The 72,089-nt window shown below is 40.7% G+C and overlaps 1 protein-coding gene and 2 long non-coding RNA genes across 8 annotated transcripts in view; 1 reads left to right on the top strand and 2 right to left on the bottom strand.

Annotated features, from left to right (window-relative positions):
* Positions 1 to 1,696: 1,696 nt before the first annotated feature.
* Positions 1,697 to 48,688, bottom strand: LOC121856102 (sphingomyelin phosphodiesterase-like). 5 transcript variants are annotated; one of them, XM_042351420.1, is made up of 15 exons: positions 48,431 to 48,688; positions 33,929 to 34,066; positions 24,158 to 24,253; positions 23,713 to 23,896; positions 17,743 to 17,939; positions 17,269 to 17,402; positions 16,776 to 16,940; positions 16,090 to 16,317; positions 15,119 to 15,291; positions 14,664 to 14,855; positions 13,235 to 13,405; positions 11,958 to 12,150; positions 11,016 to 11,200; positions 10,498 to 10,683; positions 1,697 to 2,024 (listed from the first exon to the last, which is right to left on the bottom strand). In XM_042351420.1, the coding sequence occupies exons 2-15, from the start codon at positions 33,978 to 33,980 to the stop codon at positions 1,955 to 1,957; spliced, it is 2,226 nt and encodes a 741-aa protein (XP_042207354.1). In that variant the 5' UTR covers positions 33,981 to 34,066; positions 48,431 to 48,688; the 3' UTR covers positions 1,697 to 1,954. The 5 variants fall into 5 exon arrangements, with proteins under 5 accessions (XP_042207354.1, XP_042207357.1, XP_042207356.1 ...); XM_042351423.1 differs by having other exon boundaries at positions 24,158 to 24,257; positions 48,431 to 48,687; XM_042351421.1 differs by lacking the exon at positions 1,697 to 2,024 and adding an exon at positions 3,956 to 4,204 and having other exon boundaries at positions 48,431 to 48,687.
* Positions 48,689 to 55,723: 7,035 nt separating this feature from the next.
* On the top strand, positions 55,724 to 61,700 carry LOC121856098. Its single transcript, XR_006086891.1, has 4 exons — positions 55,724 to 55,835; positions 57,021 to 57,182; positions 59,805 to 59,944; positions 61,215 to 61,700. It is a non-coding gene; the product is annotated as an uncharacterized LOC121856098 (long non-coding RNA).
* An 8,193-nt stretch (positions 61,701 to 69,893) lies between these two features.
* Positions 69,894 to 72,089, bottom strand: part of LOC121856086 — a 4,997-nt gene continuing 2,801 nt past the window's right edge. Inside the window, exons 4-5 of one of the 2 annotated variants that reach the window (XR_006086888.1) lie at positions 70,905 to 71,058; positions 69,894 to 70,012 (exon numbers count right to left, since the gene is read on the bottom strand). This is a non-coding gene — a long non-coding RNA (uncharacterized LOC121856086). Of the gene's footprint in view, positions 70,013 to 70,904; positions 71,062 to 72,089 lie in introns of both variants that reach the window. The other variant, XR_006086887.1, reaches the window with a different exon arrangement.

The following is a 72,089-nucleotide window of genomic DNA, read 5'->3' on the forward strand; positions in this document are numbered from 1 at the left end:
TTGGGTGATGCTGGGGTTTTAGCCCCTTATTCCCGATGCCTCATGGCTGTCACGGTTGGGGAGGGGGGGTTGGGTGCAGACTGTACGAATCTTCTCAGCCTTAAGCCCAGTTTACAATGTGATATAATTCTAATAGTCGGCTTAATAATAATACAAGTAATAATATTAATCTTTATTATTACTGTGATAATGGTTTTGACCAAAAATAATGTTCCAAGGAAAGAAACAGGCATCATTGATGCTTCGTTCCAATGTGTAAGATTATGGACAGAACCACAACAGGAAAAATATTCGTCACAGTGCCAAGTGAAACGAAGATAGGAGAACTGGTAGGCACTGGTAGCTTTGTTGCTGCTGCTGCTGTGTTTCCCATGTCGGAGCACATCTTCTACTGTTGTGAAGATCATTTTAATGTGAGCGTCAAATTAATAGGCTATATACTGTCATGTCTTTAATGTAGGTATAAATAGGTAGTTGGTAGACCCTGCTGCCATATGACACCACAAAAATTGTGACCAAGTTCCAGGTTGTTGATCTGACTTTCTGCCTCATTTACACACAATTGCAGGATCAATTATTGTTTCTCTTACTTTGACAACACAACATACATAATGTATATCGTTTCTCACTCTTTATTTATTTTTTCGTTTTTATATTTATTTATGGTTATTATTATTTTGTATTAATTATAATTATAATAATAATAATAATAATAATAATAATAATAATAATAATAATAATAATAATAATAATAATAATAATTATTATTATTATTATTTATTTATTTATTTATTTATTGTCCCACACAGGGGCTAGTTTATTGGGCACCCCCTTACATCCTATGCAAGGTGAAGCGCAAAAGTGTTTACAGCGCTCATCTGGGAAGCATGCATAGTTCATGCTTGCCTTTATATATTTTCGCTCCCCAGGCCCTGATGTGGGTCAAAGACCTGTGCCGGGTGGGCTAATCCCCGTAAAAAAAATAATAAATAAATTAATAAAATAAATAAATAAATAAATATACTATATATATATATATATATATATATATATATATATATATATATATATATATATATATATATATATATATATATATATATATATATATATATATATATATATATATATATATATATATATATAAATATATATATATATATACTGTACGGTATATATATATATTTATATACAGTACCTCATTCTATGACAAAATTGCAGTCGTGAAAACCATATCACTATAAAGTGACACATTTCAACACATTCTTAATATTTGCATGCATGAAATTGAAAATGCAGCAATTTAATGGTAAACTAAATTAACATTTTTTCAATAATTGCCACAGTCAACTGAGATAGTCGTAAAACTTTACCGACAACAATTGTCTTTTCATCAGCAGCTGGGTGTGTCATAGGCCATTGCACCATTACTGTATATATCGACCTAATATTTAACAGGTATTTCCATTACAGTATCTAGTACATAATGGTTCCAAGGTTGCCAGATAAGAGAGGGTGAATCTGTGGTATAAAAGTCAGCCCCTACAGTTTCACTATTCCACCTCAATCAAAAATTCCTGTGATAAATACTGTATGACGATTTCTGCTTCCTTCCAAATTACTAAGAATCTTCCAGTAATTTTAAACATCAACTCAGAAATTTTAAGGAATATTTTATGAAGTTAAGTTCAGTCTGTTATTCTTTTCAGTAAGTTTTATTATAATACATAAATAACAAATCCATTTACATGTAGTAACAAAAGTAATCACACAAATAAATACACATACACCATTCACACAAAAGTTGGTGTTGTAGTCTTGTCCAAATCATCTTCTGTTTAGTCAGTCAACTGTCCGTAAACATATTTTCAGTTCCGTCAGTAAATCTTCTTGTGAAATCAGTCAAAGTCACTTAGTCCAGGTCATACCAGTTAAAGTCAGCTTGGTGTTGATGTCAGAGGAAGAAAAAGAATATGAGCTTTGGTATGGCGATGGCAGCTACGGGCACAGCTACAGCCAGGGACCTGTAATACAACAGTTCTTACTAATTTGCTAAAAGTTTTCTGCATCATCAATTTTGTTTTGGAATATATAAATATATAGAACTTGATAAAAGCTCACAGGAAATGGGAAACACTCGAGTACCTTAGCTTTCATTTTTATTCAAGACATCTTCAGAAGCAACTGAAGATGTCTTGACTAAAAATGAAAGCTAAGGTGCTCCAGTATTTCCCTTTTCCTGTGAATTTTTATCAAGATTTATCTTCTCTACATTAACATTGTGGATCTACAGGAAATATATAGAAGTAACTGATACAGTACAGTAGTCCCAAGAGATGAATTATCAATTCATTTGTAGTAATACAAAACTTTCTGTAATGTATTTTCATTGGAAGGTTTATGTGTTAGTAGTCCAAGATATGAAGGAAACTAAAAAAACAAAAAAAAAAAAACAAGATGAAAACATGAGTCCAAACACCAAGCAAAGTTATTCAAGATTGGAGTTTCCATTAACTGCGCCTAATACTGTATTCCCTGTCAGAGCTTCAACCCAGGACTGCTAGCTCTTAATCCAAGGTGATACACATATGGCTACCAGCTAGAGTCCAAGAGGATATTATCAAGGACTCACATGGTGCAGCCCTGGGTTCAAGCTTCAAGCCCTTTAATGGTTATATTGATACTCCTAGACATTAAGTATCTATTTGTTTTATTTGTTGAGACAGTATGTTATTAGATTGTTTGTAACTCCGCTTTGTACATATTTTTCCAACACACATTGTATCTTGCATCAAAACTTCTTTCATGATTCCTTCATTCATTCTTTCATCCGACATTAATATGAGACATGCCACATTTCACATCTAGCAAACTGTGCCTGGTGTGTCAAACAGATATGCTATGACTCCTACAGGAAGCAATGAACAAAACACATTTAACATCTGGTACTGTATATGGCAGTGTCATCTCATAGAATTCATTATGTTAACAATCTGTGATTGTCGGAGAACTGATGGGACTCTTTCCGTGATTATACAGTACAGTACTGTACTGTACATATCTTTTAGTACTGTACTGTAATACCATGACAGTACTGTATCTGTGTTTAATCTACAAGTAGATGTATGGAGTGCTTTTATATACATTAATCATAACTAATACAGAATTCATGATATTCACAAATCCATTCAACACCTGAATGTACAGTAATTACCAGATCTGTTTTGTACTACAGTATGGTACTGTAGAGGTTTGCCACATGTTACATGTTAATACCAGACACCAGCAAGATGTGAGGTGTGAGACTGGTGTGCATCAGGCCATAATTTGAGATCTGTCATGGAAAGACAATAAGCGTTCAGGTTCTAATGTTTACTAGTTTAATTAATTTACTGGTTTGTGAAAGCTACCTTGATCTGCTTATTTACATAGTAAGGTTGCTTGTACATACTGTATTATCTAAAGTCTTAACAGCATTCACTCCTTTACATATAGACCACACATTCTGTTTTATTCACCTTCAATTTCACTATAAAACCACTCAAGTCCCATGTCATAGACAGACATGTCCTACCTACCTACCTTATAAAGTAAAGATGCCTATGTAAGATCGCTTCTCATTCATCTTAGCAAACACAATAACATTCTAGCTTCCTTCACATCATCATCAATGTTTCACGACCATTTTCCACACTTGCATGGGTTTGCTGTGATTACCTGATGGCAGCTGAATGATATAAGCTTTGGCATGGTGATGTCCATTATACTGTATACAGTATAGGGCTGAATAAATATATTGGGGATAACTGGAATATTACCAGTAATATGTACAGTATATATGTGTGTACGGTATGTACAAATATTTATGTTGTCAACAAGCAAACATACTGTCTATACAGTACTGTAGTAGGAATTAAAATGCACATTTTATCTGGAATGCTACAAGCAAAATGCATTTGTAAATTTTCAGTTTATTAAAAAATATTATATCACCAAATTTACATTTGGCTGTGAAAAATACAGTACAATAATTGTAATCTATTGAAAGTTCAATGATACAATTATAATTAAGGAATATATTTCTTGTCTTCCATGAAATGTGTATTGCATTGTCAAGAGCACTGCTATGGACACACAACAAGTGAATTATCTGTCCACTCCTGACATGACAGATCAGCCCCAGAACCACCAGGTTGCCAGTGACCTGAGATATTATACACAAGAATAAACAACTGAGAAATATTGCAGAGAAGATATTACAAAAGCATAAATAATATTAGCATGAAAACAGCTAAATTATTGCCACATTTAAATTTCTGCTGACCATCAACTATTATAATCTATATCCTCTAATATTTTAATTTACTTTTTTATAATCGTATGTATTATCAATTTTTACTGTACAATACAGTAATGTACATGTATTTAAGATTCTACAAGGAAATACTGTATATTGCAAAATGTACAATTCAACTGCCTGATTCAAGGCATAAAACCCTAAATCAATCAATTTACTGAACTCTACCACTAATGCTGTTCACATCCCTAAACAAACAATTTCTATGGTTTTAATTCATAATCTTCACCACTGACTGACCTGTTAGCCACTTGGGCCGCTTCTGAAAGAGTTCACCACAGGAGTCATTAATCCCTTGTGTACGTGATCGTCTCTGAACTGAATACAGTCTCTCCTCGACTTACGACATATTCGACTTACGACAACCCGGACATACGACGGCCATGGTCATATAAAGTATTTTTCACATTACATATTTTCGAGCCTCGATGTTAGTGATCGTGCCGTGTACTGACAAAATTTTCGTTTGTAATTCCCTTTAAAATGGATGGCAAGCATAAAAGTGAGAGTTCTTGTGGTGCTGAGAAGATTAAAAAGAGACACCCATTTTAGATTTTCTATGTATTATTTTCGCCATTTCGATTTGCTGTATGATCAATTTGACTTACGACCTGATCGTTGGGATGGAACCCCGTCGTAAGTCGAGGAGAGATTGTACTGTAACATCATCAATCATCTTTTATTACCCAAATAAAATATTAATGACATTTTCCCAATGCTAATTAGTTGTTAATTATGGTTTTCTGAGGTGTGATTTTGGTGTTTTTGTGTTATTCTGGAAGTACTTAATTAATTAAACCCCTTAAATTTAAATTCCGAGAGAAATTGGACTTTCTTGTAAATCATAGTACTACAACTATAGGTACTCTTGAGCATGCCGATTCCGAATCTGTGGTCCCCGATTTGACTGCGGGGCAATTAGTGGTCGTAATGATGCTTGAAGATTTTAAAAGTGGTGTCCTCGTAGTGAAGAGGTTTAATGATAGCACAACGAGCTTAGTTCCCTACAACAACATGGGATCCTCGTGTAATCTGTGTTTGATGCCCAGAGTCTGCCTAAGTGTAGAAAATGGGAGCAACAAGAGTTAAAAGGAGTTTGTACAGTATTGGGATATGAACAGAAGAGTGGTACTGTACTGTACTGTACTTTATTATGATTTTAAGTTTCCATTCAACAAAATTCAATTCCTCAGAGATCAAGAGCTGTTATATGTCTGAGGTCAGCAAGAATTTAAGCCATTTTATAACTGTTTCATGTAGTCCAGTAGACCATCAACTGTGGAACTTAATTTATGGTCGTATATTTCTTACTGTCTTAAGGAATTTTATAAAGTTGCTGTTTCTATAATTATTCCTCTGACTCTTACATGAAAATGCATAACATAAGATAATTCTCTGTTAATAACTAATTATAACTGAAAAAAATGCTTTATCATAAACCATAGATAATGTTTCTGATATAGAAATAATTTTTTTTATTTTTTATAGAAAATACATTTTCCACTATCATAGCAGGATGGCAGATGTAAAGCCATTTTGAGAGCAGAAGAGCTGCAACTTGATCTATCAGAGGACATGAGTGCAGGACTTTAGCTGTTGAACAAGTCATCAAGTCACAGTGGCTTTACTTCAAGTAGAGTTGTGGATAAAAAGAATTTGGCAGGCAAGAAGGTTGGGAAGGAGGGGTTGGTGGAAATTTGGCACCATTACATTGAGGTGGTGATCAAGATTCTGTGAATTTTATTCCACACCGCAAATTGAATTTTTTTGGTTTAATTATGAGGCCAATGCAGCTTACACCCCTGCTGAGTTCTTTTTGTCCACAACTGAACCAGATGTATGATCACTGACCTAATCAGATTTCACATGACCCATCCGTTTCCCCACGACCTGACCTATCCCTGTTTCCCCCACAACCTGGCCGAAGAAAAGTGACTCTATTTATCCCCTGGTCACAATTCATGGTCCCAACTTCATGAGACATCAGTTGCTACTCTTGCTCTCCCTTGATGACACCTGACCTAAGAAAAATTATTTGTGACCATTATAAAGGCCCAGATGACTCCCATAACCACATTGGCTATAACGACCCTTTATGATGTATGACTTGTGACCTCGGGTGTGAGAGCCGCTGTGCTACTGTATATAAACAATCCATTGTATATCATAAAAAATTTGATGAGTTGCCCTCTTAAGATTCTGTTACTAAATATGTATTGTGAGGAATCCTGTATTGTATTAATATTACCGGGTACTGCAGACGTCCTAACCATTCATCTAGTTTATACACACTTGAGGCAGATACAGTACTTCAGGAATATAATCACTAAAGGTGTAGCACTGTGTTATAATTATCTGAAAATCCGAAAGATGGCCGAAGGTATAGCAATGTACCGTCAACTACCGTCCATTCGCCTCTCCTCCTGAACCATGGACCCCAAGATTCAGACTCATGAACCTGAAGCATTTATGGACTGAATAATGTATCAGTATACGGACTCACGAGTCTGAATCTTGGCGTTCATGGTTCAGTGAGAGAGGCAAACGAACTTTAGTAGTTGACTGTATAGCATAGAAAGGTAAAGTGACTTAGAATCAGGACATTTTACACATACCATCCTGCTCTCTTGTTAACTATAAGTTACACCAGACAAAGACTTTAGATAAATAACAGAAGAGGAAGTTTTATTATTTAACAGAAAATTGAGACTTGAACTTAAAATTCATATTGTATGGACATATTACAATAGAACTCAAACTTTGAATTAAAAAGCAAAGGCAGATCCAGGGGGGTGGGGGGGCGGGGGGAGGTTCCTGGAGGTCTGGACCCCCTTTTCATCAGAAAATTCCAATACCTTTTCTTTAGTGTAGTATTTTACTCAGTTATTTTTATAGAGTAAAACATAATTACTATTGATCTCAGAATATCTCCATATCAAGTGCACATGGCTTCAAAATGGCCTCAAAATGTCCATGATATTGGTCAGATTTAAAAAAAAAATTTGGGGGGGAGGGGGAGCTGAGGGCAACCCTCCAAAAACACCCAGCTGGGTGGGCTCGCTTTGCTCACCATGTTCCCCCACCCAAAACTTCTTGGACCCTCCCCCCCCCTTTTGATATTCCTGGATCCACCCCTGAAAACACATGGAAAATATGTATTGTAGATACTGTACAGTTTTTACATAATTTTGTAAAAGTATCTCGAGCATCTTTATCAACAACTTATCAGTGAGAGTCAAGCAACACAATCAAAGATTATTATAATTCTGTACCAACACCAATAAGCTCTACCATCACCATTAGCCACTATAACCATTAAGTACCATTACCAACATTAACCAAAACTACTAAGCACTATCACCACCATGAACCACAGTCACCATGAAGCACCATTGCCACCATTAACCACCACCACAACAAGAATAAACCATAAACACTTTTGTTACACCACAATAGTACCGTCCATCGCTCCACCTCATAACCTATCACAGTTTACACAGTACAGTACAGAACCATTATAGTACTTTTTACATTTATAGTTCTGATCATTAATAAAAAAAACAATACAGTCAAACCTCCACATAAGAGGCTTCTCTCTCCATATAATCCGTTAGATGAGTGTGTCACATCTGACAGTCACTTTAGATGTAAAACTTGGATCTAACGGATTATATAGAGAGCGAAGCCCCTTATGTGGAGGTTTGACTGTATTGTACTATGGTATGTATAGTTTATGAGTCTTTGTTACACTCTTATAGTTGCAGAAACAAATTTACCTTCTAACATTAACTTTTGGTAACACTGTAACTTGTACAGTACTGTATAATCTCTCACTAGAAATACATCTTTGTTAAAAAGTAAAATCTATTATGGAATATTTTCTTTTCATTTCAACAAAATAATATGGCAAATTATGTGCAAGTACTGTATTTGATATACAGTGGGGTATGCTATTATGAACGGATCCTACTACGAATATTCCTATAACGAACGGTTTTACCTATAAAATTGAGAATGCTATAACGAACGAAACTCCTACAACGAACATTATTTAAATTTTTTTTTTTTTTACTAATTTATTGTTCTTTTTATTACAAGTATTAATGATATTCTTTATTTCAGGGGTTTAAATGCATATTTATGCACTTTTTTACAATTTTTACAATTTTATATTATATTTTTCAGTGTTAAGTGGTTGTATTTGGGGGCCTGGAACGGATTAATCCTATAACGAATGAATGCTATAACGAACAAGGTTCTAGAACCAATTAGATTCGTTATAGCATACCCCACTGTACGTGCTGTATACTGTACTACAGTATTTATTATGTTAAACACTTTTCTTATGTATACAGTATTCAGAATTTCTACTAATTTTACACATTAAGTGAAACAACATGATGACAAGCACACAGTATTTAATAATGATTGTTTATGGATAAATATTCTTCACAGCTTAATGTTGGTTCTTGTATTACAAAATATGTAAGTGCCAGAACATACAGTACATGTACTGTACCAGGCCACAAGTAAACATTCTAAATCAGTGTTCAGTAATTACTAAAGCAATTTACATGTGCAATAAAAGTGTTATTTAATAAAACTCTTGAGCATCATAACAGGTATCACAGAGGTGAAAAACATAAGTGTGATAAAACATTACAACATTTCTTTATTTACAGTGCTACTTCAGAAACTAAAATTAGGAACTATAGTAAAATTGATGACAAAATTAATGCTTACCCTTATCCTTTAGCAAACAGTACAGTACTAGTGAAAATGTTAAATACAGGACTGTACATATCTAATCTACTTGTTTATACTACAGTAGTGTATAAGAGTTATATAATTGTAACTACTGCAGTAAATTCATATAAAAATAAAATATTATATTTTTATACGTCCTAACATTTGAAGTTCGCAGAGAAACGCCACAAGAGAACTGATCTTGGAGTTTCCATTAAATAACAAAGCCCACAGCCAGATGGCTCATGCAATGCGCACAACATGCTTTCAGGCTGTACCCACCACACCCTTGACACAGGTTAATGGGATCTATTAGTGTAAGATTAGTTCTTCCTTCCCAATTACAGCCATTACACTAAAAATAACAGAAATTAGAAGCAAATGTTGCTACTGAAATCATCTGTGGTCACATCACTTTAAGCCATTTACAGACTGATGCCCTGTGATGGTCTAGTGACAGCATGCCTGCCTCTGGGTTCAATCCCCAGGTTGGATCTGAGAAGGGTGTTATCCTGTGTGATCTCACCAAACATGGCAGGTTTTCTCCATGTACTGTACTCCATCTTCCTTATGCACAAACATTGGACCATGGTGGAAAATTGAGGAGGAACATTGGGAGGATTAAATAAGACACTGGCTTCCTTCCCTGTCAAAGAGATGAAAAAAAAATTATGCTGCCAGCCAAGTAAGGGATGGAGATGGTACTGACAGACTGCCCCATCAGCTGATGTGACATTCACTACCACTGGGTTAAGTCTTCATTGAGACACCTGCCAATAATTGTCTTGGTACATGTTGTTAATGGATAGATGACAGGGCCAACCCAATGAAGAAGCTTTGCCCCTGGGGTCATAGATACCAGCTATGCACTCTGCTGTATACAGTATGCCTGATCATTTAATCATGGAAACTATGTATTATCTGGTGCTGTAGCTCCAAAAGCTGGGAGGCTGCAAATGATGGATGGCTGGGTACTGAAACTGAGAGACTGCACTTGCTTCCAGGACAGGAAAACCCAAACAATTGTCAGACATGGTGCTTACTGTACACAGCTTGTTTGACCACATGATCGATCAATAGACAGTCTGTTTTCAGTGATAAATTTTGCTTCTAATGTCATTTTTTAAAATCAATGATTATGAGAGAAGGTTGAAGTAATTACAGTACAGTATATGAGAATTGTGAACCACTAACATCAAAGTTCATCTGTGTATGACCAGACAGCATGGTGTTCCCTTCACATGAGCCATCTGGAAGCAACAGGCTATATGCAGCTTTTAATAATTTAATAATATTTTACTGTTACAGTACATGCAAAGTTACCCTTTCCTTGTTATGCAGAAGGAGGCATGCAGACCTAATACTGTTAAAAGAAACTGAGAAACCAGACATACGTAATAGTCAGGCCAGAGAAGATCCAATTTCTCCAATCATTTCTCTCCCGGAGCTCCATCTGTTCATTGATCTTGGCACACGTGTGCTTGCGGTCATTAGATCGGCCTGATTTTAAGTCGCACAACATGCGCTTTTTGCACTCAGCATCACACTCCTCCCGTGCCACAGAGTTTTTCCAGTAAAATCTGTAAAGTATAAATAGCGCTAATTATTATGAACAAGTCAGGTGGTTATGTTATCGTGGCAATAAGATTAGAGTTTGGGGTTTGGTTGTTGGCAGACCTGGCCACAGAAAGCACTTACAGGGTGACATGACAGAATTTATAATTCTATTAGTTGTACAATTTGAAGCAAAGTTTATTTTAAGTATCTGAATTTTGCTTCAGTTTGCACAATTTTAGCACTTCACTTGACTAATGTACCATAACTTTATATGTGATTTAGTTCTATATACATAGATATGTTTTAGATATGTTTACTTACAAATAAATTACCTAAATGAAAAATGTTCAGTTACCTGAGATATTTTTCAAAAAGTTCATCTTCTAATGCCATCTTATAAACTAAACTGTTCCATTCCTGAGGAAGCAAGTTCCTCATGTTATATGCTCTCTGAGCTGAGTATAACTGGTACCATCTTGGGACTCCATCTCTGTTGGCTTCATCTAAGTTCATGACCCACGTCTCATGATCCATCACAAGCTGTTGACAAAAGTAAAGCAAATTGCCGGCTTCTGCCATCATGTCTAATCCGAAGCTGTTACATAATCCCTTTATGTCCACTGTCAGTTAATGATGACCTGACCTAATGGGAAGTAGACAAAATAGGAGTAGATGGACTGGGATATTACCAAATTACCTTCATCATCAATTCTAAGTCTCTGATCTTGAACCTAACCAAATAAAACCATTGTATTCAACACTTAAAGTGACCATCATCAGTGGAATTTAGTTGTAAAGACAGAGGGCATCATCAGTGGATATTTCATGTTCCTTACTTTCCATTTTTGCACATATGGGGCAGAGTAGGGAATTCTTAGCCACCACTTAGGGTTACCGTAAAGTACTCTAATGACTGAAAATAAATACATACAAACACCTTTGATACTGTCTTCTCCCTCTTAAAATCTGTACAGTCATGTTATTACAGATAAACACCTTGAAGAACAGCAACTCCTCTTTCACATCCAAAATGGCTCCTGGTCATTTCTCTGAAACCTTTAGCAAATCTTGTTGCTCTAGATATTATTAGTTATTCTAACATGGTCTGACACAGTGGCATACCCAGAAATATACTGGGGGGGGAGGCAAACTTTGTACAAAACTTACCGGGGTATTGTTGAAATATGATATAATTAATATCTTTCTGTATGTTCATGATGAGCTAACCATTCAATTAGTGATATTATTTTTATTTCGTTATCGTTATTGCTTTTTCTTATCTTATTACTGTACCAACCTTTCGTGATCCTGTGTAGTCTCCCTCAATGGTGTATATTCTGTAGCCAGGATTAAGCTTGTAATATGATGTGACAGACGGTCCGATGTAAGCAATATTTGTCACACGATGGCGATTATATTCATCGTAGAAAAGTTCAAATTCATCATAATGGGTATGTCCAAAAAACTGGGCAGTAATTGTAGATTCAAACCTGAAAATTTGGGATATTATTATATACATTTATGAGGTATGCGATCTATTTAACTCGCCTCCAACCACAGCTAATCCTTTATGAAGTCTTTCACTACACTTTAGGATGACAGCCACTGGGTGAAAAGTGGTTGGGTTTAGCCTTGTAATGAAGTTCGTAAAAAAGGAGAGACCAACTGCCTGAATGACTAGTAAGTCGAGAAGTGGTAAAAATGATAAATTAAAGGGCAAGACTTGCAGAAATAACAATAAGTGATAAAAGTTCTGCATTGTAAGCAGATAAAAAATCTAATCTGGTAGCACAGTACAGACATATTGAGAAAAGGAATACTGATATGGATGGTAAGAGACTCGAATACCAAGAAGAATAAGATGGAATGATGGGGTGAAGGGTGTTACTATACCAGTGAGGGTAATTTATATTCAGAAAACAGCTGTGTGCTTGTCTGAGTGGAGAGCAAGACATTAAATTGTTTTTTAGGGAAGGATGTCCAGCTGATGGATGCTGCTGGCTTGCATAAAGTAACAAGGATAAACTAAATCTGCGGTCTTGTTGATGAAGTACAGTACTGTAATAACGCATCTTTTATTACAGTAAGAATGAATAATAATGATGAAAGGGAAAACGTGTGTGCATTATGTGTTCTTGTGTTCATTAACATAAATTAAACAAGAAAAAATAAATATCTTATTATGTGTTCTTGTGTTCATTAACATAAATTAAACAAGAAAAAATAAATATCTTTTCTTACTGTATCAATTAACATTGCATACTGACGTTAAAACAAAATTTTCATCAGCAACTATACTGATGCAAGTCTAACCAATGCCTGTATACTGTACTGTGGGTTGCATTATACCTTGTTAACAGGGTCCTTTGACTTTGTAAATGGGAGGCAGTCCATAATTGTTTTTTCGTTGCAAACTTCATAAATTACACAAATATCTTAATTAAAGCTTTATGTCATCATCACCCTCATCATTATCATCATCCTACCAATAATAACACAAAAATGTACAGAACTGATATAAATGTTTTACTAATAGTACATCTAAAATACTGACAGAATAATGTCTGTCTATACCTGTTAATAATAGTGTAGTAGTTATGGCTCCAGACTTTGAGACAGTCATGGTGGCCAGGGGGGATGTGACCTAATATGTGGACCTTCTCTCCTCTGTCTTCTGCCCCTTGTAGTTCATAGATGAACCACTGGAGCTCCTGTGCCGGGTCAGTTGAGTTTAGAAGAAGCCACCTGGGAACATGATTAACATAGAACATCTTTATTTATGATTGATTCTGAAACATGAACTAAAATGTTGCTTGAGATTAGAACAGGTTAAAGTAAATATACTCCCAATACAAACTACATAATTATGATAGCACAGGCAGGGTAAGGTGTTTATAATATACTAATGGTAGCCCCTCATGTAATGAGGATGGCCAGCCCAAGGGCCAACTAGGCCTAAATTTATTTAAGGTGTAGAAGCTGTCACCAACACAACAACCACACCCTAAGTTAACGAGTTGTATGACCCAGTGTCAAGGAATAGTCTGAGAAGACTGGACAACTCACCAACTGCACTGCTAACCATTACCTTGGAACACGATCCACAAATCGATTAACATCCAGGTCCCCAATTACTGTTGGGTAGACAGAGGCAAATGGCATAAAGAAATTTGTCCATAGTTTTCCCCTGCCTGGGGATCAAACACGGGTCTGCTCGCTTGCGAGGCGAGCCTGTTGACCATTACATTATAGGTCGCCATAAGATGTTTATATACCCACTGTGATATCCCCAGTCAAGATGTGGCAGCAGCATCACAGTAGTAGAGGTGAGTGGGGATTCGACTAATGTCTCATGGATTGCGCTGCCAGTCATCCCTTGCAGTCGTCTATGGTTATGGATTCATGCATGATACGTATCTTGACTGGGGATATCACAGGGGTACAGAAACACCATATCCTGACTGTACCATGGTAAATGTTAATTCCACGACTGTATTTTACAGTAATTTTGGTGGATCTCCGTTGCTGTGTTTGTTTTGATTTCAAATGTAGAATATAAACCGAGTTTGAGAGTAAGGTAAAAAAAAAAAGTTTGGAACCCACTTATCAAGCAGACTTAATAAAGATAAGCCTCCAAAATCTAACCTAACCTGATCCAAATTATCCTTGAATCATTAGCTTATGGGCTAGTGAAGGGTTGGTTGGTTCTTATGGTCAGCTTCATAAATAATTTTCACACTTGTTCCTTGTCTCCCTCCCCCATCAGATCTGTTTTCTATCCAAGCTGTGTATCAGTAAGGTTCCCATCAGAGAGTATCAAGGACTAAAGAGGTAAAGATAATTGGATATTTATCAGCACCACTACAGTGAAATATCTATTTAATGGACTATGTGGAGAGGAAAGTACTTCATATCGAGGGTCCACTAGATGTGAAACTTCCATCTAACGGATTATATGGACAGAGAAGATCGTTATATGGAGGTTTCACTGTACCATACTTACCAGTTTTTATTATTGCAGTAATTCATGTTGAGTGAAATTATCCTGAAGCCTGGTCTGACAAGGACAGAATAGAAGGCTCCTTTTCTCACTGTTGGGGAGGTACTCTGTGGTAGCCATCGTTGCCACTGGTGATCCAATTCATCATACAGCCAGCTAACACCATAGTCTCCCATGATGAAAGGTGGAGGAAAACTGAGGGTATGGCAGAAAGTTCTCTTATAAATTGATGTAAACTTTTCAAAAGGTTTAAATTTTTATCACCTAAGTCCTGTACAATAAACAGTATATACTTCAGAGAAAATATATATTAATGAGTGACTAACAGCAAGTTTTTTTTTTGTATCTGTTGTAAAAAAGACAAAACAAGAAAAAATATTAACTTCACAAAGGTACTATTTTCAGATTTTACTTCCATTTACAATTTTCTAATAAAAGTCAACCTTCCTTTTTCTCACCTGTTTACTGGAGCTGCTTCATGGTTGCCAAGAGCTGGGAAGATTGGTGTATAAGGAAAATAATCCACCAGTTGTTGAACAGTTGCTCTCACTACATTCAGATTACTCTCTCTGGTCTGATTCCAAATGTCATGAGGGGGTAAATCGCCCGTCCAGATGATATAGTCAATGTCCTGGTAGTGAGCACATAAATATTAATTCTCATTCATATTTTCAAATTTTATTAGGATATACTGTACAGTCAACTACTAAAATCCATTCGCCTTTCCCCCTGAACCACAAACCTCGAGATTCAGACTCGTGAACCCAAAGTAGTAGACTGATACATTATTCTGTCCATAAATGCTTAGGATTCACGGCGTCTAGATCTTCAGGCTCATGGTTCAGGAGGAGAGATGAACGGATATTAGTAGTTACGGGTAACTGTACAAGCAACAATTACACCTTTAAGTATTAACCCCTTGTGTATGAGGGTCCCCTTGTACTGAATAAAATATTAACAATGGTGTCCCTGTAGTGAGGGGTTTAAGTCCAAGAACTGTAGAGTAAACTATGCAACTTCATTATTACTGTAATGTATTGCCCAAAGTCACTTCACACAACCCAGCATCTCACATCAACAATAGTGTACAGGAAGTTCCTAAGTTACGACCGTCCCACTTACGATTAATTATCTGAAATTAAAATCCCATTTTTTAACATTATTATCATTAATCTGTTTTGTTTAACATCACTTTATTTTCATTATTTGTTATGTATAGGATATTATTTTTCTTTGGTATGGGCAAGGTTGTGCTTTAACCTAAACTATGGAATTAACTCTGTTCTGACTTACCAACAAGTCAACTTACAATATAGGGTCCAGGAACTTATTCTTGTCGTAAGTCAGGGACTGCCTGTACTTTCAACCTTAAAACAATTTGACACTAAGCGCTGCATCTATTTATCTGGCGGTATTTACTAATACTTACAGGATGTAAATAGGCAATATTGTCTAGCATGCTTTCTATGGTTCTCAGAGGTGTGTCACACTTTCTGAAGTCTCCCCACAACCCAGCCCTCTTATCTGGAGACTTGACGGGACCAGAATTAGCCCGGCAACATAATGGTTCACCACAGTCAGCGTTAGATCCTTCTCTGTACTCAGGGTCAAAATGTGTATCAGAGAGGTGAAGAACCTTGAGGGTCGGCATCCCTTCCTGATGAATAAATAGGGAACATGTACTTTTGTGACACACAAAAGGCTAAATTTGTTTTAAAAATATAGAGCAAAATATTTAAGGCAATAATGAACAAAGAGCAAATATTGGTGTAAGAAATTTCATCTTTGCTTGACACCAATGATGTCTTTTGCTGCAATTCTAATGTGATAATAGTTATGCTGTGAAAGACTGATATTTACTATAATCTTGCTGCCTACAAAAGTTTGTTTTTAATTTTTTCCAACTATGATCATTAAAGTACAGTTGATCAATAAACTGCCCTTACAAAATTGTGTTAGACAAAATGACACAATGGACAAAGGATTTTGGAAACCTTACCAAGACAACAGGAGTTTCAGTGTTCAAGTAAAGAAAAAATTATGAAATTCATTGTCCCCCCATGTACAGATAGATTTTTGTTGTGCTGTATATGAATCATGTTCCATGTGACTTACTGGAGGTGGCTCAGGTCGGGGTACTGGAGGCTTGGGTATAGGTGGCAAGGCTACATGCCAGTCATGGTAAGGGTTATAAGGGGTGCCGCAAATATCACCGATGACAAATCCACATATTTCGTCTGGACTCATGACTAACTTTTCTATCACATAAACAACTTCATCCTGAAAAATATCTTATTTGTTTTAGTTCCTAGAGAGCGAGGACATGGAATCGACGACAAATTACTAATTAAAGAAAATACAACAAAACAGCGTAATGTATTAGGTCAGAGAATGATGTGTTAAGTTCAGGAAGACATCAACGAATAATTTGATAGTTTTTATAACTGCAGTTTTGTTTTGTTTTTCATGTACAGCTTCATGCAATATTCTCTAACAGTACAGTACAGGCAGTACCAATTTACTATGATATAAGTACAGGTATGTGAAATACTGTATACCATCATACAATGTCTAGTTACATGTTGTCAGGCAATCCACTGAGACTTACTGCCATTAAGTAGATGATACCCATACACACACGAGGGGTCTCAATCTTGAAAGACATGCACAGCTTAGAGGCGGCCTTGATGATGTCTTCTCTCGTTTTACCGTTCTGAACGTAGTGTTGCAGGAGACCCACACCTTAACAGAAAGCAATGTATCAATTGTTGTGACAGAAACAAATTAACCAGAAACTTCAAAGTAAATTATTACCGTCAGACCTCCAAATAATGGACTTCTCTCTCCGTATAATTCGTGAGATGGGGGGTTTCACATCTAATGGACCCTCGATTTAACAGACTTTCATCTCTATAAAGTTCGTTAGATGGAGGTTTCACATCTAACAGACCTTCACTATAACAGACTTTCCTCTCCGTGTTGTGATAAATGAGTCTCACTAAGTAAGTTGCTTTTCAGTCTCCTTCACAGTTACCCAAGTTTTTATTTTATTTTGTGTGTGTGTGTGTTTTTATACTCTTACCGGCTTTACAAGCATTACAGGACATGCTCGACATAATAGAAGTCTCAATCTCCTTAACCACTTGCTCAAAGTCGAGGAATCTTCCCAAGTTGGACAGAAACTTGGGTAAGCGACTTTCTCCCAATAAGCGACCCTCACGTTTGCTGATGCGTTCTAGCTCATTGTCTATCTCCAAGCGTAATGCAGTGTAGTTCAGCCTGAAAATGAGTCATTATTTATATAAATCAAGGTTATAATCATATGGTAAGGGATCATATAGAACAAAGGTCAGACAATGGCTTAATGAGACACTGAGGTCTTGATAGACTCTGTAATATAAGAGACCACATGCCTAGGGGAGCTAACTGTTGAGGCAAAAATATCCCACATTAAAACTCAGAATATCAGGAATTTAAACATGCAGCCTTTTTGTATGATGCAGAACACAAACTGCATTTTATATACAATCAACCCTCACTTTACGCGGTCCCACATTCCGCATTTCCACGTTTACGCGGTACCCTGACGGAACCCAGGATGCTCACATTCCGCGGTGCGTGTACCCCTTTACGCGGAGAGTGTCCGGCTCGACGCTATTTTTAGATTCGCCCCACCCGCCTGCTCCCGCCTCCTCCCTCCTCCGCCTCCGCCTGGGCAAGCCGCGCGGTAAGGTTGCGCAGTGCATGTCTCTGTTGCGTTATCAGTGACGTCATATGATGTATCGGACTGTGATTGGCCATGCATCCCTACCTCCCTCCGCTGCTAGCTGTAATTGGTTTAAAGTAATATGACGTGTCCACCCGGGGGAGGGAGGGAGGGAGGAAAGATGACGCTTGACCTAGCCACTGCAGTTTCATCCCTCCAGGCCACACCGTGTAATCGTGCATCCATTGTTCTGTAAAATGGCTTCCGCCGGACCACCGCCCCCAGAGAGAAACCTTTCCTTGCCTGGACCCAGCCGCCCTAAGCCCAAGAAGACACGACGTTCCTTAAGCTACGAGGTGAAGTACAAGATCATCCAAGAGTTAGAGAAAGGAACAAGACAAGTTGATTTGGCGCGCCAGCATGGTGTGAACGAATCTACGATCCGGACGATAAAGAAGGATGCAGCCAAAATAAAGGAGCACATGAAGATCACAAAGTCTACAGGTGCTTCTATGATCAAGTATTTCCACAACCAGGTGCTTCTCAAGACGGAAAAATTACTTGTGAGCTACTTGGTGCGTCAGGCGCGACGGAACATGGCGGTCGACACGTGCTCTGTTAAGGAGTACGCACGTGAACTGTATGCTGCAGTGTCACGAAAGATGGGAATTACAGAGCCCAAACCCTTTAATGCTTCCTCTGGGTGGTTACAGAGGTTTAAGATGCGGAACAAGATCACCAATATAAACATTGGTGGTGAAGAAGCTAGTGCTGACCGTGCTGCGGCTAGGGAATTTCCTCCGTTTTTACGTGAGATTATGGAGGAAGGACAGTACACCGACGACCAGGTGTTTAACATGGACGAATCTGGTCTTTTTTGGAAAAAGCTACCTTCCAAGACCTTCGTTGTGAAGAATGCCAGCAAGATTCGGGGCCGGAAGATGCAGAAGGAGCGCATCACCGTCCTGTTTACCACCAATGCCTCCGGTACCTGTAAGCTCAAGTTATCGGTGATCCACACAGCCCGCAAGCCGCACGCCTACAAGAGCATGGACATGACCAAGCTAAATGTCCACTGGCTGACCGCACGTAAGGCGTGGATGTTCTCTACACTGTCCCTCTCCTGGTTTGATGATTGTTTCGTTCCCGATGTAAAGAAATTCTGTGAGCAATAGAATGTGCCATTCAAGATTTTGTTGCTGCTGGACAATGCGCCAGGACACCCGCCCCTACTGTTAGATCGTCACCCCAACGTAAAAGTGGTCTTCCTTCCTCCCAACACTACGTCTATATTACAGCCCATGGACCAAGAGTTAATCTGTAATGTAAAAGCTGCATTCTCAACAAAAAAATTCAAGCTCCTGAACGACTACATCAACACCAGGGAAGAGTTGCGTAACCTGAGTGACACCACCACCGATAGCAAGAGCGAAGACGACGAGGATCAACAGTTGGCAGAGCAAAAAATACTTTTCAAACAATTCTGGAGAATATTCAACATCAAGAAAGCTGTGGACTTCTTGGTGGAGGCATGGGATCAGCTGTCTGTAGCAACTGTTCGTCACGCATGGAGACATGTGTTGCAAGGCATTCCGGGCGTAAGGCAGAGTCAATCTGTGACTGGTGAGGTTCAGGCTGTTGCAGTAGCAGTGGACCTTGCCAGAGAAGCTGCGCAGAGTGTTACAGCTGCAGGCTTCTCCGAGACCACCAACGACAACATCCTGGAGGTGATAAGGGATCCTGATGTGACTACCGACGAGATGGTAGATGATGATGACGTCAGTGAAGAGGCAGGTGGTGCGTCATCCCAAGAAGAACACTGCTTATCTCATAGTAATGTTAGGGGGTGCCATCGAGTGTGTTGAGAAAATCAAGCTCCTCCTTTCCGACGACCCTGACACAAACAGGTATGAAATCTTCACTACCCAGCTGTTGCAGACTATGGAGCCCTACTTCAAGGTTTATCACGACAACATAAACACCAGCCGTCAGCAAAGCGTAACAGAGTTCTTTGCCCGCAACCCACCACAGCCAGCCCAAGCCAGTGATAGTGACAGAGGTAGAGACAGTGAAGATGACTTTGAGGGATTTGTCAGGAAGGCCCTGACAAGTGTGGATGACAGTGATGGTGACTCACCTGAGGGCCAGTAGCCTGCCCTCTGCCTCGGAACCAGCCTCCATCCCCGTATGCCGACCCATCTCTTCTACTAATGTAAGTGTTCAACCTAACTTTTAGTTTTCCTAACCTAACCTTTATTTTTCCTAACTTAACCTTTATTTTTCCTAACCTAACCTCTTCTATATTTATTGTTTGTGCATACCATCATAAAGTTAAGATAAAATTTTTACTACAACATAGTTGTGTGTCGTCAAAAAGTGGAATTTGGGGGTCGGCCCGGTCTCTATTTCAATTAATCCCATATGTTATGTTGTTCACTTTATGCGTTTCTCACTTTCTGCAGTACCCTGTGGGTTATAGTAACCACGTAAAGTGAGGGTTGACTACTGTATATTATATCAATTGGCCATCTACCTAAGGACATGTTTTAAGATTTTTAAATGAAGATTTTCTAATTCCTTATATATTAAATAATATAAACACGCCAGTTTGACCACTCTTTCACACTGATAATGGGGAGTTATGTTTCTTTTTTCTTTTTTACGGGGATTACCCGGTAGCCCACCCGGGCACAGGTCACTGACCCACACCGGGGTTCTGGGAGGGCGAAAATGTAATAATAATAATAACAATAATAATAATAATTGGTTCATAGTAAATAAAATTTACAATAAAAAATACAAAATTAATGCTCTTAAGTTCCTTTGATTTAGTGGGCCACAGTTTGGGGATCTCTAGATACACCCGGCAATAAGTAAGTCCCCTCCCTTTAATTTAATTTTACACCACTTGGACTCTCCAAAAGCATCCTCTCCCTGAACCCTCGCCTGGCTGGCTCTAAGGTCTTGCCTAGCATAGATAACCACATTCCTCTTGCAAGTTTCTTGAGAAAGGTTCGTAAATGAGTCATATCCAGCAATACTGAACTCATATTCCTCTGGGTCGGTTCTCCTGTTCTTGTACAACAGTTCTACAATTCCCACAATATCTGGTTGGTGTACCTTCAGTAGTGTTTCAAATTCCTCTCTTTTATCAAGGAACATGTCAGTATTAGTGTACAGTATAGTTTGCATTTACGCGGTCAATTGAACCCGTGGAGGCCCGTGTAAAACGAGAAACGCGTAAATGAAATAACAGAACATATGTGATTAATTGAAATACAGACTGGGCCGACCCCCAAACTCCACTTTTTCCGACACAATACGTAGGTTGTAGTAAAAATAACATCTTAATTTTATGATGGTATGCACACACAATGAATAATTAAGAGAAATATCAATAATATTAGGTTTTTTAAACTTACGTTAGTAGAAAAGCTGGGTCAGCACATGTGGATGGCGGCTGGTTCTGAGGCAGAGGGCAGATTAGTTTCCCTCCGGTGAATCACTCTCACTTTCACTACTCACAGAGGTTTGCAGGGCCTCCCAGACAAACCCCTCAAAGTCCATGTCCTCACTGTCAATATCACTATCACTGACTTGGGCTAGCTGTGGTTGTGGTGGGTTGCGGGCGAGGAAGTCCTCAATACTACGTTGACGACTAGCATTGATGTTGTCGAGATAGATCTGGATATACAGCTCCATAACTTTCGTCAGATGGTTATTAGACGCTTCATACCGATGTTTGTCTGGGTCGTTGTCAAGGATGAACTTAATTTTCTCCCCCAACTCGATGATTTCCTTCACATTATCATGGCTTGGTGCAGGTAATTCAATGTTTTTCTCTGGTGGGGGGGGGGGGGTCCCACAGAAGCCATTGTGAGTTGTGAGGGGAATAGCGGGCACAAGAGAGAACTGTATACACGGACTGAGAACAATGAGACAGGCCCTGCTAGGTCAGCGACTTCTACCCTCTGGTGGCAGGGCACGTCATGTTACATTAGACCAATCACAGCTAGCGGCGGAGGGAGATAAGAATGCGTGGCCCAATCACAGTCCGATACGTCATATGACGTCAGCGATAACGTAAGAGCGGCCTAATGCGCACCACTCATCGCGCCGCTTCCCGCGTATGGTCAAGAATGGACCGCGTGGGTAAAAAATGGGGCGGCGGTCTGGACCTCTCCAGCCTCTCGCCTCGTAAATGACCAAATTTACAGCGTAATTAAAGCATTTTCATTCTGGCAAGGCACCACATAAATGACCAAACGCGTAAACAAAAGCCGCGTAAATGCAGACTATACTGTAAATGACATTCAAGCCAGAATTTGTTCTCGGTAACGTCTCTGTTCTTAGTAGTATCGCCCCCCCTCATTCTCAGAAGCTGCAACACTTGCTAAGTACACTGTATTTTGCAAGGTGTGGTTAGAAATGTTATTGTTTGCACGGCGCTCGCCTCCTCCCGGCTGGTAGGTGGAGCTCGTGCAATATTAGCGTTTAATATATTATCCACACTCACATCTTTAACATGTCCAACCTGGACCCATCTACATAATCTCCTTCCTCAGCCAGCTCTTTGAAATAAACTAAGAATTCGTTTATCATTATCAGTTCACTAGTCTCTATTTGCTGCTGTTTTTTGTGGATGTATACAAGTATCAATATACAGCTAGACCCCGACTTACGACGGGGTTAGGGACCGAAATCCAGGTCGTAAGTCCGAATGGTCGTAAGTCCGACATAGATATAAATTTTTTTTTTTTCTTTTTTTAATAAAAAATCCACAATGAAATACAGTACAGTAAAAGTAATAAATAATGAGGAATGGATACAGTACAGTGAAAGTAATAAATAATGAGGAATGGATACAGTGTGACTGAGCACTTACCTTGAATGTAGTCAGCTGAATGCACATGGGGCCCCCATAATTTTCTAATTATACATGGAGACTACATTAACTGGAAACGTTTCGGTATAGAAAATGCGTGTGTCATTTGGAGAGAGAGAGAGGAAAAAAAAAAAAAAAAATTGAAAAAAAAAAATGGTCACAACTGCGGCGGTCGTAAGTCCCGGCGGTCGTAAGTTGAAGCAGTCGTAAGTCGGGGTCTAGCTGTATTTATTCATAAGTGAGTATTACTATGAGTCTATCTCACCCTGTATGCCTTTTTAAGGTCCTCATGTTTCTTAATAAAATTGCCTGACTGTCCGCCAGGAATATAGGACGTTTGGGCCATAGACGTTTGGTTTGGGACAGCGTTGTTAGGACCTAATCCAACCTAACCTACCCTAACCTAACCTAGTCCACCAGTTAGTGTTAGGTTACAGGTAATAAGATTGGGTTACACGGACCTGGAGGGATCAAACTTCTCAACTCTCTCCTTTTCCTGTTGTGTGGTGGGGATTGGGAGTACCTCCTGTGAAGTGCCATCTTCTTTCTGGATTTTGTGGGGTCCTTCTGCCACTGAATAGACACGTAGTGGGTCCAAGGGGTCGCCATCAGCACCATGGGTCAAAGTAGGATGCAAAGGGCTACCTACAGTAAATACAAAGCAAAGAGAGATAAAAGTTGGAAGAGACGATATGTAGCTTAGGATAAGTTTGGTAAACTGTACTAGGTGTTATAGGCATTATGGTATATAAATCAGTTGAATATATACAGTACAGTAAGTCAAAACTTCTGTACTTGGGCAAACACGCACACACACACATGCCTGATCTGTCTCATTAACTTACACCTGGCCTGAGATTGATTTACACTTACCTATGGTGAGGAAGTAAATCAGCATAGACATACCTGAGGCTAATGGGGCCAAGAGGAGGACGAGGAGGAGACCAAAACGTGGTGAGGTGGAGACCATAGTAGTAGTAGTAGTGCCGCTCCGGTGCCCCGCTACCTGCCGGAGACCACACACTACAGTACACTATCTGGCCACACACCCCTACACTTATACCTGCCAGAGATCACACACACTATCTGGCCACACACCCCTACACATACCTGCCGGAGATCACACACACTATCTGGCCACACACCCCTGCCCCTCACCTGCCAGAGACCATCTACTCTGGCTATGGTCTTTCACTGTCCTAAGTGACCTGACTTTGCACTATTGTGTACTATGGAGCAAGTAACTACAGTAAATTACAAGATGTTGTAACCTTTAGACTAAGGTTAAGGTATAAGTACCTCTGGCAGTATATCCCTCAAGCAGATGTGAACAAAACTAAATGTAAAGCGTGTGGCTAAACAAATAGCCACACACATGAACACTACGTCCTCGACTGTGTGAAGATAGAACCTTTTAGGGACAAGTCCAAGCACACTGTGTGTGAAATTGCACAACACTTTATCTCTAATGTCAAGATAGCTGACATATTAAGATTGTATCCACCTTTTTGCACTTAATAGCTGTATCAGTTCCCATGTATAGAACCAAACACACAATGTGCTTGAATATCTCTCACGCAAATGTGAATAACAAAGTGTGCGGCCAGACATATTGCCTCACACTCCTGTACTCACGCAGTTGGGAATAAGTTACCCTTTATGTATAGAACTAAACAAAGAATTGATTTGAAATACTCTGTAACATTTAACGCCATTATGTCCTGACCACTGGGGTTAGTTATACTGACCCTTTGTGACCTAATTATCTGTAATCCTTTTGTGCTACCGCTTACAGGAGGGGTATGGGGTGCTCAATAAACTAGTCACTGTAAGTGGCTAAATTAAATTCTGGGTGTAATGCTAGTATGTTGACCCTGGGTGTGATACTAGTATAGTGTTGACCCTGGGTGTGATACTAGTATAGTGTTGACCCTGGGTGTGATACTAGTACAGTGTTGACCCTGGGTGTGATACTAGTACAGTGTTGACCCTTGGTGTGATACTAGTATAGTGTTGACCCTGGGTGTGATACTAGTATAGTGTTGACCCTGGGTGTGATACTAGTATAGTGTTGACCCTGGGTGTGATACTAGTATAGTGTTGACCTGGGTGTGATACTAGTATAGTGTTGACCCTGGGTGTGATACTAGTATAGTGTTGACCCTGGGTGTGATGATGCTAGTATAGTGTTGACCCTGGGTGTGATACTGGTATAGTGTTGACCCTGGTGTGATACTAGTATAGTGTTGACCTGGGTGTGATACTAGTATAGTGTTGACCATTGTGATAGTATAGTGTTGACCATGGGTGTGGTACTAGTATAGTGTTGACTGGGTGTGATACTGGTATAGTGTTGACCTGGGTGGCCAGTACTAGTATAGTGTTGACCTGGGTGTGATACTAGTATAGTGTTGACCTAGGTGTGATACTGGTACAGTGTTGACCTGGGTGTGATACTGGTACAGTGTTGACCCTGGGTGTGATACTGGTACAGTGTTGACCTGGTGTGATACTAGTATAGTGTTGACCTGGGTGTGATACTGGTATAGTGTTGACCCTGGGGTGTGATACTGAAGTAGTGTTGACTGGTGTGATACTAGTATAGTGTTGACCCTGGGTGTGATGCTAGTATAGTGTTGACCCTGGGTGTGATACTAGTATGAGTGTTGACCCTGGGTGTGATACTAGTATAGTGTTGACCCTGGGTGTGATACTAGTATAGTGTTGACCCTGGGTGTGATACTAGTATAGTGTTGACCCTGCGTGTGATACTGGTATAGTGTTACAGGCCTAGATTGTGATACTAGTATAGTGTTGACCTAGGGTGTGATACTAGTACAGTGTTGACCTGGGTGTGATACTGGTATAGTGTTGACCTAGGTGTGATACTGAGTATAGTGTTGACCCTGGGTGTGATACAGTATAGTGTTGACCTGGGTGTGATACTGGCTAGTGTTGACCCTGGGTGTGATACTAGTATAGTGTTGACCCTGGGTGTGATACTGGTAGTGTTGACCTGGGTGTGATACTAGTATAGTGTTGACCCTGGGTGTGATACTAGTATAGTGTTGACCCTGGGTGTGACTCACTAATGCAGTGTTGACCTGGGTGTGACACTGAGTAGTGTTGACCTGAGTGTGATACTGGTATAGTGTTGACCTGGGTGTGATACTAGTATAGTGTTGACCCTGGGTGTGATAATAGTATAGTGTTGACCTGGGTGCGTACTAGTATAGTGTTGACCCTGGGTGTGAGTACTAGTATAGTGTTGAGCGACCCTGGGTGTGATACTGGTATAGTGTTGACCCTGGGTGTGATAACAGTATAGTGTTGACCCTGGGTGTGATACTAGTATAGTGGTGACTCGTTGTGATACTAGTATAGTGTTGACCCTGGGTGTGATACTAGTATAATTGTGACCTGGTGTGATACTAGTATAGTGTTGACCCTGGGTGTGATACTAGTATAGTGTGTTGACCTGGGTGTGATGCTAGTATAGTGTTGACCTGGGTGTGATACTAGTATAGTGTGGCCTGGGTGTGATACTAGTATAGTGTTGACCTGGGTGTGATACTAGTATAGTGTTGACCCTGGGTGTGATACTAGTATAGTGTTGACCTGGGTGTGATACTGGTAGTGTTGACCCTGGGTGTGATACTAGTATAGTGTTGACCCTGGGTGTGATACTGGTATAGTGTTGACCTGGGTGTGATACTAGTATAGTGTTGACCCTGGGTGTGATACTGGTATATTGTTGACCCTGGGTGTGATATAGTATAGTGTTGACCTGGGTGTGATACTAGTATAGTGTTGACCCTGGGTGTGATACTGGTATAGTGTTGACCCTGGGTGTGATACTAGTATAGTGTTGACCTGGGTGTGACACTAGTATAGTGTTGACCCTGGGTGTGATACTAGTATAATGTTGACCCTGGGTGTGATACTGAAGTATAGTGTTGACCTGGGTGTGATACTAGTATAGTGTTGACCCTGGGTGTGATACTGGTATAGTGTTGACCCTGAGTGTGATACTAGTATAGTGTTGACCCTGGGTGTGATACTGGTATAGTGTTGACCTGGTGTGATACTAGTATGGTATTTGACCTAGGTGTGATACTAGTATAGTGTTGACCTGGGTGTGATACTAGTATAGTGTTGACCCTGGGTGTGATGCTAGTACAGTGTTGACTGGGTGTGATACTAGTATAGTGTTGACCCTGGGTGTGATACTAGTATAGTGTGTTGACCTGGTGTGATACTAGTATAGTGTTGACCCTGGGTGTGATACTGGTATAGTGTTGACCTGGGTGTGATGCTAGTATAGTGTTGACCTGGGAGTGATACTAGTATAGTGTTGACCTGGGTGTGATACTGAATATAGTGTTGACCCTGGGTATGATACTAGTATAGTGTTTGACCCTGGGTGTGATACTAGTATAGTGTTGACCCTAGGTGTGATGCTAGTACAGTGTTGACCCTGGGTGTGATACTGGTGCAGTGTTGACCCTGGGTGTGATACTGAAGTATGTGAGTGTTGACCTGGGTGTGATGCTAGTATGTGTTGACCCTGGGTGTGATACTAGTATAGTGTTGACCCACCAGGTGTGATACTAGTATAGTGTTGACCTGGGTGTGATGCTAGTATAGTGTTGACCTGGGTGATGCTAGTATAGTGTTGACTCTAGGTGTGATACTGGTACAGTGTTGACCCTGGGTGTGATACTAGTATAGTGTTGACTGGGTGTGATGCTAGTATAGTGTGTTGACCTGGGTGTGATACTGAGTATAGTGTTGACCCTGGGTGTGATACTAGTATAGTGTTGACCCTGGGTGTGATACTAGTATAGTGTTGACCTGGGTGTGACTGGTATAGTGTTGACCCTGGGTGTGATACTGAGCATAGTGTTGACCCTGGGTGCGATACTAGTACAGTGTTGACCCTGGGTGATGAGTATGAGTGTTGACCTGGGTGTGATACTAGTATAGTGTTGACCCTGGGTGTGATACTAGTATAGTGTTGACCCTGGGTGTGATACTAGTATAGTGTTGACCCTGGGTGTGATACTGGTATAGTGTTGACCTGGTGTGATACTAGTATAGTGTTGACCTGGGTGTGATACTAGTATAGTGTTGACCTGGGTGATACTATTATAATGTTGACCCTGGGTGTGATACTAGTATAGTGTTGACCTGGGTGTGATACTAGTATAGTGTTGACCTGGGTGTGATGCTAATTATAGTGACACAGGTGTACTAGTATAGTGTTGACCCTGGGTGTGATACTGGTATAGTGTTGACCTGGGTGTGATACTGGTATAGTGTTGACCCTGGGTGTGATACTAGTATAGTGTTGACCCTGGGTGTGATACTAGTATAGTGTTGACCCTGGGTGTGATACTAGTATAGTGTTGACCCTGGGTGTGATACTAGTATAGTGTTGACCCTGGGTGTGATACTAGTATAGTGTTGACCCTGGGTGTGATACTAGTATAGTGTTGACCCTGGGTGTGATACTAGTATAGTGTTGACCCTGGGTGTGATACTAGTATAGTGTTGACCCTGGGTGTGATACTAGTATAGTGTTGACCTGGGTGTGATACTAGTATAGTGTTGACCTGGGTGTGATACTAGTATAGTGTTGACCCTGGGTGTGATACTAGTATAGTGTTGACCTGGGTGTGATACTAGTATAGTGTTGACCCTGGGTGTGATACTAGTATAGTGTTGACCCTGGGTGTGATACTAGTATAGTGTTGACCCTGGGTGTGATACTAGTACAGTGTTGACCCTGGGTGTGATACTAGTATAGTGTTGACCCTGGGTGTGATACTAGTATAGTGTTGACCCTGGGTGTGATACTCACGTAGATTAAATTAATTGCCGGAGACCACACACACTGCCTGGCCACACACACCTACACTTACACCTGCCGGAGACCACACGCACCTACACTTACACCTGCTGGAGACCACACGCACTACACACCCCTACACTTGCTGAAGACCTCACACTAGAGCAATTTATTTTTGTGGTAGTAACAGCAGGAGACAGTTGGCGATAATGATAGGTAGTGTCACTGACTGTAGGTAGGTTGGGAGCTGATAATGGAAGGTATACAGTTATCAGTATTATTGTATGTCAGCGGTAATGCTCTCTCTCTCTCTCTCTCTCTAAGTTGTGAATGTTAACTTTTCTCAGAACTGGATATGTAACTGGCTGATGTAAATGCATAAAAACGGTAATACTGGCATCAAAATTACACTGAGACTCTATCTTAACTATACATTATGTAACCATCAACTGGGGAAGACGCAATAAACACAGAGACAACCTTAGTAAACCGTAAGTCAGGACACCGTTCAGGTCAGGACTGCCAATACTGAATAAGGAAAATCCTTCCCAACGTGTCCCCGTCCTGGTATCACTTGACTCCCTGTACACCACCGCCACACCCTTGTCCAAACATTAAGTCACTCACTAAAATATAAATACCTCTTCAGGTTACGTCAGAGTTCAAGACACACAAAGTTTCTTCCAAGTCAGATGTGAGGTATATCCCGTAGTCACAGCACAGTACAACTGAGTCCCAACTTCTGGCTTTGTGGCCAGCTTGTTTTATGGGTCACATAACTTACCACAAACTTTAGGAATCACACCGAGACTCTTGTAAGATACTCACAGTTGAAGAGGCTGCCAGGTGGAAATGAAAACTATATCGTGTTTTTTTTAAGTGGGTTGGATTCCCCTGTGATAAGTCAAGTCCTTCCACGTGTCATCTAATTCATAGCCCAAATACAGTGTTAACTCCCCTACTTCTATGGCGACTCACTGTGTGACGAGAGAGAGAGTGTGTGTGTGTGAGTAAGACCAGCAAGAGACTAAGATACACTATTAGCTCACAGGCCAGACAAACACCCTTCACCACCCTCCTACCTACCCCTCCCTCCCTCCCTCCCTCCCTCCTCTCATCTTGTGATTATCAGGACAGATTGGTTGTGTCATACAGGTGGTCCACACACCCCGTCCACTGTACTGTCACTGTCAAGCCCACACCCCGTCCACTGTACTGTCACTGTCAAGCCCACTCCCCATCCACCGTACTGTCACTGTCAAGCCCACGCTCCATCCGCTTGTGTTATTAATTTTATAATGTCACACTCACACCCTCCAATGTTATTAAGTGTTATCAGTGTCACACTGTCACACTCACAAATTATGTTTCTCGTTACAGGGTGATGAAAAAACCTGCTGGAGAGGACAGGTGAGGAAGAGATGGGGAGTCAGTATGGTGAGTGTTACTAAATCGAACCAGACCTTGTGTATGTTGTTTAGTGTACACCAGACCGTGTGTATGTATAGTGTACACCAGACCTTGTGTATGTTTGGTGTACACCAGACCGTGTGTATGTATAGTGTACACCAGACCATTGTGTATGTATAGTGTACACCAGACCTTGTGTATGTTGTTTAGTGTACACCAGACCGTGTGTATGTATAGTGTACACCAGACCTTGTGTATGTTTAGTGTACACCAGACCGTGTGTATGTATAGTGTGGTGGTAGAGGTTGGCGGTGGCAGAAACTGGTGAGTGTTAGGATTACATGACAACACCAAAACTTACTACAAGTATACAAGATACTACATAAGTACGGTGAACGGACGTTTAGGTCACGGTTAAGTTAAGTTAAATTAGATTAGGCTAAATTAAGTTAGGTTAAGTTAAGAGTAGATTAAGTCCTAACTATACACTGACCCAAACAGATGGACCAACGATATCCTGAGCTCTGTAAACACGCCAAACTAGACTACTAGAATCTATTTGTGTCATTAGTGAAGCTTATGTTGCCATTCTAATGTTATTGTACACCAAGACACATATACAGTGCTGTACTTTAATGTAATATACTGTACTGTGTTGTACTGTAACCTACACTCTATCAGCTGACATTGTTCAAGGGTCGACTACCTTATCATTTGCTCCGATGACCAACATCCAGTGAACTGTGAACCACAGTATCCTCATCTGTATTGCTCCAGTCATACCACGTCCTTACGCAATCTAGTCCAGGACAGAGTGTAGATAGGAAAAATTTCCTGCAACGCTCTCCCTCTCCCCATTATCGCGCCCCCCCCTCCACCGTGTGTGTGTGTGTGTGTGTGTGTGTGTGTGTGTGTGTGTGTGTGTGTGTGTGTGTGTGTGTGTGTGTGTGTGTGTGTGTGTGTGTGTGTGTGTGTGTTGTTGTTGTTGTTGTTGTTTGTTGTTGTTGTTGTCCAAGGACCTAACCTAATCGTACCTAGTCGCACCATCTACTGATAATATATTTCATAACGATCTGTAAATTTATCATTACAGTATGGTCACCCCTCTCGTCCAGCCTCCCTAGATTTTTTTTTAGATTGACCCCGAGGGGGCTAGTTTATTGGGCACCCCCTTACATCCTGTGCAAAGTGAAGTTAAAAGCGTTTACAGTGCCCATCTGGGAAGCATGCGTCGTTCATGCTTGCCTTTATGACTCATGCATTAAGGGCGTAAAAGCCTGAAGGGTCATGGGTTTTGTCAACAAGTTACATAAAGTGACAGAATGATGAGTGTGTGGGGGGAAATTTCCCGGTACAATTTATCTGTTTATGGCAAAGCGTGGCAGGTCCCTAATAATGTCAAGTGCCAGGTCATAGCCCTAGGCATTGACAATATTGAGGGACATACCTTTTAGTGTGATGGCGTGTACGTCGGTAGTGTCGGCTTCAAGGGGAACGTCGAGATTTACAAATTACAGATTGCCCACGAGGGGGCTAGTTTATTGGGCACCCCCTTACATCCTGTGCAAGGTGAAGCACGGAAGCGTTTACAGTGCCCATCTGAGAAGCATGCGGAGTTCATGCTTGCCTTTATGACTCATGCATTAAGGGCGTAAAAGCCTGAAGGGTCATGGGTTTTGTCAGCAAGTTACATAAAGTGACAGAATGATGAGTGAAGGTTGGTACAACCAAGAGGGCAGATAACCTAACGTGACCTTAGTCGAGTGTGTAAACAAGGCCCAGCTGTTATGGTCAAGTCAACTATAATAGTAAGAAAATAACGCGGGAAGTTGGTTCATCTCCCTGACCTGTGACGGATGACTTGCCTCGTAGCGGTAACGTGTGACGCTGACGTATGACAATAATCCGTGGCGGTGAGGTGTGACGATGAATTGTACTGTAAGTGTGTGGTGAAGTGTGACTTACTGATCACCACTACGACGCATCTGACTCACTAAAGATAGGTGTGTACGTGTGTGTGTTAAGAGAGAAGTGATTCACATCTGGGGTTGACATAGCAAAATTTTGTCATCGTTGCATGTTATCTATTATCAGCTCCCTTTCAGAACTTGTAAATAACTAAAGCGCGCACACACACACCTCTGAAAGCAAATTACCTGTACTTTTCGTTCAGTACTTCATCTCATAGTACACAAAACTGCACTGCATTTATCGCACAGTATCATGTCAGTATAGATGTACTGTACTAGTGATAATAAAAGGTCAATTATCATAGCAGGACATCATTCATGTGTGAGTAACTCAGTGTATATACTGTACTGTACATCAAGGCATTGGAAAGCTACCGAAAGCCATCCATTACTTGGGTGGTGGTGGTGGTGGTTATGCGCGCTACAACATTATATTGTACCACTAATTGTTTCTTAATGTGGGATTACTGGACGAGAAACTATAGCATTTGAAACGACACGAATACGAAATATTTACCATCTGACGTAGAAAGCACGGTAAGTGTTTAACTTTAGGCTAAATATAAAGACACGTCAGCTTTTTTGTACCCACCATTATAATTATCTTAAAGCCATCCGGTCACAACTCAGAGATACGACTTTTGTTTTTTTAAGTGATAAACGTTTGACCTCCTGGCGGCCACTGGGTGAAATAAATGAGGGTAAATTCTCGTGGAAAACTTAACTTTTTGTCACTAATTGTATATATGTCTGAACCAATGAAAATTTAGAATGAGGATTTTGATGGACGAATATTGATACTTTTCCTCCTCTCTGTCTCTGTTACGGTAAAATCACTTACTTTGAGCAATAAAAAAACCGATTACCTTCTTCACTTGGACGAAACTTGAGTAACTGTCAAATGGGAGATGCATGCGGGAGTGTGCGTGGTGTGGGGTGTGGTGCGTGGCAATAGAGAAATCTCATGACCACAGCCTTGATCGTGGTTCATTTCTCCCCAAGTGATATTTCCTGCAGTGAAAGCCAAGACGGACAATTTGAAGCTTTAGTAATGGTGAGAAGCTACCCACCCCCCCCCCTCCCAGCTCCCGGCCCATTCTGTGTCATGCTGCTTCTACCACCACCACTACTTGTTCCTCTTTGTTTTCCTTATTCACCATCCTACCACTAAAATTTGTCCAGTCACTTCACACACACACACACACACACACACACACACACACACACACACACACACACACACACACACACACACACACACACACACACACACACACACACCGTACACCATCACCACCAATACCAACACTACCTACACTATCACCTACTACAGCAACACCTACCGTACACATGTTCATCATCACCATTACCTACAGCACCATTTAGCAACCATTAAAACCATCGTTCCCGAGTACAGTACCTTACAAGGAGATGTTAAATAGCTACCTGTATTGTGTGGGTGTGCACATACTGTTCCCTGCCACGCTTCTCTGGTCATAAGAGCCACCACGCCATTGGTCACGCCCGCAGTGTACCTCGCTCCTCGACCAATAACAGTGAAGCCTAGTGAAGATGACGGCTCTTCTGAAATATAAACAACATATTAAATGACCTCACATAGACCACATTATGAGGAAGATTATGAGTATTACAAAGTAACTACAGTCAAGACGTTACATTATGAGGGATTCTGAAGCCATAATTCTCTGATAATTATCACAATATATGAGGAGGGTTGAGGTGTCACAAGTGTGGGGGCTCTGATGTCAAACTATATGAAACTCGTGACCCCCCAAAGGCATGACTCATGATGTCACAGTATGATGTCAACATTTCGACGTCAAAGATAAAGGGTTAGATAAAAAGTCCATGACGTCACCGTGTAAAATTACGTAAAGGTTAATTAAGTAGCACATGGGAGGTACAAGAGAGAGGATGGAGGAGGAATAGGAAATGTAGAAGAAGAAGAAATGATGGAAAACAACAACTCCAAGAAAACAATAAGGAGACGAAAGTAGATGAAGCGAGGGTGCTTTGTGAGAGGCGTCAACTTTAGAAGAGTGAAAGCAATAATAACTACCGCCCCAGCCCTTCCCCCCTCCCTCCTCCCACAAGCCGTTTCTCCTCCCCTCCCCAGGCTATTTCTCCTCCCCCTCCCCTCCCCCAAGCTATTTCTCCTCCCCCTTCCCTCCCCCAGGCTATTTCTCCTCCCCCTCCCCTCCCCAAGCTGTTCTCCTCCCCTTCCTCCCCAGGCTATTTCTCCTCCCCTCCCTCCCCCAGGCCTGTTTCTCCTCCCCTCCCCTCCCCCAAGCTATTCCCCTCCTCTCCCCAGGCTATTTCTCCTCCCCTTCCCCTCCCCCAGGCTATTTCTCCTCCCCTCCCCTCCCCAGGCTAGGCTATTTCTCCTCCCCTTCCCTCCTATTTCTCCTTCCTCTCCCCAGAGCTAGGCCTATTTCTCCTCCTCCTCTTCTCCTTCATTTCTGCCCAGGCAATTTCTCTCTTCCCTCCCCTTTCCTATCCCTCTTCTCCCCTGCCATCTCTCTCTCTCTCTCCCTTCCCCCTCTCTCTCCCCACCCTAACGTGCTCAGTCTGTCGTATGTAGGTAACTGGGTGAAGAGCGTGTGTGGGGGGGGGGGGGTCCATTATACATCACCACTACTACCACTTACCACCACTGACGTCACCACCACAAGCGTAGAACCTTCACTCAAATATACATGGAGAAATATTTAAATAATGCTGTAGATTTAAGACCTTTGGCGTCACTAGAGAGGATCACCCTGTGGCAGATACCAAACACAGCTCTTCTTTTAGCTTTACGAGGGGGTGATAGAGGCTCCTGCTTTAAGCTGTGGAAGCTGGTGATCTGTTGTATACAGTATGTCTATGTATTAACAACTTCCGGTATACATATTTGTCTGATATAGTATGAGTAACTGTATTGTTAGGTAGGGAGAGAGGCGAGGTGAAGAGGGAGGGATGAGGAACGAACGAGAGAGGCAAAAGGGAGGGAGGGAAGGAGGGACAGTACATCATGTCGCCTCTCCTCCTGAACCACGAACCCCAAGATTCAGATTCGTGAACCCGAAGCAGTGGAGACTATTGCATTATTCTGTCCATAAATGTTTGGGATTCAAATAATTCTTCAGTCTTATTACTCAGTGAACTTAATGTTTGTTTGTTGTGAGTAATGATAAGTTTAGACGTTGTTGTGACAGCAGTGATAACTAAAAGTACCTCAATAACACTCAGATAACGTTAAGTGGATCACCTCAGGAATCTCCATAACAATTTTATTACACATAAAGATTAGACTCTTAACGGGACCTCCATCCCCCCCCCTCCCATACTGCATAACTGAAACCCAAGAGTGTGTATAACTCATAAACAGAAAATGTAAACACACACACACACACACACACACACCTCGGAGGTCAGTAGACGTCACCAGGAGTGGTTGGTTGTGTTCTTTAAGAGCCAGACTGCTGTGGTAATGTTGGCAGCGAGGAACTTACAGGTGTGGTGGTGATAATTACCGTACTTCCCCCTCTACTACACTGTACTTCCCCCTTCGCCGTATCCTATCTCCCCCTCCTGTACACCACCCTCTTCTCCCCCCTCCACCACCTACACCCACCCCCTCCCCTCCACCCCCTCCACCCTCCACACCCCACCTCCTCTCACCACCCTCTCTCCTCCACCACTCCCTGCCCCTCTCCCCTCCTTGCCTACCCCACCCCCCCCTCCACCCACCACACACACCTCTTCTCCCCTCCCCCACCCACCCCTGCCCCACCCCTCCCCCTACACCCACTACACCCCCCCACCCCTCTCCCCTTCTCTCCCACCACCCCCCACCCCTCTCCCTCACTCACCCCACCTCTTCCTCCACCCCTACACCCCTCCCCTCCCCTCCCCCACCTCTTCTCCACCACTACCCCCCCCCTCTCCCCTCCCCTACACCCACCTCCTCTCCCATCCACCACTACACCCCCCCTCTCCCCTCCCACCACTACCACCCTCCCCCTCCCACACTACACATCCCCTCTCCCCTCCCCACCCCACACCACCTCCCCCTCCACCCCTACATCCCTCTCCCCCACCCCCTCCCCCTCCCACCCCACTACCCCCTCTCCCCCCTCCCCCACTACACCCCTACACTCCCACCCCTCACACCTCTCCCCCCCTCACCCCTCTCCCCTCCACCCCTACACCCCCCTCTCCCTCTCCCACACCCATTACACCCCACCTCTCCCCTCCCCCACCTCCTCTCTCCCACCCCACCTCCTCTCCCCTCCCCTCTCCCCCCTCCACCACCTACCTCCCCCTCTCCCCCTCACCCACCTACCACCCCCTCCCCCTCACCACCCCTCTCCCCTCCCACCCCCCCTCCCTCCCACCTCCCACCCCTCCTCCCCCTCCACCCCTCTCCCCTCCACCCCTCCACCTCTCTCCCCACCCCACCCCTCTCCCCTCCCACCACACCCCTCCTCTCCCCCCTCCCCCCACACCCTCCTCCCCCTCCCACCCTACACACCCTCCTCTCCCTCCTGTCCACCACCCCTCCCCCTCCCCTCCCCCTGCCTCTCCCCTCCACCTACACCCCTCCTCTCCCCTTCCACCCACCTCCTCTCCCCCTCCACCCTCTCCCCCTCCTCCACCCCACCTCCTCTCTCCACCACTACCTCCTCTCCCCTCCACCACACCACCTCCTCTCCCCTCCTGTCCCACCCCTCCCCCTCCCACTACACCCACCCTCCTCTCCCCTCCACCCACACACACCTCCTCCCTCCCCCTACACCACCTCACCTCTCCCCTCCCCCACACACCTCTCCCCTCTACACCCCACCTCCCCCTCCCCTCCCCCACTCACCCCACCCCTCCACACCCCCTCCTCCCCTCTCCCCCTCCCCACTACACCCCCTCTCCCCTCCCCCACCCCACCACCTACACCCACCACTCTCCCCCTCCCCCTCCACCCCTCCTCTCCCCTCCCCACCCCTCCTGTCCCCTCACCCCTACCCCATCTCCCTCTCCCCTCCCACCCACTACACCCTCTGCCTCCTCCCCTCACTACACACCTCCTCTCCCTCTCTCCCCTCTCCCCACCCACACACCTCCTCCCCCTTCCCACCACTACCCCCCTTCTCCCCTCCACCCTACACCCCTCTCTCCCCTCTTCCCCCACACCCCACCTCCTCCCCCTCCCACCCCTACACCCCGCCTCCCCTCTCCCCTCCCACCCTACCCCCACCTCCTCTCCCCACCCCTCCCTACCTCCCCCACCTCCCTCTCCCCTCTCCACCCCACCTCCTCTTTCCCCCCTCCCACCCCTACACCTCTCTCCCCCTCCCACCTACACCCCTCCTCTCCCCTCCACCCACTACACCCCACCCCTCTCCCCTCCACCTACCTCCCTCACCCCTACACCACCTCTCCCCACCCCACTACCACCTTCTCTCCCCCACCACTTAACCAGGCCCACAATTGTGGTTTCAGGCAACACGATCTTAACTAACTGGATGTTGCCTTTTCCACCGACACGATAAAGCGGTTAGGTTAGGTTAGGCTACACATCTATTAAAAAAAACTACCATAACTGTGTTGACGTTTAGAGTAATATTTAGCAAGAGGTTTGGTGTGTCGTTAAGTGATGGTAAGGTGGGGAGGATACCTGGACTGATTCACTGACAGGTGACTCATTAAGACATGCGCCAAGCCCACCCACCTGCTGCACATCCATACCTCACTTCCACAAAACCTATTCCTATAAATACATAGCTAACATAAACGGGATCACATTTTTGTTTTTACGGGGATTAGCCCACCCGGGCACAGGTCACTGACCCACATCAGAGCCTGGGAGGCGAAAATGTAATAATTATTCATAGTAAATAAAATTTATTATAAAAATTAAAATAAAATAATAATGATAACAATAATAATAATAACACCGTAATAATAATAATAATAAAGAACTATAAAGAAAAACAAAATAAAAATAGTGAGAAACACTATAATTACATATGTTGCGTTGTCAAGTAAGAGAAACACTTGAAACCCTGCAATTGTTTGTAAATGAGGTAGAAAGACAGATGAGCAACCTGGGATTTGGTCACAATTTTCGTGATGCCATATGGCAGCAGGGTCTACCATTAGACAACACATTATGCTTCCAATATCTTCCCAGGCGGCAGTACCTCCCTGTTTGGTAGCTGCCTCGTACCTACTACATGAAGATTAAATCCCAAAATTATTTAACCTGATGATTAAACTTAACGATAGCCTAACCTAACCTAGCGTTAATGTCTAATCAATTGAAATAAGCTAGGGTGTCCAATCTTCAGGTGAAATAAGCTAGGGTGTTCAATCTTCAGGTGAAATAAGCTAGGGTGTCCAATCTTCAGGTGAAATAAGCTAGGGTGTCCAATCTTCAGGTGAAATAAGCTAGGGTGTCTAATCTTCATGTGAAATAGGGTGTCTAATCTTTAGGTGGAATAAGTTAAGTTACAGTGTGTGGTGTAGGTCGGGGTAACAAACTCCGTCAGTGAGTCAGTTAGTGGTGAGTAAAGTAACTTAAAAAGCATTTGCATCTGGAGTATATATTCATAACAGGAAGACTTGAATAAGTGTTTTAACATACGTACATGCAAGTGTAAACCTGTACAGACACAGTATACGTGTGTGTGTGTGTGTGTGTGTGTGTGTGTGTGTGTGTGTGTGTGTGTGATGAAGGAAGTGAATATTGCCTTCAGTCGTCCACGATACATACGAGTCAGAGCTCACCTGAAGGCCGCCACACAGTGAGAGTCCACATCAGTTCAATAACCCCTTTACCTTTGACCGGCTGCAGGTCCACTCCCGCTCGCTGCCTTACTCCTAATTGGCCCCAACCAACCCAACCCAACCCAACCAACCCAACCCTACAAATGTAAAATACTTAGTCTAGGAGATGTAAACAGAGAAACCAGATACCAGATGAACAGCGATGTTATAGAGAAATCCGACTGCGAGAAAGATTTAGGAGTAATGATAAGTTGGAATCTTAAGCCAAGTAAACAATATGTATTTTCTCGAAACAAGGCTAATAAAGTAATTGGGTTCATACATAGGAGTGTTAGTTACAAGACTAGCGAGGTCATCCTAAAACTGTATCTTGCGCGTGTGAGACCACACCTGGATTACGCAGTTCAGTTCTGGTCACCGTATTACAGAATGGTTATAGAATCCTTGGAAAGAATTCAGAGGAGAATGAAAAGACTAATCATGGGCATTAGGAACCTCGAGTACAGAGACAGGTTAAAGCATTTTAATTTGCACTCCCTCGAAAGACGTAAAGTGAGGGACGATATGATAGAGGTGTATAAATGGAAGTCAGGGCTAAACAAAGGGGACATTACAAAGGTACTCAAACTATCCAACCAGGAGTTAACTCGTAACAATGGTTTTAAATTAGACAAATTTAGATTTAGGCGCGAAATAGGTAAACACTGGTTTAGAAATAGAGTAGTGGACGAGTGGAACAAGTTACCAAACATCATCATTAACTCGAATACGCTGGATAGCTTTAAACATAGGTTTGGTGGATATATAAGCAATAGGGGTTGGGTGTAAATGGGACTGCCCAGTATGAGCCAATAGGCCCGCTGCAGTTTCCTCCATTCTTATGTTCTTAAGTACCCTTCCCAACCCAACCCAACCCAACCTACTGGGAATGGGCTACGTTAGGAATGTGGTTCGGTAAGACTGGGCCTCAATGTCAGACTCGACTGGAGACTATCAGGACAAAGCCTGTCTAACCAGTCGTCCTTTTAACCCATCTCCACTTGTTTAACGGGTCTCCAGCCACGACCCTCACGTCTAACTTGAAGACTTAACGCTTGAGCACTAACCAACGCTCATATAAACATAACAAATCCAGCACAGTTATCCCCACCATGTGATGTAATTGTAATTTGTATCAAGATGTAAGTTGAGGTTATATTCGTGGTTGACAACACAAGAGTGACCCAGATCTAACTTATATAGGCCAGCTGTAGTCACTATTATCAGTGACAGTTGCGTCAAGTCATTGCATGCATTGAATTACCTACGTGTTTGCAAGTATACATACATACATACATACATACATACATACATACATACATACATACATACATACATACATATTTGTTATACCAAATACCACAACCCCTTCATATGTTTCACACAAGAATTTCTTTACCGGGTCTACACAACATCGCTGAAACTGTAAATGATATATAGTAACTACCATAAGGTGAAGCATCACAAATTGACACACAACCCATTAAGTCACCATAGATCACAGTTCATTTTACACATTGACCTTGATGTTACAGGTCTGTCGATACGATCACGAGGTGTAAAGTAAACGTTGCTCACCTTGACGGCAACATCGGGTCATTCACCCACCGAGCTACTGTCATCACCAAATCTCTCATACCGCGTTCCTTCCTATCCCAATCATACGCAAATCTCTCATACCGAGTTCCTTCCCATCACAATCATACGCAAATCTCTCATACCGCGTTCCTTCCTATCCCAATCATACGCAAATCTCTCATACCGCGTTCCTTCCAATCATCATACGCAAATCATACCGCAAATCTCTCATACCGCGTTCCTTCCTATCCCAATCATACGCAAATCTCTCATACCGCGTTCCTTCCCATCACAATCATAAGCAAATCTCTCATACCGCGTTCCTTCCCATCACAATCATAAGCAAATCTCTCATACCGCGTTCCTTCCCATCACAATCATACGCAAATCTCTCATACCGCGTTCCTTCCCATCACAATCATACGCAAATCTCTCATACCGCGTTCCTTCCCATCACAATCATACGTAAATCTCTCATACCACCAAACTGAAATATGAAAAATAAATAGAACTGGTGAGGCATTCCGAGAAATAATTTTTTTCTTACAGAAAGGTTGTAAAGTTGGTGATGTTGGTAACATTTGGTACTAAAGGATGGAAATCGTTCGTTGAAGCTCATACGCTCCTCGTCTCTACTGCACCTAAGTAGTAGTAGTAGTAGTAGTATAAGATAAAATATTATGAACAGTAGCAATAATAACTGTATAACTGATTGTTATTCGTATATTGAACACACACACACACACACACACACACACACACACACACACACAATAGTCATTCCATCACTTTGTCATGGGAAAAGGAGATAAATTATGATAATAGGTATAGAATCATGGCAGTAAGAAAGTAACTGGAGGCAGGGAAGTACTTAAGGCACCAAGGAAGTGTCAGGTACACCCAGGCTCCACACGCACCCTTCGAGTCACTGCCTGAAGAAAGTCTCGGCAGAGGGAGCACACTCATGCTGTTCAGAAAAGCCGCGTGGGAAAGTTGTGGACATTTAAGACATTTAGTTGTTGGTGTTTAAAAGTAGAAAGTTGGGTGCACACACACACACACACACACACACACACACACACACACACACACACACACACACACACACACACACACACACACACATCTATCCTACATTAACCCAACCCAGCTTAAAACTAACCTAGGTTCATCTATCCCTATTAATCTAAACTAATTTAACCTAATTAATCTAAATTAATCACAGTTGACACAAGGTATTCAGAGCTAACATAAACTTAACCCAAATTACTGTAGCATAGTCTAAACTAATCCATTCTAATCTAACTTAACAATAACCTAACCATAACCGAAACTAATCCATTCTAACCTAACTTAACACTAATCTAACCATAACCGAAACTAATCCATTCTAACCTAACTTAACACTAACCTAACCATAACCGAAACTAATCCATTCTAACCTAACTTAACACTAACCTAACCATAACCGAAACTAATCCATTCTAACCTAACTTAACACTAACCTAACCATAACCGAAACTAATCCATTCTAACCTAACTTAACACTAACCTAACCATAACCGAAACTAATCCATTTCAACTAACTTAACACTAACCAACCATAACCCGAAACTAACCATTCTAACAACTTAACACTAACCTAACTAACCTATAAACCGAAACTAATCCATTCTAACCTAACTTAACACTAACCTAACCATAACCGAAACTAATCCATTCTAACCTAACTTAACACTAACCTAACCATAACCGAAACTAATCCATTCTAACCTAACTTAACACTAACCTAACCATAACCGAAACTAATCCATTCTAACCTAACTTAACCTATCCCACACTGTCGTAAGATGATCTGAGTTAAGACTGAATAGACTAACACACACCCGGACATGATGTCATCCTCGTACAGTATAGTGACGCACATACGGGACACACTCGAGCCTAAATGTCAAGTTTTATAAGTAAACACAACCAACTGCGCACTGTAGCGACACTATCACTTGAGGAGCGCTTACTACTTTTGTGAAGATGGAAAATATACGGTAGCTCTAGGCGGAGAGTTGTGCAAGACAATTATATAGAAAGTGACAGGAAAGTGCTGTCATCAAGCAGGATCCCTCCACTACACTCCACCAAGTCACCTTCCCAGTTCCCACCCACTCACCTTCCCAGCTCCCACTCACACTCATCCTTTCCCTCCACCCACTCACCTTCCCAGCTCCCACTCACACTCATCCTTTCCCTCCACCCACTCACCTTCCCAGCTCCCACTCACACTCATCCTTTCCCTCCACCCACTCACCTTCCCAGCTCCTACTCACACTCATCCTCTTCCTCCACCCACTCACCTTCTCAGTTCCCACCGAGAGAGGGAGGGGAGGAGGCAAGACACAGCTGGAGGGAGGCCGAGGGAGGGAGGGAGGGGAGGAGGCAAGACACAGCTGGAGGGAGGCCGAGGGAGGGAGGGGAGGAGGCAACACAGCTGGAGGGAGGTCGAGGGAGGGGGAGGGGCGGTTAACGGGACGCACCACACGACCGCTACAACAACGAATCCAAATATGACTCCTCCACCGCCGCCCTATAATGATAGTGATAATAAAACAGTTCATTTAGCCACAAGAATATATAGAGTGGATAATATTAACGATGTTGACACGGCTGAGCCTCTTAGCTGGCGAAGAGGCTCAGCCGTGCCAACATTTTTATCGTAATTCCCAACACACACACACACACAACTAAAGAATAATAACTCCTTAATGACGAAAATAACGAAAAGTGTAGCCAAGGGAGAGGGTGATTTGTTGTTTACGTTAGAGAGGTCAAGATTTTGTTGAGGTAGTCCGACACGGGCCTTTGCCTGTAGGCGGCCCGAAGATGGCACCCGCCAGGACCCACTTAGCTAATACACACCCAGTAGGAGGCTGGTTGGGGGAGGGGGTAGCAGACCAATGGCACGCCGTCAAAAAAATGGTACTGTGAACACCCTCCTTCACTCTCGAACACTCATATAATCGCACAGATTTATATCACAAGTTCTATGGCTTACCACCCTAGCGCTCCTTAGGGGGGTGGCAGGGTTAGGTGGGGTGGTTAATCTTAAGGTGAAATAAGCTGGGGTGTCTAATTTACAGGTGATTACTTCCGTACCTAGCAATTTAGATGACCACTCACACTGTTCCCACTCTGAAGGGGGATTTACTGTAGGCTACCCGGGTCTAATACACAGAATCTATATTTTTTACGCATCACCTCATAATTAGCCACCATAACATTGACCTAAATTAAACTTACACTAACTTAACTTAACCAAGCCAGATAGGATAGGTGGGACCCAGATACGAGCTAGATGGGAGTCAGGTAGAGCGGGGTTAATGACCGAGGAAGGGGGAGGAGCCTGCTGGGGTGTGGGATAGTGGGGTACAGGAGTAAGCTGGGTGTGTGTAGGTCCTACCTACAGGGTGATGTGATGCGTTTAGTGTAGTAGCATAATGTTAGCATGAGGTGCATGCTACGCGTGTATCCTCTCGCTTGCTGCAGCCGCTGGCTAACCTTTACGGTGAAAAGGTAAGCAGTGTGTGTAAGTCTTCCCCTGTCAGCCACTCCTTCACCAACACTCATATTATGCCTCTTCGTGGCCGACACACGGTAACTAAGTCTTGCGCTTTGGGGCCAAATAGTAGGGAATCTCGGAGCAGCAATGGGCCCAAGAAGTACGGCGTGCAGGCCCACCGGCGTGTGGACATGCCCCGGCGCCTCCTAACCATTGCCCCACTGCCTTGTGGGTCAGTGCTAGTCGTCTTGGGTTTCCCCCGTATCACAGGAATCACACTACTTACAGTCAAGATAATAGTGTTGGGTTGAGCGCAACTTCTTTGCCGCCCTAATATCCAATTTTGTGCAGGTTCTCTTTTGGGAGACTTCAGTTGCGTCGAGGATTGGACTCTACAGCCATCGTAGGACTCACCAATAAATCAGAAGATGTCGTCGTCGTCGTTGGACACGATGGACTACCATAAGCAGTACAAGTAAGTGCGTGTGAGGCTGGCAGACAGTATTTGCAGGTGGACAAGTTTTTGTGAGCATGAAGGTTGAGGCGAGGTGCATTGAGAGTGTCACGGTGAGTGGTTCATACTCTCTCTCTCTCTCTCTCTCTATATATATATATATATATATATATATATATATATATATATATATATATATATATATATATATATATATATATATACACACACATATATATCACACATCAAAAAATTATACATATACCATTAACCGCAGTAATATTAAGGATTATATAACTTTAATGGTGCAACATTATTTCTTTGTACCTTTATAACAGCCTCCATACAGTATACTGTACACCATCATTTTGCCCCGAGTAAGGTTAACACCCAGCTACTGATCAAGGTTAGGCCTGTTATCCATCCCTCTTACACACACTCACCCACACACGCACGCACGAACGATAAGTCATTGAACTATAGTATCATGTTTGTAATAGATCGTGGACAATATTTTACTTTTTTCTAATAATGATGGTAATAATAACACCGTACTTATATAGTTATTATTAAACAGGACGAGGTTACCTTTGGGAGATTCTCAAGCTGAATCTTGTCTCCGACGTTAGTGTTAAGTAAATTAATCTTTAAGGTAAAGTCTCAGTTTAAGTTATAATTTTGCTCGTAATTCTTGCTTAAATCAAGAAGTTAAAAACATTCTCAACTTGTGTCATGCCAAAAAATATAAATCGTATTTTTTTCTGTTGCCTTCAAGCTATTTATTCAGTTTTAAGTGTAGGTCAACAAGTACAACCAAGAAGCTGTCTTGGAGTGCGTTAAGCTATCGTGGAGTGCGTTAAGCTATCGTGGAGTGCGTTAAGCTATCGTGGAGTGCGTTAAGCTGCCGTGGGTGCGTTAAGCTTGTCTTGGGGGTGCGTTAAGTTATCGTGGAGTGTTAAGCTGTCGTGTGGGTGTGTTAAGCTGTTGTGGGGTGCTTTAAGACTGTCGTGGGGGGTGCGTTAAGCTGTCGTGGGGTGCGTTAAACTGTCGCGGGGGTGCGTTAAGCTGTTGTGGGGTGCGTTAGGACTATCTTGGGGGTCCGTTAGGTTGCGCTCGAAATTGTTCCCTCGGGCGGGGAAAAAAACAAAAAAATTTAGTCAGGTCTGGAAAGGCTGACAAAAAGTTACCCAAAATTTCTCTCTCGTACCATGTTGCTTGAGGTGGGTGAACACATCACTTGCCCCCTCCTCCTAAGGCTCCATGGATTCCCACCCAGGGTAGAGCTAATCCCATTTAGTCTACTCCAGTTGTGGAGACGTACAGTGCAGTGGTCTACAAACAGTTTATTGTAATATACGAGTACGTTGTGTCGTGTAAGACATAGTTGTATCAAATCCAGATGATGAATAAAATTTACGAAATAAGGTCAGTTTGTATTTTTTTTCTGGAAGTGACTCAGTGTGGTAGTATTGGTGGTTGTGTGAGGCAAGTTTCCTCTGGCTAGTAGGCAAGGCGAAGCATCTCACTCCTGGGGAAACTCCACGGGAGACATCTGCGACCACATTATAATCACCCGGGGGAAACTTTTTAAAAAGTAGCACAGGTGAAGAAGTTTTAGATTGTGCCCGTAACAGTAGCACCAGTTGTCCTTGACTCCTACTTGTTTTTAATCAAATTTAGGCAATGGTTGGAACACATAAAGTGACCATTACGTAAGCAGACATTTCAGAACACTAAGCACACAGAGGTAAAATAATACAAAGGGTAAACTCAAAGAAAAGAAGAAAAAAAAAAGACATTTGACAGCCACCTGAAAGTTGCCACTAAAGTTTGAGTAAAATGATTTTTATTTAAACGAATTACTATACATAAAATATAGCAAAAGGCGCCATGAATACTTAAACAATATCACGTTAATATTCAAAACCCGAGACTAATACGACGCTCCAACACCATAAATATCGCTTTACCCTGGGTACTTTTGTGTGCCTTAATCCAGCTAACGAATTTAGATTAGATTAAACCAATTTCGATAGACAGACAAATGTATATTAGAGCTCGAGTAATGTTTAACCCAGACACCAGGCACTCACTAGTCATCCACTTGGAAGGAGCCGAACTTGTAGTAGTACTCTTAAGACATTTCCTATCTGTGTGCCGCCACTTTCACATTCCACAACAACGTCAAATGAGAGTGTTGGAAAACTGAGTTTCTCCGTACCAAGTGTTCCGAGCACTGTGTAATTCCCACCTCACTAACTGTACACGTCGAAATACCACAAAGAAAAAAAATGACAACTATTATACTGTGACTCTACTTACACTTATGGTCCTGATCACAATGGGGCTTTCCCTTACCGGTAATTTGCACCATGGTCATTTAATAGTGTAGTGTACACGTGAGTTGTGCCACTCAAGAGAGCTCAGGCTCAGCCATGTCAATATTTGTGTAGGCTACTGAGATAATCGAGGTCAGGACAAAAGCCTCCTGGGTGCTGATCACTAGTCCGCTCGCCATAATGTACAGTGTTAAACGAAATACTCTATACTTACACTATTCTATGTAATTTACCCAACATAGGAGGGAATGATATAAAGGTGATAATTCAATCTCCTGTGTTTATTAACGTCACCATTGTGGATGTTATTTTAATACTTTAGCTTTTATGGTTCTTCATTATACAGTATATAAATTTAAGAGGAAAATTAAATTTAAGAACTTTTGAGATTCATAAAGGAATGTACTTAACTCCATGAGTCCGATGACTCAACCTCATGAGTATAATTAGTTTGTTGACTACAAAGACTTAACCCCTTGAGTATGATGATTTTATTAACCCCTTTTGCACAATGACAACCCATTGAGTACAGTGATTTAACTCCTTGAGTACAGTCATCTTACTTGGCAAATATATCATCGTACTCAAAGCGGTTAACTAGGGCGTCAGGCAAATTAATATTGTTATTTTTAGGCTTAGGTTAAAACACCTTCATTTACGCGAAAAAAATTACCCCCAAAAGACGCCAGATTCGCCGTCATATTTTCCTTACACCCCAACGTGTTCCTTGTTCCTGGGAAGTGAGTGCCCCGTTAGACCAGGTCAGCCCACCGTCACACCGGTTATGAAGCAGGGAAACAAAAACAATGTTAAAAATCTATCACGAACACAGCCGGGGAGACGTAAATTACTAATACTTTCTGGGCGGCATAAACCAGCCAAGCCTAAATACTTTCAGCTCATAAAATCTACACCTAAAATCGTAAGGTTTTATACTTGGGTTTGGCCTTGGGTCTTCTGCATTAATAAAAAATAAAAGTCCTGTTCTTCGTTTATCTCTTTGCACGAGAAATCTTGTGTTTTAGGACAAACTTATAGCTGTACTTTAAGATGGATTCCTGGCGTTCATTAATCTCAATTGCAAATATTGTTTTTTTTCTTCAGATTCCTCAACGCCTTGACAGTTTTTGTATAACCTAGTGAATATATGATAAGTGCACACGTATAGTTAATCAAGTAATAGAATATTATTTACCAACCATTCAACGCTGAGCTACGGCAACTGCGACCTTGTGTCACCCCGCAGTGGAGCTGTTAATCCAGTATTTTCCTCGTTGTCACTAACACAATTCTAAACCACGTCGATCCTGCACTCAGCACTAGTTCATTTAATATACGAATGGGCTGTTGTGTGCACTAGACGATAATATAAATAAGTGGAAAGCGCACAGTCAGTTTCCTCAGCAGCACGAGCTAGACATCCTCCCCACCCAGCGTTGCGGTCCAAACTGCGTCTCGGAGCTTGTTTCTGTGAAATTACTCCCGGGACGTCCCGTCCGCATCCGAAACCTTGTGTAAGACTACAATACCTTTTTGCGTTACTTTGCTTTGTATTCTCTTCGCCAACCATCGGCATGTTAGCCGCTCTGGCGGTCGGTCGGTCACGCCTCTGTTACGCACTGTTGGCAGGTACTGAGCATGTACTGGCTCTGTTGCACACTGTTGGCAAGTACTGAGCATGTATTGGCTCTGTTGCACACTGTTGGCAAGTACTGAGCATGTACTGCCTCTGTTGCACACTGTTGGCAAGTATTGAGCATGTACTGGCTCTGTTGCACACTGTTTGCAAGTACTAAGCATGTATGGGCTCTGTTGCACACTGTTTGCAAGTACTGAGCATGCATGTACTGGCTCTGTTGGCCTGTACTACTGGGCATTATACTGGCTCTATTGGCAAGTACTGGGCATGTACTTTTTTTTACGTTTACTGGCTCTGCTGGCAAGTACCGGGGACATACTGGCTCTCTGTTGGCAAGTTGTGGGCATGTATTGGCTCTATGCTGCACACTTGGCAAGTACCGGGTATGTACTGGCCCTGTTGCACACCGTTGGCAAGTATTATTCATGTACTGGCTCTTTGTTACACAATGTTGGCAAGTATTAGACATGTACTGGCTCTGTTGCACACTGTTGGCAAGTATTATGCATGTACTGGCTGTCTGTTACACTCTGTTGACAAATACTGGGCATGTACTGGCTCTCTGTTACACAATGTTGGCAAGTATTAGACATGTACTGTTGCACACTGTTGGCAAGTATTATGCATGTACTGGCTGTCTGTTACACTCTGTTGACAAATACTGGCATGTACTGGCTCTTTGTTACACAATGTTGGCAAGTATTAGACATGTACTGGCTCTGTTGCACACTGTTGGCAAGTATTATGCATGTACTGGCTGTCTGTTACACTCTGTTGACAAATACTGGGCATGTACTGGCTCTCTGTTACACAATGTTGGCAAGTATTAGACATGTACTGGTTCTCTGTTGGCAAGTACTGGGCATATACTAGCTCTCTGTTGGCAAGTACTGAGCATGTACTGGCTCTGTTGGCAAGTACTGAGCATGTACTGGCTCTGTTGGCAAGTACTGAGCATGTACTGTCTCTGTTGGCAAGTACTGAGCATGTACTGGCTCTGTTGGCAAGTACTGAGCATGTACTGGCTCTGTTGCACACTGTTGGCAAATACTGAGCATGTACCGGCTCTCTGTTGGCAAATACTGGGTATATATTGGTTCTCTGTTGGTAAGTACTTGCAGGTGACCCTTGGCAATAATTTCATTGTCCTTATTTTTATAGGCGTTCTATAGGATTTTGAAAGGCTAAAAAAATTAGGAAAGTTTTTAAATGCCTCTCGGAACCTTGAAAGTTTGAGAAAAGTTTATTCTTTTGAGGGGGTTTCATCTGTTGATTAAGCACCTTTACATTAATCTAACCTAACATAACCTAATATAACTTAACCTAACTTAACCTAACTTAACCTAACCTAATCTGCCCTCAATAAGCTTGGGGGGGGGGGTGCTAAATCTTCACACAGTCTCCTAAATATTAACTTGCACCATAGGATGTGGAAACACGCGAGGAGGGAGGAACGCCAGCCATCGTAGAATCCATCCGTGCTGGTCTGGTTATGCAGCTCAAGAACGCCATCAGTCCCGACTACATAGCTGCTCGCAATACACATCTCTCCAGGTACTTCTGAACACTGCTGTACATTTATTTATATACGGTAATGTAATTGAGGTATGAGTACTGTCTGGGTGTGAGGTTTTGGTTATGAGAGACTGGATGTGAGAGACTGTGGTGTGAGAGAAATGATGTGTTGGATGTGAGAGACTGGTAGGTGTGAGAGAAATGATGTGTTGGATGTGAGAGACTGGTAGGTGTGAGAGAAATGATGTGTTGGATGTGAGAGACTGGAAGGTGTGAGAGAAATGATGTGTTGGATGTGAGAGACTGGTAGGTGTGAGAGAAATGATGTGTTGGATGTGAGAGACTGGTAGGTGTGAGAGAAATGATGTGTTGGATGTGAGAGACTGGTAGGTGTGGGAGAAATGATGTGTTGGATGTGAGAGACTGGTAGGTGTGAGAGAAATGATGTGTTGGATGTGAGATGATGTGAGAGACTGGTAGGTGTGAGAGAAATGATGTGTTGGATGTGAGAGACTGGAAGGTGTGAGAGAAATGATGTGTTGGATGTGAGAGACTGGTAGGTGTGAGAGAAATGATGTGTTGGATATGAGAGACTGGTAGGTGTGAGAGAAATGATGTGTTGGATGTGAGAGACTGGTAGGTGTGGGAGAAATGATGTGTTGGATGTGAGAGACTGGTAGGTGTGGGAGAAATGATGTGTTGGATGCGAGAGACTGGTAGGTGTGAGAGAAATGATGTGTTGGATGTGAGATATGAAAGCGTTTATGTCGCTCATTATAAGCTGGGATGGAGGTTCCTTTCTCTGTCTCTCAGCATCCCCTCAGATCTCTGGATGGTAATGAGGCATCACAGGTAAGATTGAAAGGTGAATATAACTGCTGAGATGAATGGGGGCTGAGGATGTAGGGGTTAAAATATCTTATTTTTTGTTACCAGTGACGACTTTGGGAGGGATATTAGTACTGGAAGCTGGTCAGTTTTAGAGGCACATGGATAATTTTTACGGGATTTTAGGCTTTTTTTCAGGAAACTTTCAGAATTAATGAAGTGTTGGGAAATGTTGACTCCCCAAATAGACTGCCACTTCTGTCGCGTATGTGTGGGGGGCAGAATAAAGATATGGTGATTTGTAAGCATTGGCACCTGTAGGCCTAAGTCCACGCGGGGCACGGAAGCTCTCTCTCTGTAACTCTGGGAATTTCATATGGGCAGGTCAGTGTAAATTGGTGTACGTCAGAGTACTTACAGAGGTGTATCTAGAGTTTTATATACAGTTTACAGCCTTGCAACATGTTATACTTAATATAATAACTTAGTTAATAAGTTGTGTGTTAGTCCAAACGTGTTTACTGGCATGATTGGCCATCATGCTGGTGATGTCACTGTTCACTGCCATACAGGACAGAGCGGGTAGTGCATGTGAGAGCAAGAGCGCCAGCACAACCAGTGAACAAAGGGACACCCGCCATTTGCTCTACCTCCCACCCAGGAGGAGGCGAGCGCCATGTAAACAATGTCGCCTCTGACCACAAATTTGCTAGCCCACACTGATTAGTCTTCAATTAGAATATGACGTCCAATGTATATGAACCACTGTCCTGCGTGGCAGTGAACAGTGACATCACCGACATGAATCTGACCTATATATATACTGTTAATGAATATGATGTATTTCTTTGTGTATGAACCTCTGTCCTGCGTGGCAGTAAGAAGTGATACCACCCTCAGTGTCAAGACCTGACTGAATTACTCAGAATAGGCAAACCGTACTGCAAGCTTTGTCAAAAAAAAATTTAAACTAAAAAACTGACCACAAACCACAAGGGATACAATAAACGAGGCAACTGCAGAGAATGGAGGAGGGAAGGAGACACTACCAAAACCAGAGACATTACAGACGACAATTTCCGGCTTGAAAGTCATGTACACTAATATTGACACATCCCTCGACAAGAGAGCGGAGTTTGTAACAATACTGAGGGTACATCAACCCGATATAATAGTGTTGTAGAACTGTTGTATAAAAACAGGAGAATCGAACCGGAGGAATGTGAGTTCAATATAGAAGGATATGACTCATTTACAAACCTTTTCCAGGAAACTTGCAATAAGGGTGTGTTTATCTATGCTAGGCAAGACCTTAGAGCCAGCCAGGTGAGGGTGCGGGGAGAGGATGTTTTCAAAGAATCAAAGTGGTGTAAAATTAAACTGAAGGGGAGAGACTTACTCATTGTTGGACATATCTACAGATCCCCAAACTGTAGCGTATTAAACCAGATAAACTTAAGAAACCTTAATTGACAATGTAACGGTGCAGAACCCCTTGCCACCTACTTGTCATGGGGGACTTTAATTATGGCGACATCGACTGGAGAAATGAATCCACGCTAAACGACCTAAATACTCCAGCCACTCGTTTAGTCGAAACTATGAGAGACAATTTTTTATTCCAACATGTTAAAGATCTGACTCACTATAGAGGGGAGCAAACATCCAAACCGCTGGACCTCCTCATAACTAACGAGGAGGGTATGGTATGGTGGCCAATCTGGAACATGTAGCCCCAGTTGGCACCAGTCACCACGTAACGTCTTTCAGATTTAACTGTTACTTGGTTCATGACGAAACTAGGTCCAGGTTCAAATATTACAAAGAAAATTACGGTGAGATGAGAGAGGAGATGAAGAGTATACATTGGTCTGACTTACAAAGGAATAAGAACGCAGATGCTACACTGAATATCATAGCCAGTAAAGTAAACCATTCGATCAACAAATATATACCTAAGATCAAACCCAGTGCCTCCAAGAAAACAAGGAAACCACTCCACATGAACCATGCGGCGATCGGCAAAGTTAAGAAGAAAACTCAGGATTTCGAGACGTGGGTTAGGACAAATGATGAGCAGGACAGGAGGATATATGCCAGATCAAGGAACCAAGCAAAGTTAGATTGTAGAAAGGCTGGAAAAGAATTCCAGAGACAGATTGCTAGTGAGGTCAAGTCAAACCCAAAGGCTTTTTACCACTACACAAAATCAATATTAAGAACGCGTGTAGGTATATCGGACCTGAGGCTTGAAGATGGCAGTTATCGGTGTTCACAAGAGAGAATGCGAACAATCTTCATGCGTTTGAGGAAAGGCGGTTTGACACACAGCTGACCCACATTTCGTTCTCGGACGAGGTTATAAGAGATAAACTGTCAAGGCTAAAGATTCAAAAGACTCCCTACCCAGATATGATAATCCCCAGAGTGTTAAGAGAACTGTGTAATGAGCTTGCCGAGGCCCTTAAGATCCTGTTCTGCAAATGCCTGTAGGAGCAAAAGGTCTCCGACGATTGGAAGATGGCTTATGTGAGTCCTATATTCAAGAAGGGCAATCGTCACTCTAAGAATAATTATAGACCAGTAAGCCTGACCAGTATAGTGTGCAAAGTACTAGAGAGCATCGCATGAGATGCCATGATAGAACATTTGCTACAAAATTTTGTAAAGGAATGCCAACACGGTTTTATGCCGGGAAGATCCTGCTTAACACAATTAATCAAGGACAAGATGTTTTGACTGAAATTCTATAACAAGGCGGAAATATCGACAATATATACCTAGATTTTGCCAAGGCTTTCAACAGAGTACCCCATGAAACGCTGAAAATTAAACTGGAAGGGTACGGGATTTGGGGAAGTGCTCTAGTGTGGATCAGAGACTTTCTGCATGACCGCAAATAGTGCGTGGTGATACCTGGTACGAAATCGTCATGTGTACCTGTGACTAACGAGGTACCACAGGGAAGTGTATTGGACCCATTGTTGTTTGTCCGCTTCATTAATGACATGCCGGAAGCTATACACTCCTCCATACAAATGTTTGCGGACGATGCCAAGTTATTTCAGGAAATTAAGAACCAAGCAGACTGTGAAGAGCTGCCGAAGTGCAAAAGAATGCACCTGGGTCACACCAATAGTAAGAAGACGTATCACATGCCCCAATAAGACGAAGAGACTGCATTAATTGAGACCAAATGTGAAAAGGACCTAGGTGTGTATGCAGACAATGAATTTAAGTTCTCGGGCCATTGTGAGAAGAAGGTGAATTAGGCAATGAAACTAGTAGGTCTTATAAGAAAGTCGTTTAGATATCTGGATGGTCTGTCCTTCGTCACGATCTTCAAGAGTGAGCTGCTTCCCCGTCTGGTCCCCGAGGTATGCTAGAGACTGTCAGTTGACTGAACATGTCCAAAGGAGGGCCACCAGACTGGTTCCTGCTCTACAGAATCTCAGTTACCCAGAGAGATTGGAGTGCCTGCAACTACCAAACTTATATTACAGACGGGCGAGGGGCGACTTAATTGAAGTGTATAAACATCTCAGGGGGCACTACTCGGTCGAATGTACATACCTGGAGCTGGCGGACGTCCACCCCACAAGGAGTCACAGCTAAAGGTTGAAGAAGCCACAAGTTGAGTAAACCGTGAGGGCAAATTTGTTCGTATTGAGAATTGTGAACTCTTGGAAAAATCTACTGGAGAACGTTGTGACGGCATCGAGTGTGAGCTCATTTACGGCTAGATTTGACTAACCCTGGTGCAGGTTCCGATATGTCTAGGAGCCAGTGCATGCCTAGTAGACCAGTACTTGCCAACAGGGGGTATCAGAGACTCGACCGATTGCCAAAGCGGCTAACGAGCAGCTCAGTGGCGAAGAGGATAAAAGTAAAAGTATCTTACAGAATAGATAATGTATAGGTATTTAAATTATTGTTGAATATTTTATTGACATTACAACTCCAATATTGTAGAACATGTGTACAACAGGACATGATAGTAAAGGCTAAACTCGCTGAAGGGTATTCAAACACCCTTCTCATGTGTGTCTCGGGCCAACAGGACATGAACCCAGGACGCAGTGATGAGTCAGATGCATAATTCAAGAAGGAATTAATTAATAATAAGTAACTAGTATTTGATCATTATTAACTTTGTGTATTATAAGCAATTATTTTTCAATAATTAATGCTGAATAATTATGCAGTTTGAGATTAATAGTTGCCATTAATAATATTATTATGAATAGTTAAAATAACGGGTTTATTATTGTCATAAGCTTATATATACTATTATATATTAATAAAAAATATAAATAAAGTAAAAAGTAAGAAAATAAAAGTAGTGAATTTATAGTTGTCAAAGTGATGGTTCTCCGACGACTGACTTAAGTTTAGTTTAGCATTAATAAATTACCATTAGGGGGAATTTAGTCTATAATTAAACATTATAATTAGAGTTTAATTTATTTATATTATGTAATATTTATTAATAAAATAATTTATTAAAGTAATTATCATGAAAACTTGTAATTACTGAAAGATAAGCGAGAGAATCGACCAAGGTGTAGCAGGTCAACAACAATAAACTTGGTCGTCATGTGGGCCTTCCTCTCTCCTTCGTGGTAAGTTAATATTATGTATGTATGTCCTTGTTAAGTAAATAAATAGACACAACACAGTAAGTCAAATGTAGCAACACAAAGCAGATCACATCAAACTTTTGTTTATCTTTGTTTACCGCATAATGTATACAGTACTGATATATTTTATATATATGTGTGTATAATAATGTATTTGGTAAATCTTTTCTTTCGGACATTAGTCCTTAGTAGTTCACCAAAATGTTTTCCAGTGTATTTTTTTTTTTTAATCGAATCTGACCTTCATTTTTGTTGGAAATTGCTCGTTTTTGCCCCACCCCGACCCCCCATCAATAATGGGGGAGAGCTTGGGAAATCGGGGTTTTGGGATGGGGGAGAACACGAAAACGAGTCGTCTAACTTAACCAAACCTAATCTAACCTAACCAAACCTAGCCAAACCTAACCAAACCAAGCCAAACCTAACCAAACCAAACCTAACCTCTAGCCAGGGACCCCGGAAGGCTTAGCTTAAACTAACCTAACCTCTCCTATCCTAACCTATCGTATCCTATTCATTTCCAACTCATGTAAATGGGGTTCAAAAGACTCAAAATCATGAGATGTAAATGTTTCAGTAGTTTTAAACTCTGTGGCGCGCCATGTCCGAAAGTACAATTCCTTAATTAGAAGTGGAAGGACCAGGGATAGGTTCAGGGTCAACCTCTGATGCTTGTTTTTTCTAAATTTACAAGGCAATTTACAGTGCGGGCACTCAACAGACGTATGGAGAACACCGTGATTACGTACTTTCTTAGTAAGATGTTTATAAAGAAAAGTACAATACTGGGTTTGATCTTGGCATATTCAAGCCAAGTTCCTTTATAAACACTATAACTGTAGCACAAGACCAACAACAAACTTCACACGCCACGTTACGCTGAAAATAAAACTGGCGTTGGAAAGAACACGGCTGCATTACTGCCGGAAAGACACAGTAGTGCACCTTAGGTGCCTAATTATGTACAAAACAAAGCATTTGCACAAAAAATGATTATCATATCAGAACTCACTATTTGTTGAAAATAAAGTAAGAAAATAAACAGTGAAACAAATAACTTGTCCGCAGGTCAGTCGTCAATATAAACCATTTTATGTCTGGCTCTAACCTAATCTAACCTCACCTCCCCAACGTTTTTATTGTAAATATAATTTTTGTTTCTTACAGGAGATGTTACAACAAAGCTTTGGGAAATTGAACTGCTCCATAACAGATGAAAATGACAAATGGAGCATGGAACAAGAGCTGCCACCATCACTATCACCAACACTACCACCACCATGGCACTATCATCACTGCCACTACCACAGCACTACCACCTATAGCAAGGTAAACTATAGGAACAGCTCTTATAGCCTATACAGGAAGTCTTTGTGCCCACCAAACTCCTAAGACAAGTTGTTGTAAATGTGCTGCTGTTAGTCATTTGTCTGTCTGTCGGTCTTCCTTTTTTATATTTTTCGATCTATATAACGGTCAGTGGTTCCCAGCCTGTTGACCGTGGGAGTAATTTGAACCATGTGAGTTCATAATAAAACTAAACATGGCTTGACCCTCCTAGCAGAAATCCAGAGTTTAAACCAGGGGTCTGCTACCTTCATATTTGTGGCGGGCATTATAGCATCTAAGATATGTGATGAGCGGCCGGCTAAGTTGATAAGGTAAGATAAGGATGTTGGAACACCTAATCTGATACTCTTTGTTAAACTGGTAAATTATACCTGACAATGCTAGTACATAAAATACTTATATCAATTAATGTTGAAAATCTGCTTCAAATCCTTTTGTTTATAAGCAGACAAAGCCATGAGATACTTATTTCCAGTAGAGTCTTTATGTCAAGAGCATGTGGTGTTCTTAGGGCCAGGCAGTCTCCCATCTAGGTACAGTACTAACGTTGCTTAACTTCGCTATTCGGACAAGAAGCGGTGTTTCCAATGTGGTAGTACTGTGCTCTTGGTGATGCACAGCTGTAGATCTTGGACTGCAGATTATTATCCTGAAACATATTCACAAAACTGCAAGAGTCATTGTTAGACTTTGGAGAAAATAAATGTGAATCAGGTAACACTAAGGTGTTGACTTGTGTAAAGAGCAAGTACTGTACTGTACCTCTTAAAGCTCAATGACAGTCATAAAAAAGGCAATTGTGGTACTGCAGTAGCTTTTACTAAATTTGAACCAGATATCACAAAAATTGCAGAGGATATTCTATTCAATTGAATTGAATGCGCGTCATAGTAACTATTTCCTCTGTATTGTTCAATGTGAAACATAATTTTATTGTATTAGTATTTATTACCACCCATTAGGATACTCAAACAAAATTTCCGTATGCCATTACAGTACTTGTCTGAATACAGTACCGGTGCAGTAGAAAGTTTAATTCTATATTTCTTAATGCTCAATTTCAAGTTTTATTTAATACACATTCCATAAGTACACTGGTTGTTGGCTTATTTCTTATTTACAATGTGGCTAATTAGTGTATAAAGGTTGCTGACCCCTGGTTTAAACCATCTGAGCTAATGATGCTTGACAGAGTTCTGGGTGGCAATGGTCCGCTACCTTATTATCAGCAAACTGGTTATCCTGGTGCTTTGCCATTCTCGTCTACCTGTCTCTGTGAAGCGGATATTTTCACGCTGTTGAGCATCAAATAAAAACTCATATATCGACTCCACGTGGAAGATGGCCTCGACTGTGCCTTGGCTGTGACTAAACCACTGATGCCACAATTGGTGACAAAAACCAATGTCAGCCAACCCACTGAGTTTTAATTAACTTTTTTAATGTTCTTTTTGTCTGTGTGTAAATTATGCACACATGCACAGCGTCCATAGTTTTGAGTACCCGAGTTGTTGTGGAGTTGAGTTTATTTATGTGAGATTATAATACTGTACACAGCATTTACTGCAGACACAACAGAGGTTTATATTGTTCGCATAAATGATCCATGACTTGGAATCTTTTATTGTGTTGTAGTTCTATTTAATATTGTCCCTGTAGCTACTGGTACCGTATATACCACTAATAATAATAAAATATTAAAATTTCGTATCCAACTGCTCATTCCAGTGACTTTTAGTTTGTATCATCGAAGAAAGATTTAGACTGGGGCAACGGAAGTTATCATATCTTGTCTGGAGGTCACAGAACGGAACAGGTTGGGAACCACTGATCTAACTGCTTATGTATGTTCGTGTGTCTGTCTTTCTGTGCCTTTCAGTATATCTATCAATTTATCTGTCCATTATCTGCCAATACCCATCTCAGTCAGTTTTATCTATACACCTGTATTTGTCAATCTATTTATCAATACAGTACAAGTATTTGTCAGTCTGTCAATCTATGTACTGTATGTCTATCCATATGGCTTACCAATATCTGTCAGTATTTATTTATTATTTAGAGAATGTATATAAAGGTGATTTAAAACTTGGATTCACAGCATAATTGACTTTTTAGATATTCTAAATATCTTTAATTATTTCAAGGTCATTAATTAACACTAATTACTTAAATTTTTAAACTGTGAACCCAGATCCTGAAGTGTTTTTTTTTCTGAGACACGAATTTGTGAGGTCAGACTGTAGCACTGTGCATTTTAGGATTTATTGGGGATCCCAAGAGCGAGTTTGAATTAACGGGAAAACCTGTTAATCTGGCACCTCTCAATCTCTGTAGGTGCCGGATAACTAGGATTCTACTGTATTTCTACCTGTCTATCTGTCTAAACTACTGTATTAAATGTACCACTAATTTAGCTGGGAATATCAAGGCAAAAATAACAGATTATGTCAAGCATGCAAGGTTTACAGTCCTAAGAAATTGACATAAACCAAATGCATAAAACAAACAACTTCTGTACTGGATGACTATTAATTTATGGACATATTTTTATCATAAACTATTGTGTATGCTAAATGTTTTTTTGTTTGTTTGTTACAGATGAGTTAACCTTGCAAAATTGAGCAGCTTCATCACAACTGAAAATGATAACTGCAGGCTGAGACAAAGAGCTGACATTGTAGAACACTATAACACCACCACCACCACAGCACCACCACCACACCAGCACATAAGGCAAGGTAAACTAAAGGAGTCATTTGTCTGTCTGTCTGTCTTCCATTTATATCTTTCTATCTACCTTATTGTTTATGTGTGTTTGTGTCTCTGTCTGTGTTTATGTGCCTGTCAGTATATCTATCAATACCTATCTCAGTCTGTTTTTTCTACTGTATCGTGTATCTGTCAATCTATTTATCAATACAAGTACAGGTACTGTATTATATATGGTTACAGTAATCGTTGTCTGTTCCAGAACGTTGATAGCTCGACTTTTAACAGCTGAATATCTGATAAAGTAATCCCAAACTTTGCTATGTCACCATAGACGTCAAAATTCACCCTTGCCTCATTGTCAGCCTGTAATTCTGACATTTCGAGTTCAAAAGACTCGGTAAGCAACTCATTGAAATTTGCTGCCATTTTTGTGCTCCTCCGTGGGAAGTAGAATGAACTGAGCTGAGAACAGTTAAAAGGTATACAGTATGTAGGAGTGTGGAACTTGTGTTGTGAAACGTGCCACAGGGCAAGTCGAGTACCTGCGTTAATCCCTTAGTCATAATTTATGGACCCGACTTAACGACGCAGCAACTGTCGGCCTTGTCCTTCAGTCCTTGACACCTGGATTGAAAAAAAAATTCACATGTGGCCGCTGCAAGACCCGGGTGACCTCATCAGCCCCATAACCTCTATGTGACCCCTTATGATGCATCTTGCGACCCCATATTTGGGAACCGCTGGTCTTAACCATCTGAAAAACACATTGCTCAACTCGAGAGCCATGTTGGTTGAAAATGTAAATTTACCCAAGTATTTGTGTCTGTCAATCTATATACAGTACAGTTTATCTATCTATCCATCTATCTAACTTACAGTATATATATATATATATATATATATATATATATATATATATATATATATATATATATATATATATATATATATATATATATATATATATATATATATATATATATATATATATATATATCAGTATCTATTTTTATATTTTCATCTCATTCTATGTCTGTCTATCACCCAATCTATCTATATCTACCTGTCTATGTATCTAAACTACTGTATTAATGTTCCACTAATTTAGCTGGGAATATTAAGGCAAAAATTACAAGAGTTTGTTAAGCATGCAAGTTTTACAGTCCCAAGAAAATTCACGTAAACCAAACTTGCACAAAACAAACAATTGCAGTACTGGATGACTATTAATTCATGGATTTATTTGTATTATAAACTGCTTTGTATATTAAATGTTTTTTTGTTTGTTTGTTACAGATGAGTTAACGTCTAAACCTTGACAAATTAACAACTGGATCATGGAGACACTGCTGTTACAGGTATGTCAATATCTCAATTTTTCTAGGTATGTCTAACTGTCTATCTTTATGTATCTGTATCTCTATATCTTTCTATCAGTCTTTCAATACCTGCATGTCAGTCAGTCTGTCTGTTTGGTGTCTATATCATCTGTCAGACTGTCTTTATCTATACAAGTTTCTGTCTCATCTATATCTATGCTATCAGTAAGAAAGATATTGGCAGTGAGTGAGGAAGGTGGGTTCACAAGAAGTGCAATGGAATGGATGGAAGACTGCAAGATGTTGCTGACTGTAAGTGATATGTATGTGCAGGTAAATATGTGTCCATGGCAAGACTGAAGAAATTCATCACTGAAGATTATCCCTGGACTGTGTGGATGAGTTCTGCTGCCTGGGTGACATGATCAGTGCTGGTGGGGGTGCTGAAGGCTGCTGCGTTCTGAGTCATGGATGAGTTTGCAGCCTGGATGACATGATCAGTGCTGGAGAGGGTGCTGAAGGCTGCTGTGTTCTGAGTCATGGATGAGTTCTGCAGCCTGGGTGACATGATCAGTGCTGGAGGGGGTGCTGAAGGCTGTTGTGTTGTGAGTCATGGATGAATTCTGCCTGGGTGACATGATCAGTGCTGGAGGGGGTGCTGAAGGCTGCTGTGTTGTGAGTCATGGAGGAGTTCTGCTGCCTGGGTGATATGATCAGTGCTGGATGGGGTGCTGTTCATTTTCAAGAGTCATAAATGGCTGGAGGAAGGTTAGGGAACTCTTGTCTTTATTGTCAGCACAAGGACTTTCCCATCACATGAAAGGAAGAATGTATACAACTGGTGTGAGAAGTGTGGTGTTATATATTCGTGAAACATGGGCAGTTAAAAAGGATGACATATGAAGTCTTGAGTGAGCTGAAATGAGAATGGTGAGGTGGATGTGTACTGTGACACTGAAAGATAAGAATCACCGTTCAGAGCTAAGAGGACGGCTGGGTATTGAGAGTTTCGGCCAAGATTTACGTATAAGTGGACCGAGATCGGGAGTGTGGGGAGAATGGATGAGATCAGCTGGGTTAAGTGGTGTATGAGTCTAAATGTGGTGAGGAGGAGAGCCAGTGGTAGGTGGCCAAGAATGACATGGAGAGAGATTGTAGGAAATGATCTTAGAACCTGACACGACAGACTGCAAGAGATGGTGTGGAAAATGGCTGTATGATTTGGATGGTGATGATTTTGTTTTATCTTTCTGTCTAACTTTCAGGCTATCTATCTATCTATCTCTATCTATCTATCTTTCTATCTCTATCTATCTATCTATCTATCTATCTGTCTATCTATCTATCTATCTCTCTATCTATCTATACTACTGTACTGTATTTCTCACCATATTAAAGGCAACCACAGATATAGCATGTAAGGTTTATAGTCTCAAGAAAGTTCACCTAAACTAAACTTACATAAAAGGAACAAATATTTAAATGAGAAAAATTGCAATGTGTTCCATAACCTGTACAGTACAGTTGACCCTCGCCAATGTGAGGAATGAATAAAAATAATAATAATAAATAAGAGGAAAGAAAAAATACTGCATGCCATTTGACAACTGTTTCAATAAAGATGTGTGAGACAGGGGTGTGCTCCCCCCTCGTGGGCTGACTCCTGCCGACGTAATAAAAGTTTATTGTGTGTTTTTTTACCTTTTGATAATAATTTTTTGACTAAGTCTGGGAAAGCTTGTGTATGCATGTAACTGTTAAAAAAGTGAATAAAACTACGTATATCTACCCAAAACTACGAGTTGAAAATTAACAATAACACAGCTTGGCCTGGTGTATATGTATACAGTTATATATGATGTAGGGTGAATTATGGAGACATTTGTTAGGTTAAAAATATGTCTTATATGGTGGGAAATATAGTATATCTCTCTACATCTTTCTGTCCATCTGTCTACAGTATATCTGTCTTATATGTACTGTAGACAGAACTACTGTACTAACCATGATAGACAGTTGACAATGCATTTGATTAATACCTGGAATACAAATATTTGCAGGAAAATGTCCAATATATTCACCAACTAGACCACTTTAGTGATATAGAACCAAGAAAATATTGTTAATTGTTTTTATCCCAAAACACTGGTGATTGTCTCTCAGATACATCAGGAGTTGGTCTGTACTGTATATCTATAGTGGTGCATCTCTGTGTCCTGGGTTCATTCCCCAGCCTGGGACAGATGTTACCCTCACTACCAAACATGGCAGGTTTTCTGCAGGTACAATACTACAGTTTCCTCCCATACTGTACAGTTTTAACAGACCAACTCCCCAAATGGCTCATTACTGGTAATTACGACGTTGCTACGTTAAATTATACAAAGGTGAATCCTAATTTAATGTTGACTCGGCCATAGTGAGCTTTAACATTAATGCCACTGATAAATGAGTCTTGATCTCACACAACTATAAGGTGGCCTTCTCTTGCCACTCCATCTTCCCTCTGGCCTTTATTGTGGAAAAGGCAAGAATTATTATTGTGTGAAGATGTAGTGGATCTCTGAGGTGACAATGATAAATATTTTGGTGTTAAGTCGGTGGTGTGAGTCTTGTACTGTGCAGGTCTGACCCACCTGTTACAAACTACTGCAGGGAGTGAAGACCTTCCTTAAAAGGTTTAACTTGGCATTATTCAGAAGGTCACAACACAGACGTCCTCAACGGCACTTGATGGTTTATTGCAAAGCCATTTTTTTTTACTTACTTTTGACCTTGATGATGTGGTTCAGCCATTATCAGATGCAGGTCAGGAACACTAAGGACTGTTCCTCTATAATGCTCACTGAATAAATGAGGATAGTTGCTTCAAGGCTCCACGGGGCAAGTTGTTACCAGGTTTTATTTACAATTCACAATTATTACATGGAATTATACATTTTCCACAATATATACTGAACTGTATACCTGTGTTGTCTATATACATGGTGAACTGTATACCTGTGTTGTCTATATACATGGTGAACTGTATACCTGTGTTGTCTATATACATGGTGAACTGTATACCTGTGTTGTCTATATACATGGTGAACTGTATACCTGTGTTGTCTATATACATAGTGAACTGTATACCTGTGTTGTCTATATACATGGTGAACTGTATACCTGTGTTGTCTATATACATGGTGAACTGTATACCTGTGTTGTCTATATACATGGTGAACTGTATACCTGTGTTGTCTATATACATGGTGAACTGTATACCTGTGTTGTCTATATACATGGTGAACTGTATACCTGCATTGTCTATATTGTTTTAGCTGTGGTAAGATACCAAACTATCTCGCTTGTTAACACTTGCCTGAACGAGTGTAGGTTAGTCGCTGGTACCTTTGATACAGCTGAGTGAGATATCGGGTCATCTCACCTTTGATACAGTCGTAGATTGGTTGATAGTTTAATCGTCACATCTGTCCTGGGTTGTATTTGTAATTATCTTAGCTTGTAAGTTAAACAAGACACACAGGTGATGTTCTCTTCACTCGTTGTTCCTTGGTTTAATGAAAACACACGTGTTGATTTAATAGTTATATTGGGTAGTAATGTCTGTACAATTATTTGGTATTGACAGACTAATGAGCATTAGCTATTGGCTTGTAATTAGCTGATATATTTAGAGAGAGGTACAGCCCGGAGAGCTGGTCTCATGACACGACTTTAGGGCATTGTGTCGGGCTGTGAACTGGGCTGAACTCTTTTGAGTCTGGTGACTCGTGGTTTGAAGGTAACCACACTTCAACAGGTCATTAACTAAATAACCTACCACACTGAGGGCTGTACACCCTAGGAGGTGTGACAACAAATGTTTATGGGCTGTACACCCTAGGAGGTGTGACAGAACAAGTGTTTATGGGCTGTACACCCTAGGAGGTGTGACAGAACAAATGTTTATGGGCTGTACACCCTAGGAGGTGTGACAGAACAAATGTTTATGGGCTGTACACCCTAGGAGGTGTGACAGAACAAATGTTTATGGGCTGTACACCCTAGAAGGTGTGACAGAACAAATGTTTATGGGCTGTACACATCCGAGGAGGTGTGACAGAACACATGTTTATGGGCTGTACACCCTAGGTGGTGTGACAGAACAAATGTTTGTGGGCTGCACACCCTAGGAGGTGTGGCAGAACACATGTTTATGGGCTGTACACCCTAGAAGTGTTACAGAATAAATGTTTATGGGCTGTACACCTTAGGAGGTGTGACAGAACAAATCCTTATGTAGCTGTATACTCAATAGTCTGGGTGATTGAATGTATTTAATGAATATATGTCCTTAGCTCATATTTATATCATATTAATGTGACAGAGGCTAATACAATATACTGAACTGTATACCTATATTGTCTATATACATGGTGAACTGTATACCTGTATTGGCTATATACATGCTGAACTGTATACCTACATTGTCTATATGCAGGTTGAACCAATTGTAAATTTATATAATAAGTTTACATAATAAATGTATATCTATCTATCTAAAGTGGTCTAGTGTATGTAAATATTTTGATCTTTTCCCTGATAATGTTGTTTCATCACAGGTGTTACTCTGTTGTAGTGTGAGCCAGTGTGAGGTGGAGGTCAATATTAAAATGAGGTGTTTAGCTGTGGCTCTGGAAGATTGACAATTTGTCTTATTTTAATTATAAACCAGAACACCTTTATTTCTCACTGTTTATCGAGGTATAATTTGGCTAAATTTATCTTTTAAATTTACCTGAACTTAGAATGCCATCACAATATGATTTGAAATTAAAGAACATAATTATATTCTTCTGTGTTTTTAAGGACTTTAGAATTAATATGATTTAGTGAAACTGATGAACCGTTCAGGTACTTCACATATATATACCATTTAGGTTAAACTAAACCGTAAATATATTTTATTGTTCGTTAAAGAATTCTATCTTATTAGTTCAGCGTCATTTAATGTTGCCGTAAAATCTGTTGTGTGACTTAAGCGGCAATTATTCTGTTATAATCATGCCAGTTAATGTTGTTTTAGGAGATAAACAGTTTATAATGTAGTGATCTCCATTAAAACAAACTATTTTTATTGTCCAAATTTGTCGCGCTGGGTAAGGAAGGTGTGCGTGGTGGGAAAGGCTTTGGAATAAGGAATACTGAAGGTGAAAGAACACTTGAGTTTGGGGATGGTATGTAACATGTGTTTAAGAATAGGGCAAGTAGGCTGACGATGTAGGCCTAAGGCAGGTGGCACAGAAACCCAGATTGGCTACATTTTGGTCAGGAAATGAGAACAGGTTGCTTGTGTGTGTGTTACTTAAAGATGGAGGGAGAGGAAGAAGGTGGATGTTCCAAGAAGGAGAGTGTGGGAATTATGAAGGAACTGAATGTAAAGGAAGCATTTTCTTGTGAGTTGAGAAGCTAGGAAACCGCCAGTGAGGGACAGTGTACCAAGACGCTGGGCCAAAATGAAAGATGTTCCGTTGAGTGTGGTTGATGGCAGGAATGATGAAGTGGAGAGAGAGAGATAAAAAGAGAAAAGAAGATTGTGTGAGACGTAGAAGATGGTTGGAAACAGAGAGAAGTACAGTACCTGGAGGCTAAACTGATATGGTTCAGGAGAGAAAGGAGGAAACTAACTGGGTCAAGAGATACAGGAGTTAGAGGTAGGCAATGAATGACATGAGGACAGGTTGTAAAGAAATGTTGGTGCTGCTATAGTAACTGAGTATGTTTGTTGCTTGGAACAATATGAGCAAACTTAACAGAAAACAAATGAATAATTGAGCACAAAAAATTGAGAAATTGTCAAATAATGTCAAAATATTCAGAACTCGGTTAATTTGTATTCTCAATAATTCGGGTGACCCAGAGTCTCTTTTTGTCAACTGAATGAGGGTATAGTGTAGTTTGTGGTCCACCAAATTACTGAAAATATAAACTAACCGAGTTCCGAATATTTTGACATTATTTGACAATTTCTCATTTTGTGTTCATTATTCATTTGTTTTCTGTTCAATTTGTTCAGATTGTTCCTCATTATATCAACCAACAAACATACTCAGTTACCAAGCCTTGACTACCACATAAAATACTCTATTTATAATTACTGTACAAACAAATATTTTTTAAGTGTACAGTACAAACAGAAATAATAAAGTTAATAATACGGTAATAAATAAATGTAAGACTAACTGTGAGGTGAACTGATAATATTTTGATGATATCTATAAAGTGTAATAGTATTGAGGATCAGGTCTGGGGTCCATTGCTGTCAAGAAGATTAATCCCCAACCTACCTAACTCAGGAGACTGTTCCTTTGTTCCATGTGTTTCTCCCTTGTTTTGTTGTGTTAGTTGGCAGAAGAGGGACCTATAGTGTGTTTTTTCCCATCTGAGAAGACATACGTAATTTGTGTCTTATTGTGGGTAAAAATAAGTATATATTAAATGTGTCCTCCGAAAGCGTCAATTTGCCACCAGAGTTTAACAGTTAATTCTTATATAATATTTCTGATAAACTTTCTACGTGTTTAAGTTTGAAATAATTAATGTATGTATCTTTATATAATTTAGCTAAATATCTTTCTCGTCAGAAACGGTCATCATGAATAAACTCATTTAGAAATACTGTACATCATTACTTCAGAACGAAATCGAACAGATTTGAAACAGCCAATCAGCTGTAACTCTTGAGGAGGGGGCGGGGCATCTCTTCTCAGCTGATAAAAAATGCACTATAGTCAAACCAGCTCCAAAATTTCATCTTTTATATCTCCAATGAGGTTTTACTTCGATTAGCAATTCACTTATGAATATCGTTCGATCTCCTTGCATTATTTATTATCATTTAAAACTATTTATATTTGCACAATAATTATAAATATAATATTGTATATGACAGCCAAGGCAACTTTTTGAACCACTCAGTTATTTCAGATTCATTCCAAATTCAAATCGTTTAATTAATTTTTTGAGAAACGTACGAACTAAACCGAAATACGAATTACAGCGATCCTATTTAACGAGGGTACAGTGTAAATACCCCAGTAGACTGCATATTATAGTAGCAACGAAATGTCAGAATTATTTTGATGTATTAAATCTGATTATGCCAAATATTTTTGTATTTATCAATTAAGGTCTAGATGTGCTAAACTAATATAAGTCCAAAAATTCATCGTTTAAATTATTCTAAGTCCAAAAATTCATTGTTAAAAATATTTAAGTCTAAAAATTCATCGTTTAAAATATTGCAAGTCCAAAATTTATTCATCGTTTAAAATAGTCTATGTCCAAAAATTCATCGTTTAAAATATTCTATGTCCAAAAAGTCATCGTTTAAAATATTCTATGTCCAAAAAGTCATTGTTTAAAATATTCTATGTCCAAAAATTATTCTAAGTCCAAAAATTCATTGTTTAAAATATTCCAAGTCCAAAAATTCATTGTTTAAAATTTTCTATGTCCAAAAATTCATTGTTAAAAATATTCTAAGTCCAAAAATATATCTTTTAAAATATTCTTTGTCCAAAAATGGCCTAAATTATTCCTGGGCAAATTTTGAGTAATAAATTTTTGTGTGGTTTTAGAGGTAAAACATTTGTGGCATTCTTAAGAGCTCCAGCTTGGCATCTGTGTATTATAAGGCATAACGGACTACCTGGTCTGGGGAGAGCAACTCACTGGGCCCCTACTGAGTTACTCTTCCCACGTCCAGGTAGTCCGTTATGCTTGTATTTTTTTAATATTATTGGTGAATGATAATTTGAAAGTTTTCCTCCGGAGACTCTTCCGATTATCCTTTACCAAATTTTTTCAACGTTAGTCCTGGCAATGGCAAACTCAAAAAACACTTAAGGATAAAAATAAGGCAATTTTTTCGCCATTTTTCGCTCAAAATTTGCTATTTTTAGCCATTTTTTCTGTATTTTTAGCTATTTTTTGTATTTTTAGCAATTTTTTTTCATGTTTTTTGTTATTTTCTTTAATTTTAGTTAATTTATATGTTTTTTATTTTATTTTTATATATATTTTGTTTTATTTGTTTATATAAATATATTATTTATATATATATTATATATTATTTATATATTTTATATATATTATTTATATATTTATTTATATATATTTTATTTATATACTGTATATATATATAGTATATATATATATATGTATATTATTTTTATATATTTATTGTTATATATATATTTATTATATATATATATATATATATATATATATTTTATATATTTATTTATTTTTGATTTTCTTTATTTTCATCTGTATATTATTTATGTACTCTGTATACTAATGCTAGAAAAGGATTAATAAAGACAATGACATTTCTAGACATTTATTATTGGAAACAATAGCCTCATAAATTTGTAGTCAGACGCTGCAGAGAACATAACAGAGGCCGTCAGGGCGTAGCCATGCACAGGCAAAAAAAAAGACCGTCCAGGCGGCAGCCAGCATATGAGCAGAACCATCAGGGCAGCAAACATGAAACAGTCAGGAGAGCAGTCATGTCTGGATGGCAGCCAACACACACAAGTAGAATAGTCAAGAACTTGTGTATACGCTGAAACATGGAAGCCGTCCAGAGACGTGTAGCACCTGCAAACAGAGCCGTCCAGGGCAGTAGCAAGCAAGTACAGGGAAGTCTAGGGCAGCAGCAAGTACAGGGCAGTGGCCAGTAAGCACAGCCTAGGGCAGCACAGCACTCCAGTGTTCAGAACATTTCTGTACAAAATAAAATGTAAAATTAATATTCAATTTTTTTAACCATAAAAATGTTTTAATTATATTAATGACAAAATGTACTTTAGTGTTTTAGACAAAATTCCTTAACACTTGAGGACCAAATTTATAAACTACTTAGAGTACACATCTTGTAGGTAACTTTATGTACATTACTGAATTAAAGTCAAGCATTAACAAGACCAATAATTTTTTACTGGGGTTATAAATTTGAGGTATTAAACGATTGGTCGAGAAGTTATAAGTTACTGCCATTGTCCAGTTTTGGGGCTTTTAACTTTGATCAATTGTTATGACATTCCTGTCATCAATCAAGGATCATAGGTACAGTCGGGGTCAAAGGTGTTGAACACTTAGCAATATCTGTCATCTACTTCCGAGTTATATGATTGGGACATACTAATAACACTAATCATATTATGCCTGAACCACAAAATAGGATAAAACTCTACTTAATACCCAAGATCTTCAGGTACTTACATGCCAAATACTGTCAAGTGTTCAACACTTTTGACCAAGACTGTACATCAATTGTAGCCCCACAATCCCCTTTCCATATTCTAAACCCTTCACACATTTTCTCTTAGATATAAATTTAAGTATAATTTCTCCATTACTCTTTATTTTGTCTTGAAATTTATAGCACCAATAAATCTAGTATGGTCATTGAATAGCCCGGAGCAATTTGACTGTCTCTGGTTTTAAGGCTAAACTGGCAGAGAAATTCCAATCCGAGTGTTGGAAAAGTTCATTTTGACAGGCCAATAAATTAACTTTACTCCCCTGTAAGTGATCATTCCGAGGCCACTTTATATGTAATATCTTGTTTTTTGTATATTTTTACATCAACTGAACTTGTTATAATATTCTTTACCTGAGGTAGAGAGGAGGGGTGGAAGGCTGGGTCTGGGCTGTATCTTGGCACTTGCTTCCTTTAGTTGTGTTGTGAATCACTTGCCATCCTGGTACAGCAGTACAAGATGAGTGGTACAGCAGAGTGCACACCTCTCCTTAATAAGGTCCAGAACCTACTGGAAGTAAAGTCCCAAGTTATTACCTATAAAAGGTTTCAAGCAAGATATTTTCACAAAACTAATTTATCCTAATATACAGTATTGTATAACATGACCCTAAACTGAAGGTTTTATCCTCTATGGAAGTACCACATTAATCCACTTAATCTAGTACAGTAATTGAACTATCAATAAATTAGTAATGCACCCTTAATGATAATTCACAACCAGATTCAAAGCTTCCCAATAATCTGCCGCCAGATTTAAAATGAACAGATTTTTTATAATTTAGGTCAATTTTATCATGCAGGTAAAACGGTTATGTCACTATTATATATAGCCTCACCAGCAAAGCCAGACAATAAACAAAGCAAAATATCAGTTGAATAGAATACAGTACAGTTGTACTGTATTTAAATAAAGCAATTTACTCTGATGGTAGAGAACTTATTCACAAGTACCTCAGCTTTAGTAATAGACTTACAGATTTCTTGAAGCTTGTTCCAATATACAGTACTTACTGTTAATAGTCTGTTCATGTTAAATAACCCAGCCACCATCTGGTCTGGTGTTGGAAAACCAGCCAAAGTGCCCAGGAAAGAAATTACTATGGGCGTGAAAATGAAAGCAGTAAGGGTCGAGGCAGGGGAGCTTTAGGTCAGTAGGAGCGAGGCAACCGTGATAAACTTCACCAAGCTCAGAAAAAATTAACTAGCAAGTGTTACTAAATTGATATTCCTTTATTATTGATATTAAAATCTCCTCATGACAGCCATTGTTTATTGGCTTGAGTTGTCTGCATCAGCTTAAGGTTTACTTCTTGTTAGAGACTAATGGAAAACCCGCATATTGCTAAGCAACACTGACTTTTTTCTAATGTTCAAGACCTATTTTGGAACATTTACTCATTATTTACTCATTCTCTAATAAAATATAATTTTCAAAGGGAGTTATTTAACATTTTGACTAATTTTGTTAAGAACTCGTCTCCAACCTCAACAACCCATCTTGTTCATTATGAGTTATGATACTGTACCAAGCCGTTC

This window comes from Homarus americanus, unplaced genomic scaffold, assembly GCF_018991925.1.
Source record: "Homarus americanus isolate GMGI-L3 unplaced genomic scaffold, GMGI_Hamer_2.0 scaffold11628, whole genome shotgun sequence".
Classification (NCBI taxonomy): Eukaryota; Metazoa; Arthropoda; class Malacostraca; order Decapoda; family Nephropidae; genus Homarus; species Homarus americanus.

Coding starts and splice junctions, on each gene's coding strand:
- LOC121856102 (XM_042351420.1), bottom strand. CDS start 33,980: ATGACCAGAGAAGCGTGGCAGGGAACAGTATGTGCACACCCACACAAT. Junction 16,318..16,775: donor CCCGACCTGAGCCACCTCCA/GTAAGTCACATG, acceptor TTTATTCATCAG/GAAGGGATGCCGACCCTCAA. Junction 11,201..11,957: donor ACTACACAGGATCACGAAAG/GTTGGTACAGTA, acceptor TTTTGTCAACAG/CTTGTGATGGATCATGAGAC.